Raw genomic sequence first — 64,323 nt, 5'->3', positions numbered from 1 at the left:
ATTTGTATAGGTTTTTCTCAGAGCATTACATCATGTTAGTTCACTTCCTCAAGTGGATTTCCTCTCCAGAGTCTGGCACTACTGGCTTGAAGACAGACTTCAGCATCACACAAACATCCCTTTCTCCTCCTCCTTGACTGTTCAGTAGCATTTAAATCTAACCTTTGGGCAGAGAGCGCAAAATGCAGAATCCCTTGCATTCAGATGTTAAAAAGAAGTGTCATTATCCAGAATCCTGGATAGAGAAGTGGACATTAAAAACTACATCCATCTCAGTAGCTGGACCATACTTCTCAGCCAGGCACTGAGCTCTGTATTACAAAGAGTGTAGAAGGCCATGCCTTGACAAGAAAAGGGAAAGATGGGGGTAATCCCCACTGCCTGCAGCCTTCTTCCTCATTTTATTAATCCATCTTCTAATGCCAGCTGCTTCTTCTTTTGATTTGTTGCATCTGCACAATGAGACTGCAAGCAGTGACTGAACTGAGCTTGGGAGGCACTCCACATCCAAAATGACCAATATTTTTCCCCTCAGATATTTCTGCACAAAGCAGTACAAATTATGATGCTGTGGCACTGGTTACAACTGACATACTTTAAGAACAGGCTCACGTCACCTGAGTCTGAACCAAGCCATGGGGATGTGCTGAGTTTCATCCTGCCAGGCTCCTTGTCCACAGTATGGAAGTGTATTTAGAAGTCCCCTGTAGCTGGCTTGTCTTTTAGAGAAGGCAGCAATGTCCAGTCCATCTGGAGTTGGAATTCTGTAAAGCAGAAGTGGCACCAGGCTCCTAATGCTTTACAGATGATGGCAGAACTCATTTTAGTTCTTAACCTTTTCCTTCATGGCAGCAAGAAACCATCTCAGTGCGTGCAAACATGCTGCCCCGGCACAAAGAACAACCCCGGCTGCCAAGCTAATTGTGGAGACAGGAACGGCTGGTAGGAGGATAGGGCAGGAGACAGGCTGTCTTTGATATCAGAGTTACACTGATGTCCTAAGCAAGCCCCACGTGGGGAATGTAACTTCTAGGATAAAGTCCTTTCATTATTTGGTGCAGAGATTTTATCCTTTTAATGGAAAAATCTTGACAATCATGAATAGGAGCATTCAGATTATAGGGAAACTGTGGCCAAGTTTTTCAATAGATCTTGTGCAACACACTCCAAACCCAACCAGTTTCTTCAATCTGAATTTAGGAACACACTCTCCCATACTTCACCCTTCATTACTTATTGTCAGACTGAAGGTAATGCAACAAGAGCTGAACAGGTTCAAGAAAAACCTCTTTGCAGCGACCCTCACTACTGGCACAAGTGGAAAGACTGAAACTCAGCCTGAGGGAGGTGCTGAGCATGTCATTCTGACAGGATTGAGCAGGACTGCACTTGTGTGTGGGAAAAGGACCCCTTGATTAGAAAAAACGCCTTGAAACTTCTTTCAACCCAGCTATGTCTGCTAACTAGCAAAAACCATCCAACTTTCTTTTCTTGTTCCATGGATGTTTGCTTTTACATCCAAGTGAGGGTGGGCTTTGACACCCACTCTTTGCTTTTAGAAGCTCTCAAGTCTGTAGGGCAGCCTGTGTGATTGTGTAAACCAGGCTAAATATGGTTTTGAGGCTAACTCATATAGGATTTGTGGCAGTGACACAAGGTAAAAAGATAGAGCAAACATTTTCCAAACATCTCCATTATTCTGAGGGCACTGCCATTCTGGAATGTCCATAGCTAAGGCAGATTCTCAATACAATTTACAGGAATACACAAACTCTTGAGGACTCACTGTTCTAAGCTCAAACACCTGCAAAACCAGAAGTTTCAAAACTGAGCATGCATTCAGGGCAAAACTCGCAAGTTTACAACTCTCATTTTTCAGAATTCTTCCAGTCTTCTTTTACCTCCACTGCAATTATGTCCACTGCTCTGGTTTGGAGTAAGCAATAGCAAAAAGGAAAGGTGAATGAGAGTTGAGTCCTTTGTTTCTGTTATTGCTGTTTTCCTGGAACTAATATAATAAAAAACAGCTCCTCAAAGTGCGAGATTTCTTACATTAACTAATAGAATTACAAAGAAAAGGAATTAAAACAGTACAACATTAAGCTGTGAGGAAAAGAAGAGAATGAATGGAGTGGCATAGGAAGAAAGGAAAACAAATGAAAAGAAACATAGAAATGTGGTTTTGCTATCCCCTATACAGACTATCCCTTATGTTAAATTGACAGAAAGTACCATGGAATTTGTGGAAGATCTCAGAAGGAGATAGAATCATCTTAGTTATGGTTTCTTGAGGCTTTCAGCTTCTTAGTGAGCAGCATTTGTTGTATTCGACTCTTCTATTTGCCAAGAAAGAAGACTGTGAGCTACTCAGCATGTAGGTAGGCTTCTTCTGATGCCTCTGTGTTGCTCACGCAAACATCCTAAGACAGCTTGGAACAGGCATTGTTTGGACAACTGAGGATAAAATTTTTGTCTCTACAGAATAATAAGTCTCCAACTCCATACCGCAGAAAAAGAAAAGTGAAAGAAAATCCCTTTTTCCTGCAGACTACAGATCTAGGTTTCACAGAAGCCATCTACAGCTTTTAACTTCTAGAAACCAGACAGAAATTCTGACTTACAGTGGTATCTGGAATATTTAACACCCCAAATATTCAGAAGAATGAGGTAATATTGTAGGAATTATTCCATTAACAAATTCAGAGAATTTAGATTTGATAACCTATGGTTGATGGAACAGTCTTAGCTTATTGTGCCAGTCTACTAGTAACAACTTCTGACCATCAAATTTTTTTTTTTTGGTAATATTGAAAGACACTTCTAGGAAGAGTTAAGTTAAAGCCGTGCTCGTTTCCAGACAGGATTATGTTAAAATACAGTTTCAAGCAACTTTTTGTCCTCATTTACAGTAGGTAAGAACAGGATTCAATCCTGTCTCTCTTGACCTGTCAGGTCAAATGGGGAGAAACATCCCTCAAATTCAATAGCAACTGCAGGTCATGCATCCCCGAGGCCTGGCTTTAATCACGCCATTTCTCTGCACCAAAAGAATATAAAAACAAGGTACCAAATCAGCATGTGCACAGGACAGCTAACTTCATTGTAAGTAGGCTAAATGGTCCAAAGACACAGAAAAGGAGTAAGATAAGAGCACAGGTCTCTGCACAAAGGACTACAGGTGTCGGGCTGGGCTGTAGAGGAGGACGAGGCTCGCTGTCCTTGCCAACTATTAGATCACATTGGTGGCAGTCCCTCAGTCAGTCCCCCTGTAGGGAGTCCTCTCTTTCTACAAAATTCTCTGCTAGTCCCATGATCACTTGAAAATGCAAGGCCAGAATGCTTTAATGAGCTGAGGCAAGAGAAGCTGGCCACTTCTGAAAGACCTATGACTTCTCACATCATCAGGTAAGAGCCTCCTCTGGGAAATCAATCTTTATATTCACTTTATCCCCCCAATGCATTGACTCAATCAATTAATGGCAACTTTCCAATGCTCTGCTTAGTTTTACTGCCAAATTGATATCATGATGGGGGACAAATAAGTAAAGTTTATTAGTAAGAGAAGAATGCTGCACAGAAAGCCAAACTCAGCAGAGCCACACGATGGATATTGTGGCAAAATTCAAAGCAGCAGCGGATTTTTTTCTTCAGATGGGCAATAGTGCTCCCTCAGCTTTCTCCCATATAGCTCTGATGCTCTCCAGGTCTGCAGACAGAAGGAATGGGAAGGAAACTCTCTCTTTGCCCTGAATGCTCATGTCTGATTAGGAGCTGAAAAAAGATACTTGCTCTGCTTGCCCTACTGTCCCTTCTTTCATTCCTCATGTTTCTGTCCAGACGCATCTTCTCTTTATTGCTTGCTTCTTGCATTCTTCATCTCAATTCCAAAGAATTGACATTTCTAGGAATACCCTTTTGTGTACCACCATTAGGGCGGAAGTTCTTGTTTTAGCTGGTTGGTTTTTTGCTTATCTGTTTGTATTTTCCTCTCATTTTCTAGCCTGAAAAGTTCAGTTTGTCCTGTAGGTGAGCGTTCCTCAGTTCTGACCCAGGATAACACTGCAATTGTCAAAACACTTTTCAGAAATTACTTCATTTTCTCTTAATCCATAAATTTAATGACACAATTTCAAGCTTGTTGCAAACCAACAAACTGGTTTGTAGAAGGATCCTAGCATCTCCTCTGACAAAGGCAGCTCTGCTAAACTTCGTTAATGCTCCTTCTACAATCTCATGCCAAAAGGCTCCCTCGGGATGTCTCCAGCAAAATTGAAGGCATTCTCAAAACATTTCCTAAAACATATCCTAATCTTTTATGAACTAGGACTTAGGAGCACAGAGACAAAGCTACCTTATCTACAGCTGCAATGTAGATCTGTGCCAGAATGGGGCAGAAAATGGCAGCAACTGGAAAGTGAGGAGGGAATATTTAGTACAGAGTCCTACTGTGCAAGTTTTGCTTCTAAAAGATGCTGTGAAAAGGCTCTAAACTTAGTCAATCTTAACCACTAGATACAGCCAAAGCTGGACATCTGCACAGCTCTGCTATCCCGAAACTCCCCATCTGCAGCTGACTTGTAACTTGGCTATCGCCTCTCAACTACGGCTGCTTCCACCTTCTCTTGTGACTTGTCCTCCTGCAGAGACTATTGAGTCAGGCTGTCTATAGCATCAACATGAATAAGATAAAACCAGACTGTGTCAGAGATTTACCCTCCCTTTACTACTGCACACTCTCAGGCTTCTTTACAAAGCTCCTTTGGTTTCCATTTCTCCCTTTGAGAGACTGCTCCAGAATCTCACTCCTCTAGTGGTTGAAAATCTAATTTCCAGGCTAAGTTTATTAATAGCAAATTTGTACCAATTTGTCCTTGTGCCAGCATTCATCTTTATTGTAAAGACCTTTTCTCCCCCTCTAGTATTTACTTTGCAATGAAGTGTTTACAGGGAAACATCACATTCCTTTCCCAACCTTTGTTTTGCTAGGCAAAACAAACTCATCTCTTCTAGTTTTCTCTCATCTGCTCAGCTTTCTGTCCCTTACTCATCCTCCTAGCGCCGTTCTGCACCTGCTCCTGTGTGAGCACATTTTTCTGAGAGAACCGTACACAGTGTTCTTGGCACACTCTTGCATCGTGGTTTTAAACCTCCCTATTTGTAGCAGGACCGTCTCCTTGAAACTATCCTACAACTGGATCAGCCCCGACACTTCTCCACCATATGTTCCTATCGTTATCAAAGTTCCTCTGCTGCCTCCACCAGCCTCCTCAGACTCAGCTCATTCCCTCGTCTACTCCCACCTGCCAGCACCTCATTCACATCATTCCCATGCTGGTGGAGGATGGACATGGCCCAAAGCTGGTGCCAGCACCTAGTCCTGCACTCTCTGTGCTTCCATAGGGCTCTCCCACACACACTGCAGGTACCAGTTGCACTGTTGGGCTCCTCAGCTTTAAAAGAAGCAAACACCCACAGAAGACTCCCCGATCCTACGCCTCCTGGGCCTCCTTCCCTTGTTGGTACGCTCTTCTGAATACCACTGACTCTCTGGCTTTCAACCCTGGATCTTCTATGGCTCAGTCAGCAGTGACAGAAGGACAGAGCGTCCCTTAGGCCCTCAAATCTGAGACTTCTGTGTTTCTCAAAAGTACACAGCCTTTAACTAGACTCTGCAAGCTCTAAAATGCATCCAAACAACCCATTCAGAAGGGCCAGATACATCCACTGAACTTTCCCTGCTGCCTTGAACAATGGGAACATCCTTTTCCTAACATGGGCCAGTTCTCCCCAAGCCTCCCTGCTAATGAGACACCAGTTCCCTGCTCATGGGCAAAATTCCTGCTGACTTCATTACACTGGGATTTCCCTGTAGCTTCTAGTGTCACACACATAGCTATGATGTCTCTCAGATTACAGCCTCTTGCCTAGCCTTTCAAAGATCCATTTTCAGTATAAACCCAGACAGGGCAAAAATGGCATGCAAAATACCGTTTAAGAACAAGCAAAGGCATTTTCATACTTGCATAAAGAATCAATTTGGACATAGCTAAACCCAGATCTTAGCCTAGGGAATAAATAATTCTTCTGTTTTCCAACCCTCAATCTCATTCTGTGAACTGGGGCAAGTGGGGACATCTGTTGTCTTGTGGAAATAAAATTCAGAGCACACCCATGGGAACTTGTCCAGTGCTATTTCAGTGACATGGTTCCAGAAACTGCCCTCATACCCTGTCTTCACTCATGCACTGCTCCCAGATCCTTGGAGTAATAATGGCCTTAAGGTCACACAGCATAAACCAGTTCATGAAATCTGCTTGTTCTATACTAACTTAAAAACTGTCACTCATCCTCTTATTCTCTGCACTTGCAACAAAGCTGTCAGCAACTTTATTTCTGACTTCTGGAGAGCTTAGCCTTCCCTGTTAGGTAAGCATTTCTTTCACTGATACGATTAAGAAAAAGAAAGTCTTTAAATCAGTGGAGCGAGGTGAACATGGCAGCTATGCTTGATAAGAGCAGACCAGTTTCGTCAGCATGCTGCTGACTCATGCTTCTCTGCTGGGATACTTCACATCTTAAAACTACTGATGCCTGGACTGTGTACCAACCCCCATAAAAACACCTGACTTGTAAACCCCATTGCCACTGCAGTCCTTTGCCATGCCATAGCCCAAATCTGCTCCTCCACTGTGGATGCTATTCCCAGATTGAACATGCTTGCTTAAAACAAACAAGACAGCTGCTTCTGCAGTATCAGTCTGCTTTCTTTTAACTATATGATGTAATATCTCATGGATTTAATTTAGGACTGATAAACTCTTCACTTGTGCCATGAGCCACACTGGAATGTGGTTGCCCAAACTGTGGCTTCCCAGCAGTGTTTGCAGTGATGACTGCTGAAAGGTAATCAGAGAAACACCTTCCTCCACCAGAGCAGCAAAGGCCTACCCACTAGTCATCAAATCTCAGTGCAAAGCATGACAGGAAAGGGAACTTTGGCTCTACTAATTCTGTGGCCTCCCAGTCATGCATGCTATCTTCCCTGCCCAGGCCATCCTGGGTTTTTTTGGAACTCATTTGTGTTGCTTGTTTGGGCAGCACCTTGGAAAAGAGAAACAGGCATGACAACATTTGCCACTTCCTCTGTGTGGAGGGAGGCCTCCATGGAAGGGGTCCAACAGTGAGAGCACACTGTCCTTTCCCCGGGTGAGGGGAAGACAGCAGCTGTTTGAACAGCACACTCCTGCCTCAGGATAAGGATAATTATTTCACACCTGAAGTGATGTGTTACAAGCAGGACAAAAGCAGCATGGGAGACAGAGAAGGGCAGCTTGTGAATTGAAGGAATTTTTAGGACTTTCATTGTGGAGACTTGGGTTTAAGTCCTAGTGAGAAACATCTAAGTCTTCTCTACTCAAAACAGCACAGAGCATAACAAAGAGTGCCTTTGCTGGGACAGAAAGACAGCTAAGTGAAAAGCACCATCAAAACATCCTCTTGGGAAGAACTTCTTTTAAGAACAGATTTTTTTTTTTTTTAAATTTGTTTTTGAAAGAGATAAAAGTTCCTGCCAAAGCTACTTGGAACAGATTTGTTTCTGGCAGTTCAGAAGCTCTATTTCAGAACTCCCAAATTGTGCATATTTTATCTTTGAGGTTTTTATCCCACATGCATCGTTATTACCTTGCCCTAACATGACAGAAGTAGTGAAATATTTTATTACTTTTTAGATCATTAAGATGAATCGCTACTTCCTACAGAATGAAATATTACCTGCTTTTCTAGATGAAGGCATTCCTGGGTGTTGTAATGGCAGTGCTAGACTTTCATTACATTGCAAACAAGGGACTTCTTGTTCTAGAGAAAAAGATAAGATGTTTCAGTCATATTAAGAAGCAGCTGTTCTTATCCATAAAAAAAGTAACTAACTACTGTGTTTTCTTATATAATATACACACTGTGTCCTACTACTAGTCTTTACTTAGCAAATCAGCAGTAAGCATAAGCTGTACAACAACAAAATTCAAAACAAAAATTCAGAAATCCCAGAGCAAAACATTTCTAAAATCAAAATAGGGGACACAGTGTCCTCATAGGAAATGTTAAAAAATAATTTCTTTAATTCTGATTAAAGAGGGCAGGTGGGGGGGGGAAACAAACAAGCTTTAGAGTGTCAGAACTTCCCAGAAAATGGTAATTCTGAGTTAGGCTAATGTGCGTTAATTCTGAGAAGTCTGAGCAAGATTTTTTGCTAGGGACAAAGTCCAAAAGGATCAGGACGGAGGGAATTCTGCAGGGATCCACAGCACAAACAGCAAGGTTATGGGAGGTCAGGCACAGCTGGGTGTGAGAGCGCTCCAGGGCTGAGCAGAGCTGTGGTGGAGAAGTAAGGCACTGCCAGATTAGAAGAGCAAGGAGAAAGAGGCTTGACTTCCCTCTTCTGCCCGCTGTCTGCAGAAAAGCAGCAGGTCAGACCCCGAGGGGGAGAAGTGTCATGCTCCTGTGTGGGACGTACACCACTATCCAGAAATGGATGCTCGAGGCTCTACTGGCAAGCCCCACACCTGAGGGGTGCCGAGGCAAAGGCATGCCATCACCAGCGGGACGGTGCCTCCCTTCTCGCTCTTCCAGGCTCTGCATCAACAGGGGAGGGTGTCAGCAAGCCCCACCTGCTGCAAAGATGGGATTTCAAGCAGTTGTTTTGTAACGAGGACACCAACAACAGGCTATGTGGCATTCGTCTTCTAATTTTTGTGCTCATGACCTACCCTGGCCTTAATCCCAGCCCTACTAAATAACAAAATTACTTTATTTAATACTCGACTAATTCCATCAAATTATCCAGCTTTCACAAGTTACAAAGGCCACTTCTCCAAAGACAAAATTGCACTCTCAGAGTATTTATGTTCCTTTTCTTTCCCACACAGGCAATGATGGATGGAAAAGCTAAAATAAATCAATAACTAACTACCTCCATACTCTTGGCTTTATTGCTGGTCAATAGGGCACACTATCAAGCCCTGAAGCAGAACAAATGATACATTTGCTGGGCTTTACCATGGAGTTTAATGCACAATTCAGGATCTGCATCACGCATGTGTGTGTGCGTGCGCACATTGCTGAAGTGGAAAAAGTTGTGATGCTGAACAAAGGGCTACTGTCTGCTGACACAAATGAGACAAAAACCTCACTGACCTGGAAGTTAAGAGTACAAAATCTACTTTCAGCCTCAGTGCCCGCTGCCCATACAAATTAAATGAAGAAGCCTTGTTTGAGTGAAGTATGATCTTAATCTGCTCTTCTCAGGCAAAGAGAGCACATGCCAGGACCATGACTCCCACTCTAGAAAACACCATCAGCAGCAAAATCACGTGAAGAACAATGCAAGATGAAACTGCCTTTCAAATTAGGATTTTTCTGTCACAATCTTACTCCAAATTATCTAGCATAAAGAAGTTTATCCATGTGAGCCAACAATATTGGCAGGGGGAGAATTACACAAGATACTGGCAGGGGAATAGAGTACTGAAAGCTTAGAGAGAGATGGAGCAACCTGTTGAGAAAAGCTTCTAAGCATCATGGCAATAGAAACACACCATAACTACAATGGCTCAGAGAAGAACTTCAGAGAATTAACAAGCTCAAAGTCAAAAGATATGGCAAGAAGGTCACTCCCAGGTTAGTGGCAGAGAAATATGGAAAATGAGAAAAGATTTATCAGCTTAACAGCCTCCAGTCCCTGGAAAGGGTTAAATCAATGACTGGACGCTTGTTTCACAGAATATAAATATCACATATCATCAAGTGAGCCAATATCAACCCAACTGGAATGAGTGGGATGACTCCACTGAGGTCAACAGAGTTGTAACAGCTTACTCTGGATTTACAGCTGGAACATCAAAGCACCATGCAAACTTAAGTAATTAATCATAAGCCAAGCCAGGAATTGTATAATAATTCAAGCCTTTTTCAACAACCCAAGCAACTGTGTTCACATTCTAGACAGTCTTGGATGAATATTTCAGAGAAACAGTGAGGATTTTGATAGCAGAAGCCACTCTTCTACCAGCATTGCTGGGTACTGGGGCTGTTGCAGCAGCTTGGGTGAGGACTGCACTAAGGTAGGCAGTGCGCTATTAAGCTGATGGGCATGCCCCACTGTGTGCATGCTGTAGCTTATATACAAAACACAGGAGACAAGCTAATCAAAGAAAGGAAGAAGCAGCCAGTACAGAGCTAAACTATAGATGGCAGCTAGTACAAAGTGGAAATCAAAATCTCTCATGTAAGAATTGCTGAAGACATCCCACTAGAAGCAGAGTTCTGCCTTCTGTATACTTATACCTAACCGTGCAACTGGTGTTTGTATAATCTCGGGAAGTGGCACCTTTGTGACACACTGAGCAGTGCTCTGCTCTCAAACAACAAGGCTCCTGAGTCCTGTGCTCTGTCCACTGCTGCTTGCCCATGGCCTGTGGTCCACCAGAAAGCCATCCACGCTGGAGAAGGGGCTCCACTCACTCTCTGAAGTACAGACATTAAGCGGAGGTGCTCAGAGTTTGCCTCCTGTAAACAACTTGTGCCTTACAGAGACTGAGCCCCACACTTCTTTTTATTTCAGAGTGGCAAAGCAGGAATGTGGCAGCACAGGCCATCCCTCCTAAAACCTCAGCTTCATTTTAACACACCCTTTCTCAAGAATCTTGTCTTCTCTAGATGAACTTAATGTAACGGTTTCTTCATCACTCTCTCCCTCCACCACCGCATCTGTCATTGGCATATGTCCAGGTCCTGCAGTGTTTAGTAATGGCTGTGCCAGTAACCCAAATTGAAAATCACCCTCATGTCATATCTCAAGACTGGACATTCCTCTGGTCACACTCTCCTATCCTCCCTTCATGCAAACAGGAAGGAATAACTTTCTACTCCTGAGGCACTATCATCCTGCAGGTGACAGCTGGGAGGACTATAGTATTTAAAGAACTAGTAAAGTGAGAAACAAGTACAGCTGGAGCTAGGTAGCCAGAATTGCCATTAAGAGCATTCGAACTCTTCCAGCGACTCTGCCATCTTTCTTCCTTTGCTGTAACTCAGTTTCTCACCACACCTGTTGGCCCCGGATATTTAGATGGCAAACTCTTCCTTGCCATGCTGCAAATCCCAGCCTGGAAGCTGAGAATCCCTGCAATGTCTCCTGATGCTCCCTGCCATGGATGGGACGATCTCAGAACACCCTGGCTGTCACAAAAGAAAGGATGAAGCCTGAGAAGACTTATGTAGCCCTCTGAAGTAAGATGAACCCAAAGCAAATATTTAATGGGGACAAGGCTCCTTCCTCCCCAGGCAGCAGTTTGTTCACATGCAGTTGTTCTAAGACGTTCCATCCTGGCAACCTTGCTTGTGTAGCCATGGTTATCATCATAACACTGACAGGGTAGCTGCAGCTGAAATGGCATGTTGATGTCCACCCTGCCCAAAAGACTAGGATAAGCATGCAAGACACAGGAGAGTGACCATTCAGGTTTGCTGGTGAAGGGAGAAGATGAAGCACATCTTTAGAGCTAGAAGCTGCCACTTAAACAAAGCTACAGTTCTGATATCAACCACATAAAGCAGACAAACCATGAAGACCACAACATGGGGCAGCAGTTCTCTCCACCCATCTGCAATAGCAACATATTTGATGCTCATGCACTGTGACAGGATGCCCTTTCCCAGCCCTCTGCAGCAGGTGAGTTTCAGTGTGCGTCATGCTCGCGTCATGCTCAGAGATGCATTTGCTGCAGAAAAACTAGTGCTGGTCCTTTGGCTTACTCCCACATCCTTTGGTTTTGCACTGGTAGCACTGGAAATCAGCACAGCAAATCTGATTTATCATGCTGCAGCAGGGTGGAGTGCCCTGTCACCAAGAAGCAGCTGAGATGGATTTCATAAAAGTTGGCTCATTCTTTACTCTTTCTGGATGTAACTGAAGAAGTGGTTGTCATTGGGCAGTGACAATCCTTTCTGAAGTAACTGAGTACCCCACATTCTCTACGTAAGGGACTGTTACAACCATCTGTAAAACAGCAAAGGGATATTATTCCAACCGTAACAGCAGGGAACAGAGTAAGCAATAACATGCCCAAGGTCAGGCCTGTAGTTTGTCACACAGCAGGGATCTGAATCCAGATTTGGTGAATCCCAGTACTACCACTGACAAGTTTCCAGCAAATGCAGCATTCAACTTCCCAAAGGGAGCAACGTGGAATTACAGCTTATTTGCCTCTGACCTAGCAATAGCAGGATAGAGAAGGGCGTGGAAGTGACACCTGCTTTTGGGCACAGCTGGAATTACTCAGGCCTTGCTTGTGGGTGGGAACTGCTGCAAACAGGTTCCCCATTCCTTGTCATCCCTACCCACTCTGTCCCCACAGTGAAATCCATAGGCATGTGGATTTCTTTCCTCAGACATGAGAGAAAGAAATCTAAAGCAGTTTGCTCAAGAGCAAATTCCTTGAAAAACAGCTGATTTCACAAAAACTCCAATGCATCTGCACACACCAGATTCTCTGAAGGCCTAATCCCAGGATCCAGCCAAGAATGAAAACCATCATGGTATTCAGTTGGGCACAGCACACATAGGTTAGCATGATCACACGTCTTAGTACTAGCATGTTCCCTGGTCTGCTCCGTTCCTTCTACCTAAGTGCTAACACAACCCTTATGTGTCCTCTCTGGAGGGGATCAAAAACCCAAAGTAACATAAGCAAGCAATTTAGCAAAGAATTTTTACTTTTATTCTACCCTCAGAAGGCTGTTCTGCCAGACCCACTGTGGCAGTGACAGGCCAGACCAAAGAGTCCAGGGGCAGAGAGATCATATAGGTCAGCATCCTGCAAGACACCACCTTCTGCTTGCAGGCACTTACAAAAGAGTTCTCCAGGCTAGAGAGCAAATCTTGGGAACAGTGCAGATGCAGATTCTGAACCCTGGGCATGTCAGCCTAAGCACATCTGGCACAACCAGAGGTGACTGCAAGGCAGGAGGAAGCTGGGTACAAGTCTGATTCTGCAACTAGGACACATTTTAGAACATCCTCAAGGCTACAGTAAGTTCTGCGACCTGTCCCAATTGCAACAGCTGAATGCAGAGCATGCTTTGGCCATGATCCCAGGGCTGCAGGACAGTAGCATGTAAACAGCCTCCTGTGTTCACTGGGGACTGGATGGACCATGCTGAGATTTGCAAGCAGCTGCTCAGCAAAAGAAACAGGGGAGGACTGTGACATGACCCTTCACAGGGAGGAACATCTGAAACTTCTGACACTTGAAACATCTACTGAAAAGGAAATAGGCTGGAAACTGGCTAAAGTCTCTCTTGGTATCTCACCATCTCCTTGACTGTGAGAGAGAAGCCTTCTCTCACTGGGTATTTGTCCTTCTGGATGCAACCTGGAGTAGAAATAATAGTTTATTAAAATTTAAATACAACTTTTGAAAACTTGCCCAGACAAACAAAATGTTAATGTAAGTTTTGGCTTGGTCTTCACTGCTTGGGAAATGACTCCTCCCCTGTAATAAGCTGAGCTGTAGCAGTTCTGTTATTCCAATCACCATAGCCACAAGTATCACCTGCAACACATCTGAAGCACGCTACCCTTCAGCACACCTGCTATCCCCTTACATCTCACATGCAGGGAGGGAAGGATGTGCAAGCATCCCACAGAAACAACACAGTGTTGGTGTTCTTTCTCTCAGGAATGAAGACTCTGAGGAAACATGGGAGCAGATCACCACACGGAAGCTGCTCTAAGGAGGGAGTCAGCTGTTCTCCACCTCAGGATAAGAGAAGTAGCACTCAGCTTTAATGGCAGCAAGGAAGACTACATACAAAGGATAACTTTCTAGCAGATAGAACAACAAAGCACCAGAACAGATTGCATGCAAATATCCTTATCAGCTTTGGAAGCCTTTTAGATGAGGCTGGGCAAACATTTGTCAAGAATGATGTAAGCCAAGCTGATTCTTACTTGGACAGGGAAATTGGGCTAGATGATTGTAAAGCTCTCTTCCAACCCATTCTGATCTATGGCCCTGCATCAAGGAATTGAGTGCTGGTCAGTAATCCACACATATTTAGTCACCTGGGTCCCCAGAAATCTCCTGTGTCACCCTAGTGGAGTCACTCTCTGTCTGTCACTGCCTCACCTGGAAAGAAGTCTTGTCCCTACAAGACCACAGGCTCAGCTGAGAGTGCCGTGAGGATAATCACATTTCTTTGACTCTCTAAGGTCCCCAAGAAAGTCCCTTTCACCCCACATCTTGGGTGGGAGACTGGTAACATCATTGTTACTTGCACTTCAGGGCGCTTACATGGAAATGACACCAGACCAAGAATGGTACTCTATCTCTGTCCTCCAGCATAGTACACATTGTCCAAAACTATGGATTAATGCAGTGCTATGGAGCTTCAGGCCTCCTACTAACAGCATGAGGTACAAGCCCTGTCCTGTATCACAAGCTGTGTGGTACCCTTCCAGCTTCCTACACGAGCCCCGCGCCAAAGCTCCGTTTCCCGGCACAGGAATAGAGGTTTAAAGCCCCGCTTTGGAGCTGCACCTACAGTGAAGCTCTGTGTTGAATCCTCCCGGTGGGGGTCTGCACCTTGCCCTGCTCTCCACAGAGCGGGGAGCGTGCGGCAGGACGGCTCTCCAGCGCAGACACAGCTAAGCTGGGACCACAGCACCATCTGCAGGGCTCTGCCAAAGACCGAGCTCTTACCAACTCCTCCTCAGGGAAGGCCAGCGTTGCCCCAGTAGATACTTCACACCTGGTAACTCCCCAAAAAGCAGACCTGAGCGCACACACCACCACACTCTTTAGGGTTCTGAAGGAAAACAAAGCCCCTCTCTGAAAGCATCACTTCAGGAAACAAATCACTGTTTTGACACACTTCCAAAGACCCAAGTGAATTCCCAGAAAATTAAATGTATGTCAGCTACTGGATTATGTAAAATGCCAACTGAAGCGTCAGCCTTCCATGGCTTCAGGGAGTAGCTATGCCTCTGCAGAGAGCTCACGTGCACAGCATATTGCTGGCGTCAGCCGAGCCTCCTGCTCACAGGCAACACAGACATGGTTCAGTGCTTTAGCAAGGGCACTGACAGTGCCTGTGGCTCCTTAAGACCATCATCTCCAAAAAGCTTTGCAATGCTTCCATACCAAAATGAGCGTGGGCCAATATGCATAAAGCACTGAAGAACACATTGTACTACACCAGCACATTCCCTCAGATGTGACTCTGACAAATCAATCCAGCCTCTTGGGAGGAAGAACAATTTTTCTCTATTCTTGTCTTTATGAGAAGGTCAGCAGCATCATGTGATTTTCTGAGACATATAACCACTAAGCAATGCAAATCCACAGAAATGCAAGCATTTTTATTATTGCTTTAGCTATAAATATAGGAATTTATTAACACTCATCCTACTGGATTAGACCAAGAGTCTGTCTTGCTGAGAAAATGTCCTGCTCAGACAAGTGACTGATTGACGCTTCTAAGAAAAGGCACACTGCTTTCTGCAGCCCAGCCACCGGTGCTCTGAGGGACATCTAACTCCAGCCTGCCACAGGGAATCAGCCTACCCCTTGAGGAATGCAATACGATGCCGTTTAACACTCATAAACCAGTAAACTATCCAGCTTTTAAAGTACCCCGCAGAAGTAAACTCTGCATGTTGCTGTTTCATACATAAACACTGCTAACATCCAGGTGAAATCTGTGAACTCATTTCTTTAAATTTAATTTTTAAACAAAGTCTGACAAACTGAACTTAAAAAAAGACCCTAAATTACTATTAAAAAAACCATAAACAAACCTCTTTGACTACAGTTTGTACTCGTGGCTCTAGCAGGCAAAACTGCTATGCTGGAACTTTATTTCCAAACCTAGGATCAAGTGCACTTTAACTGAACTTTTTTAGTTCTCTCCCTCCCTAGATTCCCTCTACGGTGTTTAACCAGGGCAGGTACTGCAGTCCAGGAAGGCTCATAACTTCACGTAAAGAGCATATGGGACGTGGCAAACTACTGGGGTGTGTAGAGTGGTGGGAAGGATAAATGCAGCGTGAGTGGTACAATGGGGTGAAAGGGCCATCTGTGAACAAAGGTGTAAAAGCCCAGAGGGTGGGGAAAGGATCCAACTGGAGACCTGAGCATTGGTACATCAGAGAGCTCAGATATCTCTGGAAAAGCAGGATTCAAGAGCTAAAGAGTGAATGAAAAAGTGGGAGTGTGAGTGTAGGAGAGGTAGAAGGGAAAGGGACTAGATGTGTTAGTGCTCATGTAATGCCCTCTGAATCTGCTGCAGCCTTCCAAATAGATGCCGTTTGCCGATGCATCTCCTACCTAATGCTTCTGGCTATGCACTCCAGTTCAGCCCGGACAGGGAGCCTGACAGCACCTCCCTGGCACACAGAGACTGCAAAAGTCACTGTCTGGGCACCTCCACCCCTATGGAGTGCTCACCTCCACTGGCCCAGCAACTCCTTCATTCAGACTGGTAGACAAGATCCTTTCATTTGCTCTCTTTCCTTTGTTCCCTGGCTAGCTATGGTCAGGAAGGAAATTTGGGACACTGGAAACTGCAGCAACAATAAGCAGCAGCTTGAATTTAATCCTGCTGTTATTTATAATGTCATGATGTTGACTGTCCATTCCAGGGACTTCTCTCAGTGTTGTCTGAGGCAGCCCTACTCTGAGTCATCCTTCCCAAAGAAACAGACCTCAGCTATTCCCACTGCTGTCAAGAGACTGGGTCCTACTCCAAGCTTAGCTGCTTGTCAAATTGCGTACAAGTCATTTCACCTCCCATTATTCAACTTCTCCATCTGCAAAACTGGAGTAGCAATTCTGGCCTTCTTGGTAAAGTCCTGCATTTAAATGCCTTACATCAAAGTTAGGCGTTATTATTACTCTCAGAAGCAACGTCCGGGTGCCAGGTGTTTATTCAGGTCTGCTAGCATGTTTGAAAACGTAATTGCACAGCAGTTCTTGCAAGGACACAATCTGAAGCACGATCTTTATTACAATGTTTCAGTTGTTTCTGGCAGCGTCCACCAAGTGTCAGGTGCTGGAGATCGAGATAGTGTAACATGTGCACTGATCCTTCAGTAACAGGTCCCGCAGCAGAACTGGGAAACAAAGTTTGCTTTGCTGTTGGAGATTACTCCAAGAGCATCAGAAACCTGGAACAGAACTGAATTTGAAGTGTGCAAGTTAGTCCCATTATACCTGCAAATCCATGTGCCAATGTAAGCAAGAGTTTGGACCTATCATCCAATCTGTTCATATTCAATATAAATTTATCTCAAGGCCAAAAAAAGTAGGTTTTTTTCTAGGTCAAATGGTTGATCTGACATATTTTTATTTAAATATCTGGAGCTGTGAACTCTTCCATACTGGGTCCTGAGATTAACGAGTCACTTCAGCAGAGCAAACTAAAAAATTGTATGCAGTTCCTCGAGTAAGGTGAAATACTTCTACATGCTCTGCCGAACTTCTGCATCTCTGGATGAAGTCTGTATCAGAAAACGAGGGGGGCTGCCACTGCAGGGAGACTTCAGTGCACTGGGGAATGAACTGGAGATTCCTTTTGCCACGCAGAATTTTCAACAAGCTGTTCATCAGGGCTCACCAGCGAAAAGCATACTGCAAGAAGAGTAATTTCTGGTATAATTGTCATCTGCTTTGTTTTTGGATGTGCAGAAACCTAGGCCTGTGGGGAAAAGAATGACCAGAGCTTTAAGTCTTGCTAGGGAGAACATGCTTCTCTCCATCCTACAAAAGCAGCAGTTTTCCAATGGCAACAGTCTCACCAGAGCTAGCAGCCCACCAGAAATGCTTACCTTCATCAAGATTTCTGACCCAAAACCATTGCCAGGCTATCTCAGGAGATGAGAAGATTGAGATACTTGAAGGGAGTCCCTATTTTAGTAAAGATTGGCTTCAGCTATGGACTTTCTCTGGCTGAGTTCATTCAATACATCAGGGTGCTAGGTGAAATGCTGGGGTTTCAACCCCAAGCCCCAAATTAAGGTTGACATGTGGGTGATTCCCACAGCCCTTCACAAAGGGGGGGTGAGTTTCCCTTTAGGCTTCCCCCCAGGGTGGGCCGGCCTGGCAGACAGAGCCATTGGGTAAAGGAGCCCCAGGGGTCCCGCAGTCAGTAACAAAGGTCAGGTGTCCCACTGAGGGATAAAGCTGGGACCACTTGCAGGCAGGGGCAGTGTCTGTGTGTGAGGTGGATGCCCTGTGCAGAGTTCCCTGTTGGGGAAGGACCTCCCGCCTCCCTGGGACTGGGCTCCAGTCAGCTCTGGCTTTTGTAAATGCGGGCTGTGTAGAGATTCAGTATGTGGCTTCCTTGGTCTTATGTGTTTGGCTTGTTGACTCAGTTGTCTCCCATCCCTTCTATGGGAGATGCATTTCACCATTTATTCCACCCGTTGCTGGTCGTGCGGTGTCGCTGTTGGGGTCAGTGGGATTGATGTTGATTATGTATAATCTGACTTGTTTGTACCCCCAGCGCTCACCCAGGTACTGACCCTTTTGTATCAAATACAATTTGGTTATTGGTTCATCTTTATGCTGGCTGTGTCCTTTATGCTAGGCCTAATAATTGGCAAAACACTAGGATATAATAATAATAACACAAAGGTGACAGAGCTATACTGGAAGAAAAAATAGGAGGGAAAAAAAAGACTTACTTGCCACAGAAGTCCTTGTGAACGGCACGGAGGACAAGTAGTAAGTTGGGGTGTGCCTGTAGCCACTTCTCCACCATATCTGGGTGTCTGGGATCAACTTCCAGAAACACACTCCTGAAAGGATATATTTGGGAGTAGGAAGTGGGGAGAGGCACACATTTAGGTTGCTAAACATAAAAATTAAGGTCTGTCTTTCCGGATGATTCCTACCAGTGCAGGAAATGAGGTCAGCAAGCACACTGCAGTCCAGTAGTCCTAAAACAGATCATAGCTGTCCATTTAAGATGCACATCTCAACTGCCTCCTTCAGAGGGAGAAAGTGTTGATCTTGGCAGGAATTCTTATGGTACTTCTCTGTGCAGTTAAACCCTTGTATCAAGATGCAAGGATCCCTTTTGAACCCCATGCAGAGATACTGCCAGCTCTGTCTTTCTGAAGCCCCCAAAGATTTAAGGCCAGAATGAAATTTTATGGCACAAGTGCATGAACACAGAGCACTGGACTGGCAGCATGAAGTTCCTCTTCGTATAAGCAGGGTGACGTTAAGTCCCAGTAGCCAGAGTCAAAGTACAAGTCAGTACACACAGTTTCCCACAGTAAATGTCTCCATAAATCAGTCTGAAAGCACCACCAGCATTCAGACCATACAGTCCTAAATACAGGACTGTAAAAGGAGAGTCAGCAGGGATAAGGGAACTAATCAGAGAACCTCAGTTAGCACACCAGGACTAGGCCTGGATGCTGCAGGGCTATTTCCATCTCTGCTGCAGTCAGGCTTTATGTCACTGGCCCGTTTCTGAGCTTCCACTCCCACGACAAGGCACAACCACCCCAGCGCACGTGGAGACAATGGAACTGGTTACAGCCTGTGACAGCTAACCAAGATACAACTTTGACAGGCAAAGAATAGAGAGAGGCCAAGCTCTGATCATATGCTCTCCTGAGAATTCCTAAAACATCCCACACTGAATACTCTCTACAAATTCACCAAACTAACTACAAGCTGGGTGTGGATCTCATTCCTGACCTTAAAAAACTTCCACTCCTCAACGGGGGCTCCACCTTATAAAAAAAAAAAAAACAGGGAAAGAAAAAATCCTAACAAACAACCCCACGGGACCAATCTCTGTTGCTGGGAAGTTCTGAGGAGCATCTTCTGCTCTTGTGGTCATGCAAAGCAAGAGGAATGAATTCTTCTGCATGCAGTATGCTTCTCAATATTCCTGTTCCTCTTCTCAAAACATCAGATTTTCAGTGACCTCTCTTATGCTGGTAAAATGTCAGGAATTTTCAACAGGATGTGACTGCCCTGGCACAACAGACTTTTGCATATCAGCATGTGGATCTTCAAGCACAAAATAGGTCCCACATGACTGAGAATAGGAACAATCAGTTGAGTATTAACCATGGAGAAATTTAATCTTTAAGAAACTATCCCTGGCTGATCTTTGTTCTCCTGGGATATTCAGCATTTTATCCTAGCACAATGAACAAGTTTCCCCTTATTAAAGGGTGGGAGGGAAGTAGAGATCTACATCCATTCTCACAGAGTTCTATATTGCTTCTCCTTCAATCAGTTATTCTGCTTAGAAAGCGCTTATTTCCCACCCACCCCCACCCCCCCCGCTGCTTTCTTTCATGTTCATTTTGTTGCTGCTTTGACCTTTAAAGATTCTCACTTCAGTAATGACTATGAAACATGACAACTGGTCAAGGAAGGCTCATATCCCTTTATTAATCCACTGCAAGCTAATTTTTCTTACACACACAACATTTTTTAAACTTCTATTATTGGATTGGGGGGGAAGGGCAGGACACACAACACATTTTTGCAACTATCTTCCCTCTATACCTTCTTGTGTGAAATGGAAACAGAAGTTACAGAAGTGAATGGACAGAAGACATGAAACTCAAACAGAGGACAGTGCTTACCCAGAATCCTTCAGAAGAGAAGGAGCCAGAGCCAGAATTGTTTTGATTACTCTCATCCCATCATCTCCCCCATCCAGTGCATCAAGGTCCTCATAGCTGGAGTGTGGGAATGGGAAGACATTAACAGCAGTCATGTGGCATGAGCCGCGCCCTTGAGGATGGAGAAAGGTGCAGGGAACACACCTGAACTCCAGTACTCCTACAGCAGGTGACAGCACTCATAGTTTTTACGTAAAATACAGGGAGTAAGAAGGCAGCTACCACTAGGCTGAGAAACTCCATGTTGAGCACAAACAGAAAACATACCCTGAACTCTTCCTGAAAATTATGAGCCAAATGCAGCCAGAGTCACACAGTTCCAACATGTGACTGTTTTCTCTGTGCTAGCTGGACAGGGAGAGAGTGGGCTGTACAGCAAGGGATCACTTGCTTTACTTCAGCCATGCCAACAAACAGGTCAGAGTGCCTTCTAACCTAGCAGAGCAAATTAAGATGTAGAAAGCTCAGCTTTCAGAATCTGCTCTGGTGCACATCTTGTACAGAGGTGGGTGTGGGACTTTGTTCTGACGCATGTGACAGTTCCAGGGAAGAACCAGCACACACAAGTAGTTCCACATCCCAAAAGAGTTTATTCATGTTTGTGTGGGTTGGTTTGCTTAAGGCAATTATTGGGATGAGAATGGATCATAGCATTTCCACCTAAGTTTTTTCCCCATGACAAAAAGCTGCTCAGATTATTTGTACTTTCTTTCATAAACTTACACCAATTATTAAAAAAAAAAAAACCAAGAAAGGCTAACAGGAGAAATGTTCTGAAACAGTTTTTTGGACTGGAAACATTAATTCCAATGTGTGTGCTTTCTCCATTTATAAAAATATTTAAAATAGTTTGGTATTGTTTCAGACCTGTAAGCAGTATCAAATCAAAGTAACACTGTATTATTATATACCATATAAACACACCTACACTATGTACATATACACTACATTTGCATGTTTTGTGTGCAGTTGTGTGTAGTATAAGGAAGCAGACAGAAAACCTTGCTTCAAGGAACAGGAGAAGAAAAATCTCTTTGTCTGATTACCGGAGGATTTCTGTGTCCAAGCAAGCCATGTCTTCATGGAAGACATATGGGGGGTTACTGACTATGAAGTCCATGGGGCCCCAGAATAGCAGCTGCTTGGCAGAACCTAGAAAAGAAAAAGAATCAGAACCAGCTCTCAACCACAGCAATCTTCCCTATGAGTTCAGTGTCAAAATTCTATTCAGGAAACTGTCTCTCCAGACACAGTGTGTTTCTGTCCTGTGTGTTTGGCTCTGCTCTTCTCTAAAAAAAAATTTATCCTATTTCTTTTTGGGAGAGCCTGGCCTGCTCACTCTCTCACCTTGAACGCAAGAGTGAGATGAAACTAAGCACAGGTAAAGTATCATTCTTTCATCATCCACTTAGCGGAACATGTTACAAAGCACAGAGCCTTGATGCTCTGCAGCTCTGCACCCATCTAGATGTAAAGCAAGAACTGGAACTTGAGAGAACCCACAAAGACCTAAGTGGGAGCTTAGACCAACTGTCAGGATTCATATCCCTCCTCTTATCAGAGCTGCAGAGGACCTCTAATGAGCGAAAGAGTCAGGCCCTCTCAGCAGTATCAACCATCTAACGGTTTGGTCTTCTGCTGACAAGGTTCAGCTCACTATGCTCATGCTACTCTCTGGACTGACATGTACCAGCGTCGAACCAGACACTGTGGAACGATGTGAGTGTGGCACTGTCCTCAGGCCAGCCTCTTAGCCCAGGGCTTACCCATGAAGGTGCAATGCCAATGCAATGACATGTCTTCTGGCTGGCTTACTGCTGTTTGGAGTATGGGCAGCACAAACAGATTTGCAGACAGAAGATTGCGCAGTCATAGCCCCAAGAGGTAGCAGTGTCAGAAAGGTGCACTAATGAATCTACACTGCTGGAGCTCCTGGCTCCACAGCTCCTGGCTAAGAAACAGCTGAGCATGCATCCACCTAACTAGATAAGCCTCACCAAACAGCAGCTTTAACTGGTTTCAGCCAGGTCCAGACCTAATTTTAGATGAATAAGGCTGGGCATTTAATCTAAGATAAATATCTGGGCTCCCTCTTCCATCAATGGAGATACAGGCATATACATGTTTATTTAAAGCATCCATGTCAGCATGGAATGAATTACACTCTGTATATACTTGCCTCTCCCCAACAACACTAGAAAGCACCTGGACTATCAGCTCAGACACAACCTTTAGACACCTAAAACCAGGACAATTCACCTTCTGATGGAGTCAGGGACTTCTCTCAGCTGATAATCTTGCCTGGAAATCTTTGAAGGGAAAAGATTCACTAGCTCACTTCTTACTGATCTTTATTAACTTCAACACCCTCCTGACGTCTGCATCCCAAAGGGGTCCCTTGTCTGTCTCTCAAGCCTGCCCACCCACCGCCCCACAAAGTAAAAAAGGAGAAAGACAAAGGAGATTATAACAGTGAAAAGAGTTACTGTATGAAACGTCATGGTGGAGGATGTGGATCCTCTCCTGGAGTTGCAGCCTGTAAAATTCCAGATGCAAGGACAGAAAGAAGAAAGATTAGGGGGCATGTTTGTGGATTCATGAATAGCACGTTCTATAAACAAATCATTAAATATCCCATCTCTTATCTGATACACGTATATCCTACCCCACTGACTGCAGCTGGATTCCTCTCAAGCTGCAAGGGAAGTTTAGGATCTGCTCTCTGCCTGAAGAACAAATTCAAAAAAAAGAGCACACTCTGCATTCATGGTGATTCCAGGGTGCAATATTCCCCCACACTGCTACATATTAACTACATCTGCAAAGCCTCCCCCAGGTAAGCTCACCATCCCTGAAACAAAAACACAAAACCACAAAAAAACAAACCCACAACAAAATCACCTGCTTCAAATATGTAAACCTGCTACTGTAAGTGGAGACAACATGCTCATGTGTTTGCCACATTCTTTCTTCAGCCTCCTTGATGATCTAGATCTTAACAGATCTTCTAGCATCTGAATGTATTTTCTAGGCATTTTTGCATCTCACCTCACATGCCATGTTAAGGTGATGAGACATTACTGCACCCTACCAGGAGGCCAGTGCAGCAGAACCCCGGTGGCAGACACAGAGCTAGGAAAAGGGACTCCTTTAGGGACAGCTCATGCACACACTGTACAGTATAATGTATTTAAAATACACACTAGGATCTCTCAGATACTAGTTTCTGACTCATGATCTTTCTTTCCCCTGACGCCTCTGTGCACATTAATTGTGAAACACATGTTATGGTCAGTGCCTTTCATCTGCAGCCAGACATCCCCAGGGTGCTGACACCAGCAGAACCCCTGAAGGCATGAGAAGACACATACACCTCCCCTTTACCTGTGACAAGGGAGCAAGGAAGCATGCTGGCTTACTATTTTAAGAATCAGGTCTATAAAGATCTCAGTAATTCTCAAGGAGAAATCTTGGCCAAGATGCTGATCTCCCTGACCCACTACTCTAATCCAAGACAGAACAACCTTGAGACTGCCAGAGTGCCACTGCATGGTGCTTATGGTGCTCCAGTCTGTCACAACCTGGCATGATCCATCCCTAGATCCCAGCTTGCTACAGAATATGCTTCCTGACACAGGAAAACAATAGAGACAGTGACCGCCATAAATCTTAGGAAGCCTCTGACAAAGCTCCCTTGATGCTCCTGCAACACAAAAGAGAGGCTGGTCTGAAAGTAGCCTTGGTGCTTGGTGGCAGCCTGATGCTACAGGAGAGGTCACAGAAACAGAGAGTGTGAGACAGCAAGGAAGGAACAGAACCTCTAATTCCTCAGCTACATGGTCCACCCATCAAAATATCTCTCCCTTCTCACCAGTTTTGCTTCTGGGTTTTGTGAAGACATTTGAGCAATGTCAGAGGAAGCACTTTGCAAAGTCAGAATGACAAGGGTGGTCAAGATTTGCTGTTGGAGAAAGACTCCAAGCCTCCCACAGGAGATGACATTCCCAGACCAGCAACAGCACATTGTGGCAGAGAATCTGCACTGTCCCCTAACTCCTGACCTCAGTGTAGGTAATGTCTAGAGAAAACTGCAGCTCTTCCCAGCATGTTCTCTCCTCCCACCACAGTGGCAGTTTTCCTCCCAGCTCTTCAGTGTAACACCACAAGGTTACCCAACGGGGTTCATTGAGCATGCTGTGACAAAGGCCTTATACCCAAGTCCTATTTGTCTTTGCTGAGGGCCTACAGTACTGCCCTGCCAGCAAACACAGGTGTCAAGAAAGGGAGGGATTCCTGCATCTGTCTGCAGTGTCCCCAGATGGGCGATCTGGCACTGGGACTGATTTAGTGAAAGACTCACTGAAGCATCTAGAGAACAAAACTGTCATAAGGGAGCTCTGAAAAGAAGGCAGGAACCAAACTGGCTTCAGTCAAGCAGTAACACAGCTTATCCTACTGGCTTCTCTCCCAAGAGCTACAGGGCACCATGCCATGGACAAGATCACAAGGATGCAATGAAAACATGCATGGAGAAATAGGAGGTTCTCTGGCATGGCATTTACACTCCCTCATCCATTCTTGAGTCAACAAGCCACGTTAAAAAGCAAGATTATTTTTCCCAGATGCCAGAGCAATAATCTACCAAGGAAGCAAAAATCTGGCCATCTTTTATTATATCTATGAAAAATTGCAAGAGAACTTGACACATCAGAAGGAAATCTCTGTTCCCCGTTCCTTATAACTGAACTAGGAGGCAAACGGTAACAGTGAGGTGACAAGTGTGGGAAGAGCTTGTTCCTACACATCACTTCAGGCTCACATAAGAGCTGGGACTGGGTTGCAAGAAGTGATGCAGCTCGGTGCAGCCAGAAACAGAGGCAGCCTGTCTCTGTAGCCCCAGTTCTGGCAGCAGCTTGGGAAAAAAGGCCCTGTGGAGAGAAATGTCAGTTAACGAGCACTTCTTAATACTCACAGCTGTCCTAGACTCCGTAAGAGGCAGCCATAGGAATCCTTCCTGAGACTGCTCTAAATAACGCCTAGGGCCCAGCAGTTACTGAGGATATGAGTACATACTAGAGCTCTGTACCTTTTACAATGTCTACAGAGACTGGGATCCTGGACTCAAAAGTATACCAAGATTCTAGCTCTGGGGCTCACTGTCAGTGACAATCTAGAATAACTTGAGTTAAGAAGAACCAGCTACAGCAGTGGAAGGACAAAGTCAACCTGATACAGGTCTGTCCTGACTTCAGGCCCAAGGTGTTTGATTCAGCAGCCCTGAACATCCAGCCACAGCACAGGCGTCATCCAAACAGCACAGGCCCCAGCAGCACCATTCTCACCAAGCCCAGGACTGCAAGGAGGGTACTGAGGGACACCACACCAGCACATCAGAGTAAAAGTGCTACTGGAGTGTGTATCTAGAGGAGCAACAGAAACAAACACAGTAATAACGATACAGGGAGACAGACAGAGAAAGGTTCAGGCTGTATTTGTCCTTAACCTCCTCAGTGACATACACATTCTTACCACCCACTGTCTTGAGTTTTCCAAGTTCACAGGACGAAATAAGAGCAGTTACCATGAAATGCTTTGAAAATCCTTGGAAGACAGACAGCATGTAAGTACTATCGCTTTATTTAGGCTGCTGTCTTTGCAAAGCACATTCACAACTCAAAGAAAAAAACACTCTGGTAAATAAAAGATTTTTTTTTTCTGAATTCTTACACACTTTAGGAGCTCGACCAACTAAATGTTCTCTGGTTTCCAGTGGTGATAAACATCAACTACATGTCCAAATATGGTCTTTCTCAAACAACAATTTATAAAAAATGGGTAATATGTGGGCTTTTACCTATGTGCATTCTCCCTGGTGAGATCCACAGCAGCCTCCTCTTTATCCACAGCTATCACCCGGCTCTAGGACAGAAAAAACCCACACCACCAAACAAGTATTGCAACATCAAGGTTCCTGAGCAGAGGAGCTCTGCCAAAAAGGACATGCAAGATAAAGACCAGCAATTGACTGTTCACTCTTGGCTCCTAACAGCAATAGCTCATGAAGAATGCCTCTCAGGGCACTGATGGGATCACAAGTCACTTCTAGGAAGGCCACTAACGTGACAGAAGGCACTCTGCAACACTGCCAACAGTCTACCAAAATAGACAGGCTGGTGACCAAACTGCTCAGCTGACAACAATGGAGTCACACTGACTCACATCACCTGGTATGTTCATAGCTCCTAGCAGTCTGAGACTCAACACTCTGGCTCGTCTGGAGTAGACACAGCTTAAAGGAAGATCAAGTTCTAGGCTTCTCCTCTCTCATGCAGACAGAATCCCTCCCAGCATTAACACAACAACTTGGACAGAGGTTCTGGCATTTTCCATCTGTTACACAGACACCTTTTGCCTAGTTACTCCACTGCAGTCCTTACACCAGTTTCACTGTGTGTATTGACTGCATGTACTTGACTGTGTATCAGGTATTTGAGAGCCTTCCAGTGTACATTAAGAGATAAGACTACACAGAGATTTATTTGACCTTCCAATCCACCTTGGGAAAAGTGCAGGCAAAGGCCTGACTTGGTTTTGCTTTGCTTAATGTTTTTTGAACACAGATGTTGGTATTTATATAGAGGAAGCATCCTTAAAGAAACTGCTTTGCATTTGGAGATGAAGGTGTGACTGGCCATCATTAATTTCACAGCCTGAGACTAGAACCCACACACATGAAGCTGGCCCTTAAGGTGAAGGACACAGCTGAATCCATAAGCAAAAAGTTGCTGTTGTCTTCTCAGTACCTTAGGGCCAAATTCTGGCTCAAACACTAAAGAGATCACACAGTGTAAACTCCAGTTAGCTGTCAGTGTGGCTACCACTAACTCCAATCAGTCAAGAGTCCTTATTTGTCTGGGCACAGCAGTTTGTGTTAGCCACCTGGGAAAGGACTGTTACCAGTTACAGGACCAGACAGACACAGCTCTTTAACTTAACAGGCAAGGAAAAGAGCATAAAGTACAGCTCAGGAAATCAAAGTAATTATACTTTAAAGTCATGAAGCTCAAGTATTAACCTTATTAGGTCACTGGGAGGAAGAACACAGGCATCAACATATAATTCTTACACACCAAATCTTATACTTCTCCAAGAGGAGGGGTTGGCAACATCAATTCTTGTTCATGAGAAGGAACTGGCTGGTTTGCAATTCTGAGAAAAGGGGAATATTTTTTCCCCCAACCACATGCAAAGAGATCTTGGATTCATTTCTCTTTCTGCCTACCAACAGTATCTCAGTAATCATGTTACATGCCACAGTAATCAGAGGCAAGAAGGGCTTTGGTCACCCAGATTTCAGTCCCCTTCCTGCTCTTTTCACTCTGTTCAAAAGGTGTGGGTTGTTATTAAAGAACAAAAGACTTAAAAAAAAAAAAAAATGTTTTGGCAGTGTGACATATGCTTGTCATATTGATCCCAAGTACTGCCACTTCTACGGTAATCCCTTCCCTGCATTCATTTAGTCTTCAGTCTCCTAGAGACAAGATCTTCTGATTCACAGTAAGGTGATTTTGAGAGTTGACTGCCCCATGAATTCGACTAATAGAGTGTGTGTCCCTGCCTCAGTCCCTCTTGTCCACAGCCCAGGATACTAGCTTAAACTAACACCCACCAGTGCTTCAAGCTAAGGTGATTAATAGCGAGCTGCGACAGCTGAATAATGAACACATTTGCTTCTTTCATTCTGACTATGTTTCCACTACTCCCACGGACAGCTGGGGAGAGCAATTCCTAAATATCCCTCTTCTACCTAGCATGAACTTATAGAGCCTGACTGTTAGAGACCTTAGCTGCTGAAGTCCCACCAAAGCAAAGAAGGTTGTCTACAAAGACTAGTAGAGTGGGATTGTCCTGTAACACAGGCATCTAATGTGCCATGAGCACACTGAAAAAAGCTCACCTGTGGCAGTTTGCACAACAGACTCAGAGCAATTGCTCCAGAGCCGCAGCCAATCTCCAGGATCATGGGATGAGGGACAGGAACTGGGAAGCAGAGGTCTGAATTCTTCTCACATTTTCGAGATTCTTCCTCCAAAACTAAAGAGACAAGATCCTAACAAAAAAAAACAACCAAAAAAAAAAAAAAATCAAACAAAACCAAACATTTCTATGGTTACTGTATTGACTCACACCTTTGTGGTCTGAGGAGTGGAGTTAAATTTGAGTCTGTAGCCCAATGAAATGTATTTTTGTTGCTGATTTTTAAAACACAGATGGCAGCAATGGAACTGACATGCCAGAAGTCACTTTAGTTCTATCTCCCCCACAGGGTGCTTTGATTAGTAACCAAATCCTCAGGATACAATTCCCCACAAATCCTCTGAAATCTTCTAGCACTGTTGGGAAAAACAATAACCAAACAGCTGGAGCACATTATCTTCTGCAACAGAATTTTATTTACTCCAAAATTCCAGCTTTCAGAATTTGTAAGCTTCAAAATCTAAGATTTCGATACTGTCTCAGTATGGTACGTAATGTGGAGGCAGATGCACAACTCTTAACAGCATCTAAAAAAATAATCCAACCTGCAGATACAAAGCAAAGACAATGAATTACTAAATGACCCAAATAAGCTGGATATCAGATTGTGGACTCTTACTCATTTTGTTGGCATGAAGTCACATGGAAAAGATTTTCATCCATGCTACTGGATCTGTATGCATCTCTGCCATTGCTGCCTCCTCGCTCCCATCAATCTACTCTTTTTTAAATCCCTTTACAAGTTCATATAAAATCCAACCAGCAGCAGAGGTCTCAAAGACATACAGTTCTAAGGTTTGTGAAAATAAGTGACTAGCTACAAGAGAAAGCACACATATGACTCTCTCAGGCTGCAGCACAAACTTCCCTTGATATTCACCAGAGAAAACTGTAAGACAGAAACCTTATAAACAACTTGAGTGCATAAGCAGCTTTAGCAGGTGCTCGCAACTCCCTACAATCCTTGTGTTTTCACGGCACAACAGTGCAGAAACAAGGCCTTACTGCCCAAGGTGCTTCCATGATGCCTAGGTTACTCCACTTGAGAGGTCTGCTCTTGGATCTCTCCTGTAAATCCAGAAAAAAAGTTTACAAAGAATAACTGGCTTGTTTTTGCCAAGAGTTAAAAATTAAAGACATTACCAGGGAAATTACTAGCCTTTCATTTTTACAAGGAATCTTGCATGTTCTTGGTATGTGCAGGAATATTATAAAGCAACATGTCCTGGAAGGCAGGGTAGCTTCTCTTTAGTAAAGCAATGGCCTTTTTCAGGAGCCTAAACTGAGCAGGCTTGTACATAAGGGCATAAGCTCTTCCTTGGATACATCACCCTGACTGGGGTGCAGTGTAATAAATGCTTTGTGCAAAGCTGTAGTTTTTATGAAGATATTTGTTGCTGTTGATCATCCTTCTTGCTAGGCCAATTTGCATCTGCAGTAAGTAGGGAGGGAGGATGCAAACAGATATAAAAATGAAGCCTTAGAGATGAGGAAGACTAGGGAAAAAAATGCGGGCCCTCTCCAGAAGGAAATGGGAGACACGGTCACCTAGGACATGGAGAAGGCCGAGATACGCAATAACTTTTTTGCCTCAAGCAAGGACTCCAGTCACACCACCCAAGGCACAGAAGGCAGAGACTGAGAGAATGAGGAACTGTCCACTCTAGGAGAGAGTCAGGTTCAAGACCATCTAAGGAAGCTGAAAGGGCACAAGTCCAGGGGACCTAATGAGATTCCTGAGGGAACTGGCAGGTGAAGTGGCTAAGCCACTATCCATTATATTTGAGATGTCATGACAGTCCGGTGAAGTTCCTGCTGACTGGACGAGGGTAAACATTATCCCATGTTTAAAAAGGGAAAACAGGAAGAAGAGAGAACTACAGACCAATCAGTCTCACCTCTGTGCCCAGCAAGATCATGGAGTGGATCCTCCTGGAAACTCTGCTATGGCACATGGAAAATTAGGTGATTAGTGACATCCAACATGGCTTCACTAAGGACAAATCGTGCCCGACTAATTTGGTGGCCTTCTATAACAGGGTCAAGGTGCTGGTGGACAAGGGAAGAGCAACAGACATAATCTACGTGGACTTGTGCAAAGCTTTTGACACTGTCCTGCATGACATCTTCATCAGCAAATTGGAGAGACATGAGTTTGGCAGATGGACCACTCGGTAGATAAGGAATTAGCATGATGGGCACAGTCAAAGAGTTGAGGTCAACAGCTCAATGTCCAAGTGGAGAGCAGTGACAAGCACCATTCCTCAGGGGTTGGTGTTGGGACCGGTGCTGTTTAACATCTTTGCTGGTGACATGGCCAGTGCGACTGAACCAGCAACGCCAAGCTGTGTGGTGTGGGTGACACGCTGGAGGGCAGGGATGTGCCATCCAGAGGCACCTGGACAGGCTGGAGAGGTGGGACCATGTGAACCTCATGGAGTTCAACAAGGCCAAGTGCAAGGTCCTGCACATGGGCCAGGGCAATCCCAAGCACAAATCCAGGCTGGGCGAGGAGTGGATGGAGAGCAGCCCTGAGGAGGGGGACTTGGGGGTACTGGGGGATGGAAAACTGACCCTGAGCCAGCAATGTGTGCTCACAGCCCAGAAAGCCAACCACGTCCTGGGCTGCATCCAGAGCAGTGTGGCCAGCAGGGTGAGGGAGGGGATTCTCCCTCTCTACTCCACCCTTGTGAGACCCCCCCCTGCAGTGCTGTGTCCAGCTCTGGGGGCACCAACATCAGAAGGACACAGACCTGCTCAAGCAGGTCCAGAGGAGGCCACAAAGATGCTCAAGGGGCTGGAGCACCCCCCTGTGAGGACAGGCTGAGAGAGTTGGGGGTGTTCAGCCTGGAGAAGAGAAGGCTCCGGGGAGACCTTAGAGCGGCCTTCAAGAACTTAAAGGGGCTACAGGAAAGGTGGGGAGGGACTCTTTATCAGGGGATGTAGAGGTAGGACAAGGAGTAACAGTTTTAAACTGACAGAGAGTAGATTTAGATTAGATATAAGGAAGAAATTCTTTACTGTGAGGGTGGTGAGGCCCTGGCACAGGTTTCCCAGAGCAGCTGTGGCTGCCCCCTCCCTGGAAGGGTTCAAGGCCAGGTTGGACGGGGCTTTGGGCAACCTGGGCTGGTGGAAGGTGTCCCTGCCCATGGCAAGGGGGTGGGACTGGATGAGCTTTAAGGTCCCTTCCAACTCAAGCTGTTCTGTGATGAGCTTCAACAAAACATCCCCTGCAACAGAGCACCTGAGACACAGGCTGTAAAAGTCAGACAATATTTTCTAAGGTTTCCCACAAAGACACGGATTGCTTTTAAACATATTAAAGTACTATGCCGCTGCATGCAAGCACGCACCCAGTGCTTAGAGAACAGAAGTGAAGCTTGTACTACTTCACAGTCCCAGACGGAAAACCAGGCATATTTCAACATTATCTGGGCCTTGCAAAGCCAGGCAACTTTGAACCACTCCATTTTAATAGAACTGTTTGCCTCTTGATTCCTCCTGCTGAAAGCATAAGGAAGAAAGATTTGGTTTATTTGAATGTGTAAACACTCCATATTTCTAGTAACATTACTACTTCTTCAGATCAGCTTTTCTGAGCCTTTGTCATTTTCAACTCAGCTGTGTTTGGTTTTGCTGCTTTTCTAGTGGCCTGGCTCTGCCAACAATAGCCTTTCAGGAACCACTGTTCTCGATTTTCTATAGGCTCCTTTTCACAGCCTTTTGGGGCCTTCAGGGGCTTTTTAACAACAAGCACCTTCAACTGTTTTCATTGTTTTCTCTCAAATCTTCTCCAACTGTTGAGCTGGAAATAGCCAGAGATGCCCACACCTTTGCTCACCAGACACTCAATGACAACAGCTTCTGTGCTTCTCCAGACTGTGCCCTCTGCCTTCCACAGCTTCCAGTGCCCCTCAGCAACGAGCTCTGCTGTGCTCATACCCAAAAGCCCAAGAGAGAACAAGAACAGCCCACAGGCTGGAGGGCAGTATTCTGAGAGGCCTCACCCAGAAGCGTGTCTTCACTGCAAAGTTAAGTTTGGTGACTGATACCTCAGGTAGCCTCAGCCAGGTGTGAGGAGCCACTCTGCAATGCCCTGCTCTGGTTACCATGTTGTTACTGGCACTGCACTCATAAGGGAGTTTTGCTGACAGCCTCCGAAAAATCACATATTCCTTTTTACTGCTCAGGGATTCCTTTCCTAGACAATTATGGAGGAAAACATGCAGGATCCCAATAGGACTGTAGGAAACCATTAGAGGACTAGCAGCACGCAGATAACAGGGCAAAATAAAACAACTTATCTACCCACTTTTGTGGTAGAAATGGCTTTTGCCTTTCCGCTGACAGCTCCAGATGAATCATTCTGAAAACACTTCTGCAATGGAGACAGCCAGAGATTGTAACCACAGCTGGTTTGGGGAAGCAGGTCCTGATGATTCCCAGACTACAGAAGAAAAGCCACCCAAAAAATTCTTCTCAGACATTAAATCACTCTTTTAAATACCAGCCATTTCTGGTCACTTACACTTATTTCCAGGAAATCTCTGCAGTAACTCAGAAGAACCATCTGTCTCCAGGGCTGATCACAGTGTAGCACAAGTTATTGATTACAAATGTTCAAATATAACTTCCATACAGTAAAACTACTGTCAGCATTTATTAACTTCCTTAAGGCTTCTCATTAGTAATTTCAAGCTTGGAGTTTTTAATGGAACTTCTACTTTACACATTCCACAATGAAAGTATTTTAGCTTGCCAAAGTTCCTATTTAAATATGACTGATTTCAGTTTCTACCACATGTATATTAAAAAAGGGATGTTGGTATTACTTAGGCTTTGTATCCTACTTCTGACTACCTTGCTTTTCATATACTGAGGAAAAGGCTAGTTAACTTTCCTAATACACACCTTTATTATAAGAGTTCAAAATGAAAATGTATGAAAAATAATGTAGCATCCTAAAGAAACTACATCCTTTTCAGGACATTAGTATCTCACTACAGTCAAAAAGCTCTAATTATGAAGATAAATTCTTTTATGAAATAAATTCAATCAGCAAGCAAAACAGAAGGTATATTCTAACTGACAGGGAAAAAAATTACTAGTACAGATTATTCAATGTTGAATTAAATTTGCAATTATGTATGTATTAAAAGCAAGAAGCAGAGACCAAACAATGCACTGGAATAAGACATTCTGACATTCTGTAATTTGGCTGTGATAACATAGTCTTTTTCTTTACTTACAGATTACACATGAAAACCACATTTCCCCAACAACTGTAAAAGAATCAGGAAAACCCAGCAACTGTGATACAGAGTATGTCCAGTTAGCCCACTGCCACTGCCACTAGGTTTCCTTTTCAGAAATCATGAAGGATCAAGTTATCCAAAATAATTTTGAAACAGCATTCTTCAGATTGTTCTCAGTATTTTTCATGTTTTAGCAAGTGATCCGGCCAAAATCTGTGCTTCTCCAAGCACACCATCATCTCCCAAGATGTCAGCACTGGAAACTGATAAATTACAGCACTTTGCAGAACCACCTTCAGATCTCATCTTGGGAGATGAAGTATTTCTGGGCATGCACTACAGAGTTCATACAGACTACAAAATACCCTGCAAGACAGACATTCCCTGCCTCTGTAGAAGAATCTGACTAGAGCCACAGCTGGAGAAGAGCAGCAAAGAGGCAGAATGTGCTAAAAAGAGATGCCAGTCCCAGACACAGAGAAACTGGGACAACAGTAGATGGCCAAAGGCTGTGGTCTTTATTGTGTAGGATACCCCACATCTCAGACTGAACAGATTCAGAATCAAACATCTGCTAATATAATGCCAGCATCGCTAAAAGCCATCTTAAGCATCAGTTTGATCACCAGCTCTAAAGGTTGAGAGATGAAATTATATAAATTCCACTGGGAAATGAGAGAAAACACTTTGGCAGCCTAAGTGATTAATCTTTGGAATATGTTAGGTAAATTCTCCACAACCTGCCACTCTAAACTGAAATGGCAGGCTGTTCAAAAGGGCTTACTTTCATTTACACCATTTACAGGATTCAATACAGAGAGAGAAATGTCCTTCACTACAGAAAACTGTTATTTTGGACAAAACAAAGACTTGACAATCAGTGTGTCTTTGTAATCTCTAAGAGAGGAAAAATAAGTTGGCTTGATCAGGTGCCTTGTCCCTGCAACACGCTGAGCACTTCAGTACCTTTAACACATTTATCCTCACAACTTCCATTTTCCAGACAAGCAGCTCTAGAACAGTGACAATCCCAGACCCACAAAAGAAGACCATGGCAGACCAGAGCATTGCACCCAAAGCTCCTGAAGCCTCATCCACACCTTCCACTTTAGATCATGGAAACGGGTCCCCAAAACTCCAGTTAGGAACAGGCAGGTCTACAGTTGTGTGAGGGCAACTGACCTCCTGCAGAAAAGCAGAAGGCACAAAGATCATAACAAGATTCCCACATCATCTAAACAAACAGTGCTTGCCTGCTCTTGAATAATCTGGTTTTACTGTTGTAGATAAAAACTGTAAATAAAAAAAACACACCCCAAAGTGCTGCAATAAGGAGCAAGTAAAATCATAAATTCAAAAAGTAGCTTAGCAATGTGACCCGATTCCACATTTACCCACAGTATGCTAACCAATGGACAGGATGAATGCCTAACTGTGAAGTTATTAAAATTCAAATTATTGCTTACAGTATGCGTGGTGTACACACACGTGGGTATAAGTGTGATATTTGTGTCAGAGTGCGGAAATGGAACATTTTAAATTTCTTTTCTCCCCTAGTCTGTGCAAAAAGCTACTTCCCCCAGCAAAAGCCACTTTTGGAAAGAGTGGAGGGACTGAATAGCAAACAGACAAACCCAGAGAGAAACTAAAAACCTCTATCTGCTTTTGCTAGCAATGCCATGAAGGTGAAAGGGAAGGAGGGGCCTGGACATGGCTTGGGCAGCCCCCACAACTCAGAGCTGTTGACATCTGCTTGCAGGGGCAGATTACACATTTCATGCAATAGATGGGTGTACAGAGATGTTCAAGCAGCAGAGAGGAAGAGCTAGAAGTCTCATGAAAAGGTCAGATCTTATGTATGGCTAAAACTGCTCCAGAGCTGTCCTCTCCCCTGCAGTTTGCAGGATTGCCACGCACCTTTCCAGGGCACAGCAGCAATGCCAGTGTGCTCCAGGGCCTATGTCACCTGGTACAGGCATACAGCATGACAGCCGGGGCAACAGGCTAGGCTTAGGAATGGGGCCAGCTCACAGCTCTGCAGTTACCAGCATGACTAAATCCCAATCTCTCTGCATGTTGCAAACTCCTCTTGCACAGCAATAATCAGTGAACTTCCCCTTCACCCCCTTTTACAGAATTTTGTTCAAATATTCAAGAGCACCAGCCACCTCAAACTTGAGGGTGGTAAGTTAGGTGCAAAGCAAAGTATCTGAATGTGTTTTTACATTGCGCTGGGCTAGAAGTGATGCAGGCATCAAGTGATAGATTTTCAGGGACCTAAATTCTGTTGCTTAGCACAAAACGGAGTGGGGAGATGGTGGCAGCATCCAGACCCTATATATCTTCGCCAGAAGTAAATTTAAAAATCTACAGGGGAAAATGCAGGACATCCTTGGGAGGGAGAAGGATATCTGGCCCTGATAAGCAAAAGAACAACTTGCAAGGACTAGAAGAGACCTATTACTGGTGGTTCCATATACAGGGGACACAAATATTTGCTTCCCATGCTACTTAATTTCCAGCACTCAGAGGTTCTCAAGCTTTTGTCTCCTAGCCAAGCCATGCACAGCCTGATCTCACCTTGTGATTCCAGGAAGTCTTGCTTCACTGCCTGATTCACCCTAAGTTCACACTGTCATTTATCTGGTTTATTTGGTTGCATTTCCCTCCCCCCCGCCATCTTCTCTGTTGAGTAAAACAAAGGCAAAACTTTGTGAACACCTCCAGCTTCCCATGAGCCTCTACCTCACCCTTCCACCCACAACTCTGGTTCCCCAACACCCCCCCCCAGCACACACCCATGTTCTGACAGGTTCTTGGTATTGCCTCCCACTCCCTGCGGCCAGGTCTCTAGTTCACTGTATTTCTTGGAACCGCAGCTGCACAAAGAAAGCATGAGGACAGTGTCTGCCAGCACCCAAACCACAAGCTCCACAGCTGCACAGCTCCAACGAGCAGACAGCGCAAGGTCAGGCAGCTTTCAGCACCAAGACAGTCGGGAGGAAACAGCAAAGATTCTTGCTGCTCAGTGGTGGCTACAGAGCTGTGCGGCAGTCCAGAGTTGAGGCAATCACGTGCTACAGTCCAACAACGGTGAAAGAACCAGCTGATGTTTCTGTGATTAAAAGTACAAGGCTAAGAAAAAACAGAGGAGGGAAGAAATGGGAAAGGCAAGGGTGGAGGTCACAAACTCACATTGCATTCCCTGGAAACACCCTTTTTTCGTGCCCCACATGCTCTGGGGAAAGCAGGGAAGACAAGTTTCCAAGGGGACAGGACAGGGTGGCAAGAAGGTCTAACTTCCCAGGTTAACAAACAGGACAAGGAAAGCAAAAGACACATGAAAACCTGGATAACCTTCTCTCTGCTCTCGCACACTTCCTGGGAATGTTCTACTTATTTGTGTGCTTTCCAGAAACTTCTGTTCTCAGAATCCAGGACTTTCCATGGAGCCTGATCTGATACTAACTGAATCACCCCTCCCCTCCTGTTTGTCCACTTGGCTGCCAGTCAGCACATGACAACACACCAGGAAGCCAAACCTGACACCTCACTCCATGGCAATGGCCCTAGAAGATTACTGCCACGTACCCTCCTTCCAGAAGCAAGCCACCAAACCAGATCAGTGCTTAGTGGGCAGGCAGGCTACAGCATTTTTGTCCTAGGCTCTTCTGCCTGGCACCACAGCAAGAAAGAGAAAATGTTGCGCAAAACCGATAAAACTTCCCCTATACATGTACAGAAAGCAAAATACCAGAACAACTGTAGAAGGAGCCACTGATCCAGAAAGAAAAGGTAGCTCTAGGCAGAAGCAGTGACAAACAGGTAAAAGCACACCTAATACCGAGGAAGGGCTTTGGCTTCTTTGTCACAAAACAGAAGCAGTTCCTGTTGGAGAAGAGACTGTGACAGCACCAGAAACGACTTCACCAAAAGGCAGCAACCTTTGCAACCCGCATGTGCTAGTGCCCAAAAGAAATTACTACAGCTGCCACACCTAAACTTAGCCACACCCCAGAGGGGCAGGAACAGTGGATCAAAGTCACTGTAAAATGGCTGCACCTCGTGTCTCCAGCACAAAACTCTATCTTGGCACATCTCTCCAGAAGCAAGGCATTTTCCTTCTCTGCAGATACCAGTATTGACCACTGCTGCGTGAAGTACCTGGACAGATGCACTGGTCCAGTACGCTAAGCCCTAGCTCTGAAGTTCCAGTTACTTGGATGTCTAAAAGGAGCTGGTGGGTAGGAAATGTTTGGGGTTTTTTTTCCCCTGTTCACATGGAAATGCCCTCAAATCCAATCCCTCATATTACAGACATTTTATAGTTTGCTTTTCTCCAGTTCTAGTCCTAAATCCAGCTCTCACTGTTGATGAGCTAAGCTACTCAGCTGAAACTCACAGGAATAAAGACCCTCTTTCAACTGGAAAAGGGAGATTAAAAAGCTAAAGACTTCATAGAGTTCTTTTAGGGGCAAAAAATAAAGGCATTAAGAACACAGAGATCTGTGAGAACATATAAGGAAATTCTATATAAGTTCGCCTGGGGAACAGGTTTGTGCATGACTTAAAAGAACAGCTGCTGCTTTCCTTGCCTTCAGCACAGATTTTAGCTTTAAATTTACATTTTTGAGTCTGTCCTGGAAGTCACCAAATATAAAGTAATCCTCTGCACTAGCACAGCCTTTTTTTCTTGCATAGGAAGCCAGGAGAAACTACTGCCATAGTTCATCTTGGCCAGATAGCCAGGAACAATCCTGTTTCTTCCTCCATTTCCTTTTGAAAAAGAAATCTGTCTTGGGAAAACATCCTGTCCTGATTTTAAAGTGGCCAGCAATAGACTCCTGCTAAACTGTTTCAGTCATCAATTACACTCTGTAAAAAATGTGCACCTTTTGTGGCCTGCATTTATGGTGCTTGTTGTACACTTATGGAACCAAAGAGACTTCTGTTATCAAATTTCTGCTCCCTGTGCCAGGTAATTAACTTGTCTTTGATGAGCTACAAGTCTTTTACAACAAGGCAGATTTTTTCCAGCTGTTAATCTATTTACTGGTTCTTCGCCAAACCTAGTTTTACATTTCTTTCTCAACTGGTCAGTAACATAAGATTTTTGCAACTATTCCACTACTGCAGTATACAGATTATTTGGATTTGGCAGTCCCCTGTTATCACATGCAAGAATCACATTAGCCTGCTAGGCAGCCCGCTGAAAATGGGTGCTCATGGTCAGAATACCTGTAAAAGCCTCAAATCTTTCTCCAAGATCTTCTGGCAGTGAAGCCCCTCAGCCACAAGGCACAGGCTGCATTATTTGTCTCTGCATATATGATCCTATTAAACACTTGTGCCTAGCTTAAAGGGCAATTCCAATTACTCTGCGGCAAAACCAGGCTTCCTTCATAATTCCCATTCCCCAGCCTCTGTGCCACAGCCCACTTTGAGAAAACATTGTTTTTCTCCAACACACTGATAAAATATTGCCTATCATGTGGGCAAAATCTGATCTGTGTGAAGCCACAATAGCAGTGCTGCAACTTTAGCATGTCTGTTTACAGCTACATTTTGACAGATAGCAGTTAATTTTTGATCTATTAAATAATGCCCTATTGCATTTATGTTCAATATACCTTACAGGAGTCTACATATCTATATTTCAAGAAAGGATCTCAAGCTATTGCAAGATAGAGCACCATTATCCTTTTCATTTCCCAAACTGTGAAGCCAGTAACACAGCAAGATGAAACAGCCTTCCTTTGAAGAGACAACTGATCAGAGGAAAAACTATGAAAAAAAAGTCTCTTGACTCCTGATCAATGCCTGTACTCACTAGCCACTGTGACCTTTTGACCTTTCAAAAAAATTAACCATCTGTGGCAATGAAATTAGGGAAATGAAAGGCCATTCGGCATCAAGAGCTTCCTTTTAGCACTGATTAAACCAGAAAATGTGAAGCACTGCTTTGACATAAAGCACCAGAGAAAGGCCCCACCTTGCTATCTGTATATTTGCATATACATGTCAGGAAGCAAAAATCCTTCCTTTTCTGTGTGCTTGACTTTCTTGAAAGGTTAATGATTACACTTAGCTAGAAGTAAGGTTAAACTTCATGAAAGGCTTCTCTGAGCAAATCTTTGCCTAAACTGCTTTTCAGAACAGCCCAGCACAATGACTGCCATTCAGCTGACAGACGCAAGTAAACAACAACGGTTTTGGTGTATTGAGCATGTTACCGTGGGAAAGAAACAACCTGTCTTGGGAAAAGTCATAGGTGGAAAAAGAATTGATTAGACAGCGACAGGACTAAAAATTACAGATTCTATAAAGGGCATGAATGGTTTGTGTTACACACACAGTAAGAAGGGCTTTCCTGCCAAATGAGCAGGCAGCCCCAGAAGCAAAGAAAATACTTCACAATACCAAATTAGAAAGATTTGCTGTCAGATGATGTCATGGGGCTAGACACAGACTCAAAAGAGGATTAAACAAGTCAATGGAGGACAGATCCATTATTGATTATGAAGCAGGATGGCCCCAAATCCAGCTTGGGCTAAGAGCAGCCATTAACTGCTGACTGTCAAAAGAAGGGGGGATCCCTCCATACCCATCTTTTCCCTTGTAATTTTGTCCCCACCATCTGCTACATGTGATCAGACACAGTACATTGCACAAGACAGACCAATATAGTCTGATCCACTGTCTTTTTTCTTGCTCTCACAGGAGATTGCAACCACAATCTTTTTTGCATAACTACTAAAAAATGTTCAACACGGCATAGACCTGTAATTTCTTTCCCTAAGATGTCTCCCAGGCTGAACACACATCCTCACACTACGGTCAGTCTACCCACCTTACAGGACAATGGACTGTTCTCATGACACAGCCACCACAACAAAGCCAAGACAGAAAATAATTACACAGGGTCTGAGCTTGTGCTGAGACCACAACAGGTCAAGGAGATGTCACCAGGGGAGTCCTGGGTGGCCTGAGGGTCAGAGGGGATGGCGAGACTGTGACAATCCTCCCAAGCAGAACCGGAACTCTCCTCCCAGCAGCCTTCCTCCAGCAAAAACAAAAACTCGATGTCCAAGAACCTGACTCTACCCACACATTAGTTGCAAAGGATAAAAAAAATTGACCGTTTGTTTCAACTGAACAGCTAAGCCTTTATTTGCTTTAAAGCACAGCATCTCAGAGGAGGGGATCAGAAACGGCGGCAATCCTACAGTAATTAATAAGAAATAGAACCATCAGGAACGGCACGAGCCTAAGCCTGGAGTGCCCTCTAGGGGTAAAAGCCCGGTGAGCCACACACCCCGAACTACATCCTGCGGAGAAGTCCTGGACCAAACCACACCTTTCCTTAACGAAGTCATGGTGAGGATTCATTTAGCCTATATTTGCCGGGACAAAAAAGGAATGATGTATCCACGGTTGTCTGAGTTCTCCTTCTCTTTGTCCTAGTTTTCCTCTGATCCACAAGGCTGCTGCCCGAGTTTCAGACGGCCTTGCTTTGTGAAAGGACTTTCTCCTCCATTAATAGTGACCAGGCAATGCTGAGACAGGGAGTCCTTGACATTACAATAATAATCACATAACAAAGACAATTCACAAGACTGAGCACACGCCTAAACTTTGACCCAAACACCTCCCCATTGCAAAGCCTGGCTCTGATGATCACCTGGGGAAAACAGGCAGCATGCTGGGTTCTGCAAGCCCTTGCTTGCAGCAGCAAGTCCAAAGCTTTGCTCACGGAGGGCCAGGTAGCTGGAGGAAGGGGAGACTGAGGACTGCTTAACAAAACTCTCCTCCAACACAACATGTTTTCTCACAGAAGTATCTATCAGCCCTACGGGTCAAAAAAGCTATGACTGAATGCAACCAGCTTTGTTACCCTGCTCTCAGAGCTTAAACAGGACCTGCTAGTTTCCTAATTCTGGCTGCCTGCCCCCTCCCCACTTGGATTCCCATGGAACAGACAAATGAAGCCACATGTGCTGAAAAAAATATTCCCGGAGGGAGCAAATGGGAGAGGACTCAGCTACCAGAGAACAGTAAATAGGCTAAAAAGGGGTAAATTTCACACAGGGCAAAATTAAGCAGACAGCTGAGCTTCTCTCTTTGCATGTGTCCCTCTGTCCCCAGGACTGAAAACAATGCTGGTGGTTTATGTCATACTGTGTTTGCCTTCATGCCATTACCAACGTGTCTGGGAGCAAGAGTTATAACCCTTCTGTTGTAACTGTAGAACAAAATGTTCATGATAAAGATGGCTGCTTTTCCTTTTAGTCTTTGAATCAACAAGCAGAAGCATTTGCAGAAGCTGCATAAATATAACTGGAAAGCAAATTTTGCAGCTGCTTGTGTATCTATACTAGCAAGTCAATTTAGGGAGTCACATTTACTCAGCCAAGGACAAAAAAGTGCCACATGGCTTATGTGTGCAGTCACAAATAAACAACTTGAACCTGGGATATCAATGTTGATAATGAACTGCTTTCTAAAGAACAAGGATTATTTACAGGTATTATTTGGTGAAAAATTTCAGCACTATCAGTTTTAAGAATGCTGCAGACAAATTCTAAACAGAATGAGAGTAACAGATAGAACCAACTTCAATATTTTTGAGAGGAGATGTTTCCACTACGGTTTTTAATTCCAATGAGTCTGGAAAAACGACTCTGAAACAAAACATAGGCAAACCCCAACCCAAACACATCACAAAAAGCTCTGAGTCAGAGACAACCAGCCCTTCCTTCCTAGCAGAAGGAAAGGATCTGGACACCACCTCACTTCGTGCAACAGGTTACACAGAGTACACAGTTCCTGGAAGCAGCACATGCCTAAAGCTATGTCCTGTCAGGTGCTGCTAAATAGCTGGATCTTGTCCCCATGCTCTTCCTGTCCAAGTAACATCCCCAGCACCAGATCGCAAGAAAATTCTCGGTTGCCAACAGAGCTCCATTCCTGAGCTATCATCATAAACTTCTGACCTTCTATAATAAATGTGCTAAAAATGTGCCTTCATAGTAAGTACTGTGACACATCAAATAAAGTTTTCCCAGAGAGACAAGGTTTGGGTTAAGCTGTTTATGCTTTTTTGCACCAGGGTATGTTAAGTGGTTCCAAACACACCATGTTAGACAGGACTGCATTTTATTTTGGGCCAGTGGAGATGCTTTTACCAAAATCACACATGTGGGCACAATTAACAGCGTTCTCAGGCATTAGCCACCCTGGCTTCCACTCCACACAATAGGCCTTTGTTTGAAGCCTGGCACTTCATGGAAAGAATTAGAGCGCAGCACCAGAGGAAGCCTTGCCAGCAGATGTTCTGACTTGCAGACATGCAAGTTCTCCCTGGTTTTAATGCTCACTTTGCATCCACAAATTAATGGAGAGTTAGAGATTGGAAACACTCTTGAATCAACCGGAGCAGAAATACTGTTGACAATAACAAAGCTAACCATCACTGGGCTCTAACTGGCAAAACTATTCCTTAGAGCCCTATCTCCAAACTTAATCACCACAGAGCAATCAAACCCAGACACAACAGAGAGCTCACACCTCCTCTGGACACAAGTGTCACCACGATGATTTAGGGCCCAGCAGGCTCTCAGTGAGATGCTGCTGAATGCCCCACACCAAACCAAACCTGGTTCTGAATATTCTTCTACAGGCTGAGATGGGACGATCTCTAAGTGGTAGTTGTGCTGATTCCCACTAAATTGCCTGGAACCTTCTCACAGATTTCAGTAGCACCATCTTCTTCAGAGGGCACAAGGGAAGCATAAGCTGCCTTTGTGTAATAAAAGGTGTCAGATGAGGATTCTGTAGACTGCATCCTCTCTTAAGTGAGCTGCTGCTTTCTTCATACATTCCCAATGCTAACCCTTCCCCAGAAAAAGCAAAGGTGGTCCTCCCATGTCCACAGACCACTCAGTCCTGGCATCACTTCTGACACTGGCAGTAGGGGACATTCTGTCTGAACAATCCTTTCCATTCTTTCTACAGCATGGGCCCCTACTTACAGAGACCTAAGCAGAAGGCCAGCATAGTACAAGTCACCAAGCAGCAGGCAAATGATTGAAGAAATGACTGTCAGACTGAAAACAGGTTTAAGCTTCTGGGACTCCTAAATGGACAAGCTATGGAGACTACTTCATCCCCAGAAGTTAACACAGGCTTCAAAAGAAAACAAATTCCTAGAAGAAAAAAAACAAAAAACAAAAAAACACAAACAAACAAACAAAAAAGAACCACCAACTCAAAACCAAAAAAACCCCACCTTACCAAACTAACACCTCCTGAGGACTAGTAAACAGAAAGACTTCCTAGCTAGGATGGTCCATGAACTGAAAGCTAGGCTACTGTCAGGGAAAGCATTACCATGGAGTTCTGGGCTTTTCCCCTTTCCTGGCGAAAACAATTTTACCTTGATCATGTATGGCTGTCCTTTACATTCTTATAACTGATACTCATATTTAACTCCAGCCCAGGTCAGAACTTACCCTTCATTTTTCATTGTTAGTTTTGTTACAGCTCAGGCAACACCCCTTCAGTTGCCAGTGTTTGTCTAGAAACCACCGCGGAGCCATCAGACAGGTGGTAGGTGCCATCTCCTACCAGCCTGCACTGGTTTAGTCTGCACATGGACAAACAAGCTCCCCAGAGTCCATTACCATTTTCCACTAGCAATTTTCTACTACCACAGGATTTTGCTAACAGTATTTGGACAACTTTGAGATTCTCATCCTTGTATCAAAGTACTCAGCCACTGAGACATAGCAGTATAGGTTTTGAGCTTCTAGGAGTCATTACTATAGCAGAAATAAGGAAAGAAGGCCAAGTCTTTCCATCAACGGAGTTGTAACTCTGAGTAATTAAGTGATATGCTAGCTTGCAACATCTCTTGCTCTGAGCCAGCAGGCAAAGTTCACCAGCATCAGTTCCAGATCACAAGCTTAGAATCCCCTTGTGTTCTAGAAGAAGTGATCTGACCTCCTCATCACTACAACCTCACGATATGCAGGGCACCTTCATAATCATGCTGTGATTGTATTGTACGATGTAATTCACAGAATCAAGCCCACCCCGCCACGTTCTCCACATTCATACCTCTGTTTCAGGCCGAGGAATAAATACTGGGGGTCTCATCTTCAGCGTCAGGTCCTGAAAGTCCCACTCGCCAAGCACATACTGCACCGGCATTCTGTGGCAGGCAAAAGCAAGTGTGAACACTGTAGGACTACACTCTATAACACAGAAAATCTCTCAATACCATGCTTACCTCATTACTAACCAGATAACCCTGCTGAGGGTGAGCACCCAGACACCCCTAAGGCTCTCAACCACCCATGCAACATGCATGTGCACTCTAAGGGAGCTGTGCGAGCTCCATTCCCACAAAAGAGTTTGCCATCAAGCACTGGGCTCGGGCAACTACAGGCCAGTCAGCCTCACCATGATACTGGGGAAAGTGATGGAACAAACAGTCCTAGAGATTGTTTCCAAACAAAGTACAGGAAGGTGACTGGGAGTAGTCAGCATGGATTTACAAAGGGGAAATCATTCCTGACCAACCTGACAGCCATATCTTCACGACATATCCTCTCTCACGACACAATGACTAGCTTGGTATATGGGGAGAGAGTAATCAATACTCTGTATTTTGACTTTCCTAATGGTTTTGATACTGTCTCCCATAGCATACTCATATACAAACTGATGAAGTATGGACTAGATAAATGAGGTGGACTGAAAATTGACTGAACTGGCAGGCTTGGAGGGCCATGTCCAGTGCACAAAGTTCAGCTGAAGGCCAATGACTAGTTGAGTGCCCCTGGAGTCAACAGTGGGGCCAACACAACACATCTTCAGTAGTGATTTGGATGAAGGGCCAGAGAGCACCCTTAGCATGTCTGCAGATGACAGAAAACTGGGAGGAGTGGTTAACAGGCCAGATGGGTGTGTGACTTTTCAGAGGGACCTCAGGAGGCTGGAGAAATAGGCTGACAGGAACCTCATGAAATCCAGCAAAAAGTAACATGAAGTCCTATAAACTGGGGAGGAATAACCCCATGCACCAGTACAGGCTGAGGGCCAACCAGCTGGACAGCAGCCTTGCAGAAAAGGCCCTGGGGAGCCAGTGGACAAGCTGACCATGAGCCAGCAGCGTGCCTTGCAGAGAAGGCCAATGGCTCCCTGAGCTGCATTAGGCAGAGTGTTGCCAGAAGGTCGAGTGAGGGGATCCCTCCCCTCTACTCAGCACTGGAAGGAAACATCTGCAGTGCTGGACTCCCAGTACAGGAGAGACATGGACATACTGGAGTAAGTCCAACAAATTACCATTAAGATGATTATGGGATTGAAGCATCTGACATACAAGGAGAGAGACTGAGAGCTGGGATGGTTTAGCCTTGAGAAGGGAAGGCTCAGGCTGGGGGGTCAGGGGAAGGAAATCTCGTTAATAACCATATGTATGTGGTGAGATGCAGTGAAGACGACGGAGCCTGACTCTTTTCAGTGGTATCCAGTGAAAAGACAGGCAAAGAGCACAGAATGAAATACAGAAAATTCCATCTAAACCTAAGAACCACCCCCTTTTTTTTTTCTTTTTTTAAACACTGTGAGGGTAGTCAAACACTGGAACAGGCTGTCCAGAGAGACTGTATAGTATTTGTCTTTGGATATATTAAAAGCTGAATTGGGCATGGCTCTGAGCAACTTGCTCTAGTTGATCCTGCTTTGAGCAGGAATGGTGGACTAAATTTCCAGAGGTCCCCATCAACCTCCATGATTACATGATTCTATGAATTTTGGGGCCATGTTTTCAGCTGCTGCGAGGCATCATACCTCACTTCTTCATGTAGAACAGCAGATATTTGTTGCAACCTTAACAGCACTTAAGACAGAGCAACTTGCAAGTCAAACAGGACTCAAAAGCAGCAGGAAAATTTCAGGGAAGACACTCGGATCCTACAAGCAATAACCACTGCTAACACATTGACTCCCTGAAAAACCCTCACAACCTATTCTGTGTAAGATGAAGCAGGATTAATCTGCACAGCAAAATGAGGATCCACATCATAAACACACCCATGTAAACAAGCAGGAAGATGCTACCTCCAAACATAGTCCCAAGCATCTCCCAACCTTCTAAATGATCCAAGTTCCTGAATACTTCCTCTCCCCACACACTACTCCTCAGATCCAGCCTGATTACAGGTAGCTCCTTCACACCAAACCCATTTCATTTTTGCACTAAGAGAATCCCTTAGGCAGAGCAAGCAAATGGAAGACAAATGGAGACCAAAGCTACAGCAATCAAGGATAATTCTAAACACCAGGGAAATCCCTCTGCTGGGAAAGCCTAGAAAGCAATGCACAGCAACACACAGACCAGTATAGGACTGGCAGCTCAAGAGAGTGCTGAATCAGACAGAAGGGGCCAAAGTTAAATTTTGTAAGCACAGAGGGCTTAATGAAAATGTACCCAACTGAGTCAGTACTGACAGTTTCCTTCAACTCTGCAACACTCGTTAAACCCTCTTTTCTCACAGACAGGACGGACAGGTGATTTGCTAACTGACAATAGCAAATGCCCACCACCTGGGTCACCATGAGAGACACAGCACTGCTACTTGACATGTCAGCTGCTAATGGTCCCCTACTTTCTCTCTGCCACTATTCTTCTGGCTGCATTAAGACTGAAGGAAAGCTCTCCAAAGGAACGACTGTAAGATGATGCTCTTACCTTTCTAGTCGCTTATTGCTCAGCTGCTGGATTTGCTCCTGATGCACTGCTGTAAGTGGAGTGCAGAGGCTTTTGGAATTCAAGCTCTGAAACTGAAGACAAGTTCACTTTAAAACCTGTGCACTTGGGTGTCCCCTGCACCCTCCCAATGGCATCCTCCAGGGAGACCCAGCATGCTGACAAACACATGTGCCTGGGACTGCTGGAAACGACAATTAGGAGAACCTATCTGCATGTTTAAAGACAAAGCTATACAACTGCTCTTCTGCCTCTTTTCAGGGTTCAAAAGAATAGGTTAAATTAAGAACCATTCCACCAGGCAAGTGAGGGTACAGCATGGCTATGTGTCATTGTGTTACACTTCAGTCTCTGCAAAAGAGGACATTTAAGAGACCCCAAGTATTCTACCAGCATTGATAAACTATGCCTCACTATCTCTGCCATCTAAGGAAGGAAAAGTTGTTCTACTTCCTATAAGTGAGATAAAAAGAAGGCAAGAGATTCAATCAAAATGACAAAAGTGAGAGGCATGCACAGACCTTATTCTTTTCTATTACTTAACTGTTTTTGCTCCCAGGACAAATGACACAATATATTCACTGGATTCTCGTGCTTCAGGGATCCCATTTGTCTCAAACACCTTCTGCCAGTAGTTGACCACATCAGTGGCAGTCACAAGCCCAGGTCTTGCACTGCAGCTCTGCCGCAAGGGTGACCGCTTTGGACTGAGGATAGGACCTTTACTTTGACTCAATCCCCCTGGCACACACAGAGGTGAGCGACCCAACAACCTCCTGAGCAGCTGGTGGGTGAGGCATCTCATTGTTGTGAAATCAGTTGCTGGCTTCCACATGTGTTCCTTGTTACTATCAGCTGATCTAGTCAGTGCTGAGACTCACAGGACACTTGGTGCTACAAGCCACTGTGGCTAAGCACCAGCTGACCACAGCCAGTGAATTCTCCTCAGGGCAGCGTGAAAATGGCAGTGGTTTGCAGCTCTTCTGGTCTAGAAAAGAAGGCAAGAGTACAGCCTGAATCCCTTGGGCTAGCAAATCATAGGCTCCCCTCTGACAGAATGCAGACTGCTTGTCCTAATCCCAGCCCAGAGGTACAAAACCAACTATTCACACCTTGAGAGTAACAGAGGATCACCCCAAGAAAAGACTCAGGTGACAGGTAACACCTCTGCCACTGCAACCCATTTCTTCGCAGAGCTGCCCATCTCCACAAGCCAGAGCTACTGGACGGCCAGTCCGTGCCCATGGCAGGGCAGAAGCAAGCATGCCTACACATAGGCACAGCACTCCTGCCTGTCCTTGGTCCAAGAAAGCCAGACACAGCAATCTTTAGCTCCAGCCCTTGGATCTCCATCCCATGGGCAGGTCACCCTGGTTCCCTACAAGAAGACCTTCAACCTTCTCCTAATTTCTTTTATTATTATCTCTTTTCATAAATCACAAGGCCTAGGTTAGTGGGTGTGCTCACAGAAGATCCTGACTCCATGGGTTAAGGATCTTCCACACTCGCACCATCCCCAGAGAGCAGACTAGGGGCCACAGAGCTACTAAGAGCAGAGGAAGGAGAAAAACTCCTAAGGTACAACTAAAGGGAAGAGAAACAGTTGAAAGATGCAAAGGCCAGAAAAGGAAAACCCTGCCAGAGGGAAATCAGTCTCTTAAAGGAGAGAACAGGCAGAGCCAGGCACAGGGGGAAGAAAAACAAACAAGATGACTGCAGGAGACAAAGGGAATGAAACTTTACAAAACAGCTGCTGCATATCACACTTGGAACTGTGTGAGACAAACAGAACAACAATCCCACTTTCCTGCTGTGATCCATCAGAGATGAGGGCCCCCCTCCCTCCTGACTCACAGTCCCTGGGGCCACTGTGGGTTTTCCAGAGCACCCATTCCATTCCTCTATTGATGGCTGCTTTTCATCACTGTCTCAGAGAGGCCACAACCTCCCCCCCTCCAATTCCTCCACAAAACCACCACACAAACAAAATACCTCTCTGGAGCAGCTGGCAGCACCCAGGGTGGGTGGCTCTCCGCACTGTAGGAGTGCTGCTGCAGGGAGATCTGAGTCAGCTCCCACCTGGGCACACTGAAGCCCCACTGCAGCCCTGGACCCTGCTGCACCGGGCACCCTCACAGGCAGCAGCATGGGGCCTGCCCTGCTCCTGCTGCACGGTGAAACTGTGGGAAGTCAGGCCTCGACTGCCCTCCTTTGCAAAATCAAACCAAACACAGCCCAGGGAAGCAGCAGAGGGAATACCCTGTGTCAAAGATCTCATGACTGGCTTACCTCCTAGCAAAAGGGTTGGTGCTCTAAGAGCCCAAGGATCCCCTTCTTACCACTTTCATTACCCCCAGCAGAGAGATGAACTGCCCCTATGAAAACCTGCCTTTATCTTATGCATAAGCAGTCTGACAGCTACAGTCTTTACCCAAGCAGCTCCTCACCCTAAAGACCTGTTTTGGGGATACTGGCACAAGAGGAACACTGAAGGAATAAAACATTAACCATTAGTGTTCTTAGGGAGGCAGATAAGACTAATGGGCCATGGCTGGAACAATGATGTCACTAACTGTCATTATTAAGAAAGGAGAGCAGCTACTGATGTGAAGTCCCTGCCAAGAACAGTCCCTGCATGCTACTTCTTGGTGCAAATACCTGTTTGCACACAGGTGGGGAATACTTTTTTTTCCCTGCAGTTCTGTTGTTTGGTCCATTCAACCCCCGGTTCCCCACTCACTGCAGTCACCGCTGGCTGCCGAAGGGCACGGCCTGTCCCACTCTCGGTCTCTGCCCCACGCTCCCTGGCTCACCCGCAGGCTCGGGCAGGAGCTGGGCCTAGCACCACCCCAGCCCAACCTTTCCGAGCTGTGTTGGCGGTCAGCCCCGTCGGCCGTCCCGGCAGGATGTAGCGGGGGGGGTACAAGTCCCCATTTGCCAGCCAGGGAGCTGCCCCCGCCTCATCTCCGTGACCGGGCGGCTCTCCGGCGGTACAGGAGCCCCGCACAGACCCGCCGGGACCAGAGTCCGGCCTTCCCTGCATACGCCATACCCTGGCCAATGCCAGGCGCCCCACCTGGCCTGGCCTGCACAGCGGTGCTGCCGCCGGGTCCCTTCACCGGGGGGGCGGCGGGCCAGGAGGTTCCCTCAGAGGCGGGCGAGCGCGCCCGCCCAGCGACGCCACACCACGCCTCGCCTCGCCTCGCGTCACCTCACCTCACCTCACGGCTACCGCCACCAGCGGGGCTGGAGGCTTAGCCGGCTCCCGCCGGGGCCGGGGGCAGCCGCCACCCGCACCGCAGCCTGAGGCGGGGGGCGGGTGCTGGCGGAACGGGCGCGGAGGGAAGGGCCGCACAGCCGAGACGCTCCCGCCGCTCACCCAGCGCCGCCGCACCGCCCGCCCGGCACCACGAGTGACAGACGCGCTAGCCAACCGCGAGACGAGGCCTGCGGGCGCCGGCCAATCGCCTGGGGCGTAGAGCGGCGGGGCGGGGCCGCCGGCCGTGCGGCGGTGCGCGCGGAGCTGAGGCGCCCGGCCCGGCCCGGCCCGCCCCCCGCGGGCAGCGCGGCCCCGCGGCCGAGGGCGCGGCCCCCCGGCGGCCCCACCGCCGGCGGCGCTCCGGGGGGACCGGACGCCTCAGCGGGGAGCGCTCAGTAAGTGCCGGCCCCGGCGGGCCGGGGGCGCCGGCCGCCCCGGTGGGGGGGGCGCGGCGCTGAAACGTGGCTGCCTCCGGGGAGGGGCGCGGCGACGGGCTGGGCGGCGGGGGCGTCCGGCCGCACCGCACTGCCCCGTCCCGTGCTGCTAGGCCGCGGCCTCCCGGTGGCGGGGAAGGACGGGCGACGGTGCCCCGCGCTGTGCTCGTCCCCGTCCCGGTCGCGGCCGCCTCGGCGAGGCCCGCCCAGCCCCGGCCGGGCGCTGCGGGCGGCGGGCGCGGAGCGCAGGCAGCACTGTGGCAGGGAGCCGTCGGCGAGCCCCGGGGCTGATCCCGCACCGCCCGGGGTAGCATTGAGGAGCGGGAAGGGCCGTACCACCCGTTATCCGCCTGGAAACTTCTCCCCGGGACGGGGAAAGTGACTCCGCGCAGGGGCAGAGTCCCGCGGCCAGCCGGGGGGCGGCACTGCCCGGGGCGGGGGGGGGGGCGGCGGGGGCCGGCGCGGTTGCTTGTGCTTCAATTTTCCATCGGCGCGGGGCCGGAGGAGCGGTGATACTGCTGGGAGTGTCCCCAGGCCGGTGCCGGGTCCCGCGGCGCCTCGCTGGCAGCCGGAGGGCGACAGCTGAAGGGCTGCGGGCACAGGCGGCCGGGGCTTCCCCCCACCCCGGGGCCTGACCAGCCCTGCCCCAGCGGGAGAGGAAGCCACAAGTTCACACACTGGGCAGCAACATCCCATAGCCAACAGCGACCCAGTGCTGCTTGCATTGCTGAATTTACTAGAGACACTTCATCTCGGTGGAGTAATGCAGAAAAAATACTAGTTATTATTTGCCTTCTTCATCCAGAGACCTCGTGACCCATCTTCATCCCTGTGACACAAACCTCTATTCCTGTCGTAGCTGAGAGGAAACTGAAGTGCAGAGATTAAAAGCAAGACTCAGAAAAGCCAGCAGCCTCAAGCTAGTGCCTGACACGGTGATCTGCATCTCAGAGGTGTCGGCCACTGCAGTGCCTATCAGAGACCAGTTTGGAAATGCTGGCTTAGGAAACAAGTGTGTTCCCAGACCCAGCAGAGCCCAGCACAGAGCGGTCCTGGCTGTGTGAGCAGCTCCGTTGATGCAGGCAATGGAAGAATGCCAGCTCGCAGCAGCTGAGGATCTGGTTCCTCTTCTGTTCTATTTGTGCATGGACTATGCTGAAACCTGCCAGTGATAGGTAGTAGCTGGCCCTGGCCCTAAAGCAGCCATCAGAGACTTGGAGTGTGCCCAGCCTGCAGATCAAACTTCCAGCACCAGGATGACAACAGGGAAAGGAAGGTGGTGGGAAAGATCATCCACCCCCAGTTCTACCATTGTCAGCCATGGGCCTGGGCCGTACTTGCAGCCAGCCTCTCCATCTGGCCCTCTGAAACCTGGACCAGAAGGGGCTTGGGAACAGAAAGACCCTCTTCTTGACCTGGAACTAGTTGTCTAAGCCATGTAAAACTTTTCATATAGGATTGCTTTTAGAGCTATGTCTCTGGGCTTGGAAATCCTTCAGCATGGACAGGACCCTGAGAAGATAAACAAGAGTCTCCATTCCCACTTGACTAGATGTTCAGCTGGCTAATTTTAACCTTGCCTAACTTTATTCGGAGGAGCAATGCATAGCAGCACCGTGTGTGATCCATACAAAAGGGGTCTCACCCAAAGGCTTGGTATCAGCTTCAACCAAGTTGCAGTGTTTTTTCCTAAACTGACACTGCATTGAGTTTTGTTTCCAAAATTCAGGAGCTGTTCAAGTTCTAGAGCCATGCTTTGCAAAGCCCTTAGGCCTGCTTCACTCCTTTCACTTAGGCTCTTTCTCCACTTTTTGTTTCCTTGGTGGTGGCTTTTTTTTAAAAAATGTGAATTACAGTCATAGAGAGTTTCCCTGAATAGCACAGATCAGTGATTCTCTCAGCAGCTGCTCAGTCTGCCCAGTAACCTGCTCAACAGTTCCTTCCCTTTTCCTGCTGGGCTGTAGCTGCTGTTGCTGTTGTGGCACTTGCATCTCAGATTTGTGCCTGAGTGTCCACTACACCTGAGCTCCACTGTGGTCAGTAATGGCTGGGGAAATCCAGGTGTCACATGGTTTAAACTAGGCGTGCATGGTTTGCTGGTCAGTGAAGGACACACTCCCTTTCTGCTGCAATGAACTCAGCCCTCAGCATGATGTTAGGTGGGACCAGGCCAGAACTGTTTTCTTCACATTTCTCTAGAAACTCATGGGAGTTTTACAGCTCCTACAGGCTCCCAGGCACTTCAGAATCGCCCAGCAACTCCTGGTTCACAAAGTTGTTCACAGGGAGTTGTGAGACAGCTCCTGTGGGTGTGGTCAGTGATTTACCTGCTCAGTGAGATGCAGGGCAAGTGCTGTGCAAGCCGAGGTGGCTACTCAGGTTGCTGATTGACCACAGGGCAGCCTGGTGCTGTTTGGCTGATGCAACTTCTCCACTTCAGTTGTTAGTGACAGATGTTAATCACACTGTTTAATGCAGTTATGGACAGCAGTAAGGTGTCACAGTAATGGGAACTGCGCAATAACCTTGCCTAGAATAGAACAGAGTGGAGCAGAACAATGGCTCATTTCTCTTTGCAGGCACATCTTTTCTATTCAGAGCTCATTAACCCCTATGTCCCGGCTGCATTCCAGTCCAGAGATGTAATGTCTGCTAAACTGCAGAGAAATTACCAGAGGACTGCTACAGTAGTTCTCGGCACTGCTCTGGTCCAGAGGTAGCTGCATTTTCATGGAAGCAATTGCTGAACTAATGTTATACACAGTGGTTTTATAAACCAAGTTGTGCACATATTTCCCATAGGATCATCCCATGGTGTTTTGCAACTCCATTTGCACAACTGAAGCATGAAGCAATTAAAGCCTTTCATGTTTTCAGCATGAATAGATCTATCAAATTTCACAACTCCAAAATTGGACTAATTTTGAAATTAATATTGATAATTAGCAGTGCATGACTAAGACTGAGTGGGTGCTTTCATGGGGGACTTGAGAAATACTTCCTGCCTTTAGTAGCAGATGGGGGACCAGTGCAACCCACTGCTTTAGGGAAGCTGCCTTTCCAGAGTGTGTGGCCTGAGGGACAGCGGGGTGATGGATGGTGCAGTGAGGTGGTGGGTACTGCACAGACTTACCAGTCACCAGTGACTACCTCAACAGGGAAGTCCTACTTTGGATTCAATAAAAAACATCCTGAGATACAGATGCCTCATAGCTGAGTGCCATTTTATTGGATGTGTTCCCACTGATAAGGGCATCCATGTAACTTTCCAAAAATTAAAAGCAAGAGGCAGGAGCAGGAAAATGCTGTATCTCCCAGGGTGGATTGAGGCCATCTGCCTTAGCCTGAGGCAGACCAAAGACAGGGGTTCTGAGGTTGTTCCCCACACAGATTTGCCAAGTGCCTGCAAAGAGGCAGAGCTGAAGCAGCGAGGGGAGAGCACATCACTGACTTAAAAGTGAATCAGGCATGGCTTCAGGGGCTCTCAATACCCTTGAAAAATCTTCCTTTTATTTTGAGTGGGCATCTGTGAGCTGCTCACAAAAATTGTACTAGTGAACTGGGAAACTTTGGAAAAGGTTGTGCCTGTCTCTAAGAGCTCTGTGCTGTTCATTTGTTCTCATTCTTTCCTAGGCAGAGACCAGCGTGAAGAAAAACCAACAGCAGCAATGCTACAGGATAGGTCTCACTTGAGGGTCCTTGATACGAAGGGCAGCTCTCCACTTCTGTAGCTGATGGGTGAGGACAACAGCTTGGTAAAAGGAGCTACCAAGAGCTGGCAGGATGAGTTACAGCTCACCCTCTGTGCATGACTTGTATCACAGCACCACCGCCACGGCCAGGCCAGACCCAGGGACAACTCTGGATGCGACTGTACCAGAAACAGCAACCATAAGCCCTGAGACTACCAGTTTCAACAGCACTAAAATCCCAGATGTGGCCAGCACTGGACCCAGCATGAGTACAATGCTGCTGTCCTTTGGGATCATTACTGTGATTGGGTTGGCTGTAGCTATGGTAAGAGAGCTCTGCTAAATATTTCTGTCTCTTGAGGGGAGGGTGGAAAAGGGGCTCGAGGACTGATCTGGGTTGAATAATTAATTTGCATTCTACTAAAGGCTCACCCAGAACAAAGGGAACTGAGATCCCTTTGTTTTTAAGGCCTTTATCCAGTGCTCCAATATTTCTGCAGTCTCCCTGAGGTCTAGTCTGAACGGGCTGCTCAGCAGGCCTAGAGGAAGCCATATGTAGTATCAGTATTTATTTTTAATAGCAATAGGAAGTTCAGTTAAAAGAACACAAAGCAGATTCTGTTCTGACTTGTTAACTGGAACAGCTGCATTGATTTAAACCTTGTCAACACGGGGCACCCGGCCAGAAAGTTCATCTAAATTAACTTCTAAAGCAGACTGTTGAAACCACGTTAATCTCCCCCGTGGACATGCCTTTTTGAATTAAAGTGGCCAGAATCCATTGTAGCTAGACTGATTCTGGACTGCATTTCCAAGGTTCTGCTTGTGGGGTATCAGCAAAGGCCTGGAGGATTTGCTGCGTACCTAACCTTGCCATTGATGCTGTAGGCAGAAGCTTTCAGAAACTATGGGTCTGGGCCCGACACAAGCAATGCAAGTGCTGCAGTTCTTCTGATATATAACCAGATCATTTACCTGCCAACAGAGAACAGAAGGTAGCAGCAAGCTCCCATCCTTGTATGAGGAAGAGCTTCACTAATACAACCGGCAGAGGAGCCTACAGAAAGGGACTACTGCAAAATTTCATTGCAGGCCCAAGGAGGAGTTTTTCCAAAAGCCCCTAAGAGAACCTGGAAACATTATCCTGGAAACGGTCATAAGTTCCCAAGAGCAACATCCGACGTTCGTAGTTCTCAGAACAAGGCTCTGGAGGCCAAAAGCCTCACTTTCTTCTCAGCACAGCCACTCTTACTGGCTGACACGAGGCAAGTCACTGAGCATGCCCTCTTTGCTTCTTCCCTTTATACTGGGGAGGGGGTAACAGCACTTCTACGCTGTAGGAAATCTACAGATGAAAACCACCAAGGGAAGGTTCTTCATCCACTCTTAAATTGCAACATACATCCTGCAGAAGTGTGCTGAGCTACACTTAATACTCTTACTACTACTAACACACCTGGTAGCAGGCCACTTGAGCACTTAGTGTCAGAGGTGATGTGCTACTGAGCTTACACTGATGCACATGAAATTTCATTTTCAGTTGTCACTTCTCCCTTCTCACTGCCTTGGTGCACAGTGACACCAGACTTGCTACACCTCCTTTGTGCCCTGTGCCCAAAATTTCTCTTCTCAGCTGTTCCCCATCCTACTGGGACTGTTGTAATGATGGTTTTCTTTCTCCTTCAGGTTCTGTATATCAGGAAGAGGAAGAGGTAAGTAACACCTCTTGTTGGCTGAAGGGAACTCAGTGCTTCAAAATGCAGAGAGCTAGGAAGGAGACAGGGAGATGGTGGGAGTGTAAGGGATGGCTGTCTGAGAACAAGCCTATGGGGAATCAGCTGTGTGTCAGTGCGGCAGGGGTAGGGACACTGCATTCCTGGTATTGGCCCACCTGAGCTTCAAAGACTGCTCTGCAGCTTTGGAAAGGAAAACATGGTTGAGCAGGAGGAGGTTAGGGATCCTGCAAACTCCTCCTGCTTCATTTATGAGATGCACTAAAACAGAGGAAGGGGTTATGAGCGTATAAAGAAGCTGGGAACTCTGTCATGAGAGGTGTGGATCTCATGTTTCAGATGTTCCCAGATCACTGCTTTCCAACAGCCTGGGCCAGTAACGCTGCCCTTACAAGGCTGAAGGCGTCTTCAGCTGCAGTCACAGCAACTGGCAGCAGCACAGTGCAGAGATGCAGCTTTCTAGCCCAAGGCTTAGTGTCTTAGTTTCCTTGTTCAGCTCCTGGCTGAAAATAGAGAGGAGAGCAGCATGCAGGGAGACACACGTCTTGATTCTTCCTTCTCTGACAGCAGAGACACTGGTGAAGATCTTAGATGCGGTACCCTCTCCCTGCCTGACTCCCTGTGGCAGGTCTGGCCTGGCCACGGACCTTCAAGAAGTACTGCTACCCACTGTAAAATTTCCAATCCAGACCCTGAAGCCCAAATCTAGGTACTGCCACAGGAGCAGCTAAAGCTTGGCCTATGAATGTAGCACTGCTGAAGATAATGGCTGTGTTGGCAAACCCGTACAGATGCAGGGAGGGAATGTGTCATCCAACCACTTGCCAAAATAGATACTTGTGGTGACACTGCCAGTAACGGCTTGTGTGTTTCCCCCACCACCCAAAACAGCTACAGCCTAAGGCAGGGCTCAGTGTTTTCACAGGAGCATGCCCACCCATCCATCCTCCATCTCTGAGCTGCCCAGTTATTTAGGGAGACCCCTTGGGGTAATAGTTTATAGCTCTGTCACTTGGAGCAATAATACAAGAGTAAGAACAGTCTGTCCACACACATCAGCCTCTTATGAGAATCTATGTCTTTCCTGTTTTCTATTTATTGTTTATTATTTTCTATTTATTTTTATGTACTTGAACCCCAGAGTTAAAGTACTACTCTTAGGCCACTGGAGCTAAAAGTGGGCTTCTGCTGGCAGAGAGTGTGACATGGCAGGACTGGCTGTTGTGGGCAGAGGGACAGGGGAAAAGTCGCAAAATGTCTAGCCAGTATGTTCCACCGTCTCTTTTGTCCTACCACATAAAGCTTGATCTTTTAAGGTCTGCAGGAACTGAAATCCCTGTCTGATTCTCTGTGCGTAATGCCTGCCAACATAGATTAGTGATGGCCATTAATCCCTGTAACTGCAGTCTGGGTACCTTCCACTCCTGCCAGCTGTGTGTAGTAGGTTCTTATCCTCATCCCTGCAGGACAGGACATGACCCTTATCCAGCAAGAGCAACAAAAGCAGCATCCCTGTGCAGCAGGAGAAGCAGCCTGCAGAAACCTTCAGCAGTGGGGTGGGGAAGGCAACCTGAGCACCTGTCCTTCTCAACCAACTCTTTCCCTTCCCTCCTGCGGGCAGGTTGGAGAAGCTACGGCACCAGCTCATGCCTATGTACAACTTTGATCCCACCGAGGAACAGGATGAACTGGAGCAGGAGCTGCTGGAACATGGGCGAGATGCAGCATCTTCCCAGGCATCACAGAGCAAGGTAGGCAGTACGGACCAGCAAGTCTGTTACTACAGCCACTAGTACCTGTACTGCTTTTGGTAGAGTCAAAGAGTTTCTGTAGGGTTAGGAAACCATTTAAGACCTCTTGCCCCTATTTCTGCCAGCCCTAGAGATAGGGTGCTTGAGTGTTTTAGAGTGCTTAGGGTGGACTGAATAGTTGGGAAACTAGGACAGAGTGCTGGTTCTACTTGACAAGGAGAGAGAAAAGGGCAGCTTTAGTAATTAAGGGTAAGTTTACTGCAGTTTATCACTGGGCACCACAAGGGAGCAGTAGGATGAATGCCATTTTCTGGGAGATGGGGCTTCAGTGCTCACAAAGCACTGAGGCTCCTTTGCCCTGGCCCTGAAAAGCACGTAACTTCCAGCCAGTTTTAAGGTATTCCTGGTTTGCCTAATGGTGCAAGTGTGGAACAAGGCCTTGCTGGGGGAAAGCCTGTAATCATAACAGTAACTGTGCTGCAGGCCGTGAAGAATGCAGACAGAAAGCCTGCACATTGTTGTGGCATGGCACATCTGGTCTTGTCAGCACCTCCAGGCCAACCTCGCCAGGCAAAAAGCAGGCATGGCTCAGAGGAAAGGGAGGAGGGTTCTCTGTTTGAATTTGGGGAGAGGGAAAGAAGACTTTGCTTTGACCGCTTCTGAGCGTTCAAAGGCATGCAGCATGCTGAGAAATAAGGTCCTCAGAGACCACTGACTTCCTACCAGTTTTGATGGCTTGGCCAGTTGCTTTTGGTTAATGGTCCAGAGGGGTCTTTGACAAGAGGCTATCTCCTTCCCCAGTGTACCAAGAGGCAGGAGTGATAGGGAAGAAGGGCTTCTCACCATGATTTGCAGCCAGCTTCACAGTGTTTTCTCTTTCACAAAAAGCCTTTCTGAAAGACAGAGCGGGCAGGGATGGTTGGAACAGGTATGTCTCTTAGCCAGGGATGCAGCCTCCTCTTAGAGTAGACATCTCTTCTTTCTTGAATTCCGCTCCAGCTGCACTGTGTTGCCCGTGTCTTCCCTTGCTTTTCTAGTTCTGGGAGCTGGAGTTTTCCCAAACAGTTCTCGGTTTCTACACACTTTACAGCTTCAGATAATCTGTAGCAAGCTTGGTGTGGGCAGAAAGAAAAATAGGAGATAATAAATACAACTGTAATTAGAATACATTTACCTTGAGACAAGCTTCCCAACCTGCTGAAGAGTACAAAGATGGTGTATGTGTTGGAATATGAAAGGCAGTCAATATATTCCATACACTTGGTTTGGAAACCAAGAAATATTGTTGTCCAAAAGCAAAGGATCTTGTCCTCCTAGTAGCGCATGCTGGGAAAACATCAGATCCCCCTATTAGTGCACATAGAGGAGTTCCCTTCAGGTAGTAAAGGAGGGAAATGGCAAGGCCAGAGTTAAATTTAGCACAATAAAAGCAGATCCTTCCTATACAGGGACTGGCCAGCAGGATACCTCAGATCCCCCCAGAGCTTGCTAAGGCACAGATACCTCTGCTTGGAAAGCACACAAGTTTAAAGCTTAACATAATAAGAGAGAGAGAGTCTAAAACAGCCACCAAAGTTCAGTGTATGGCATGTTTCCAGGCCTTCTCGACGTTTCAAGTCTTTTCATGCTGCCTTGTATATATAAATAGTGAGACCCAGTAATCCAATGATGTGGGGATTTTAAACTGGCATGGATGTGCTGACTTGCTCTCTGGCCTGTTCTGTTTTTCTGTCACAGCCTTGTTAATGCCATGTTAGTCAGTCAGCCTCCCCCTAGTAAGGGGCAGAATCTAGTTACAATGCTGTGCAGTCTGTGCCCAAGCACAAGCACCAGCGCAAAGGCAGACTTGCTGGGTCTCATCTTTCACTGCTTCAATGCAGATTCTGCTGACAAGTCAAGGAGCCCTCCAGAGACCCAGCCGTCTTGTGTTCACAGACGTTGCCAATGCCATCAATGCATGAACAATACCTGCCCCTGCTCTGGGATCGTGCTGAGACTGGGGAGGATGAAGCCAACAAACCAGTGACTTCCCGCAAGCATGGCCGACCCACTGGGCCCAGCTGGTCACCTGTTGGTTTGTGTTACAAATGGGCACAAGCACTGGGAACTTTCATCACTTTGGGAAGCAAACCCTTTGTGATGGCAGTGGTGATTTTTTTGTGCGTCTGTTACCACTAAAAGGTCCTGAGCTCCAGTTTCTGGGCTGGTGCTGAGTGATACCATCTACCAAGCTGCGTGCTTAGGAACAGTGCCTGCTTTGTTGTAGATTAACTTGTCAAGCACACGTGTGCACTCTCTGGGTCAGGCAAGAAGGAGAGGTGCATGTTTCAGAGAGCTTCCCCATTGGCATTGTGCCACCAGACCCCAAGGAAAGTGATGAACGAGCCTCTCTGTGCTGGGACTACAGCTTTGGTACACCCTGGAGGGGTGACTGGAGGCAAAGCCCCTTTGAGCAGGGAGGGCTGACTCCCCTAGCTGAGTGGTAATCTGGGGTTCGCCAGGGAAAAGACATACCATGGGTTTGTCCCCCTTGTGGCATGTGGGCTGCTGATAAATGTGCGCCCCGGGTGATGTTGAAGCGTGGGGAATCCGTTAGCTTTAAAAAAAATGGTGAACATTTGGCTGATTACATCTTAACTGAGGAAGTGGCTGAAGATCCCAAATTATGGCAGTGGTACAGACAGCAGGCAATTCACACAGATAGAGGCAGGGGGTGTCAGTGTCTGGCTACGTGACTCCTTGCCGCTGAGCTAGGAATAACGGTGCTTGGGCCACACGGAGGAGTCGAGTAGAACTGGGGTTCCAATACCATGTATCACCCTCCTGCTTTGGCTCAGGGAAGTTTCTACAGTGCAGAGTGTTATCCAGAAAAAAAGATTAAGCCTTGAAATATTTTCTTTTAAATAAGAAAAAACTTGTATTAGCTCAACATTACAACAGCCCCATGTCTGCCCCCAGAGGTGACTGAACAGCTGGTTCGTGCTTCCTTACCTGCCAGGACCTGCAGTCAGAGCCTTCTCTTCTTCCTGCTGAAGGAAACATGGAGCTTTGTGTTAGCCTCTGCTCATGTCACCCGCTAATGCAGAAGGTAGGACTAGACAGGTAAGCCAGAAGTTTCCCTGTAACCCTGAAGCATCTCCCTGCCTGTGTGTCCTTCAGGGCTGCAGGAGGGAGAGAGCGTGAAGGGGTCTCTGGCCACCTTGACATGCTGCGCTGTGGCATGGGGACTGTCCTCTGCAGAGCCTTTTGGTGGCCACCAGCCCCGAGTGCTGCAGGCCAGCACGGCGGCCAAGAGCCAGCAGCAGAGCCTGCATGCAAGCATCAGTGCCCAGCCACGCACTGATCACCTCCTGATTTTTTTGCAGTATATGCATTTGTCAGTCAGATCATATTCCATCCACAGCACCCGTCAAAAGGGAATGAGGGCAAGCCAAAATTTGAATGCAGATCTAAAGGCAGGCTTGATGCAAGGAGAAATTTCACTGAGTGGCAATTCAGGTGTAGTATGCTTTGTTGCAAGTTTGGACCTGCCAGTTAGTTTTTCTTCTCCCAAATATTTTTCTTTTCCTCCCCACTGTGATTTTTTTCCTGTATTTATTATATGCAGACTTTTTCCTGGGCATGTGCCACTGACCCCTGCAGTGCATAGTTCCTTACCAGCCCTCCCTCCTTCACTGACACAGCTTCCCTCATGGCAGTTTTGCAGGGCTAAGTTGCTTAAAATTTTGAGCATCCTTCTTTCCTTTTAAAACCAGGGAGTCCTGGGAGCGTATTAGTGTGAGGAGTGTCATCACCTGATCTGGCAGGAGGCACTCCCAGGCTGGTGGTTGTTGCTGGTGTTTGCACTCCAGGGATACTGTTGGAAGGAAAGTATGTGGGTACAAATAGCATAATCTGGTTTAGGTCCTTCGAATTTGGACACTACATGTGGGTCTCCCCAGAGGTTATGCCTGTGTGACCAGCTGAGAGCAACTGCATCCCGCCCCACACAGATGCACACTTACCCCCTCCTCCAAGCACTCCCTGAGGGCAGCCAGCCACAGAGACATCAGATTGCTCCCTTCAGCAGCTGGCACGTCACTGCCTGTCACACTCCCACTCTCTGCAGCAGGACAGGGATGCACGCAGCAGCAGCAGGGGTGCATGGCTGTCCTAAATTGCAACGTTTTCTCTAGAACTCTTAGGATGGGAACTTCATTTGTTATTTTAAACTTAATAAAAGGCAAGTGTAAGCTGAGCTGTTTCCTCAAACCAACAGCTTACTTTGTGCTCTTTACCCCTTTACCCAACTCCATGTGCTGCACAGGCAGCTGCCAAGCAGTGCATCTGCCAGCTCCGGTGCAAAAACATGCACCCTGTTCCACATTAATGCTGAGATGTATCTTGTATAACAAACATACCTACAGAGGAATTCTCTTTAACCATTCTTCCTGTAATGGTAGGCTTTGTCCTGTGATGACTGCCCTTAGATTAAAGCAGTACAGATAATAAGACTAAGAGAATATTACGGGTATTTGCTGGGCTTGTACTGGAGTATTCTTTTAGTTCAGTAGCGCCTCCTCTCACAGTTCTTGGAAGTATATGTACAATTTAGCAGAAGCATTATGATGTAATTTAATTCAAGTGTTTCTGTGTTTTAAGCATTGAAATATAATTAAACTATTTACATGAAATCTGGTGTGATTGTCTTTTTCCCGCCCCATCATTGCATTTTCCACAGAAAACTGGAGTGTATCCTCAGTACCTGTTGGTAATTTGTATGCAGTGAATTCCCCTACTCTTTCAAAGACTGAAGTAATGGAAGGACAAGCTCTGTGGGGGTCAAGGTTTAGTGCTCCACAGCATGGAAACTCAGACCTCTTCAGGAAGGCTTGGTGCTTGGTGGAAAAGTTGGGAAGGTGGGAGCTTCCAGCCTAGCAGGTCCTAGGCATCCAAAGGGCAGAAAGACAAATTCCAACTTGCCTGTTTGCCATGTTATCCTTTAACCAGCTAAATTCCTGGACAAAGTAGGGGTTCATCAGCTCACCTGCGGCTCTATCCACGACAGCCCAGCCACACTGGGGTGAACATTGTGGGCAGCACCATCGGTAGCTCCATGGTGATATTGTTGGCGTATTTCAGATTTGCTTTCTGCATCATCTTCTGGCCCACAGACCCAAAACTTTGGACTGGTTAGGAAAGCTGTCAGATTAACTGAAGAGGCTATGCACAGGAACAGAATTAATTGCATAAAAGGCATAAATAGTTGTATGGCACACAGAACAATGTGGGGCATAAACACACAACTGTGGAAACTTCTGGATGGACATGTGAAGCAGAATTGGCTTGTGTGCCAATCAAGCCAGTTATGAGGTATTCGTAAGATACACAAGAGGATGGAATTGGGTACCAACATTTGGGTTTAATGTTTTCCTCCACGTGTGGTTCCTCATGTTCATTATTCCTTGTTTTCACATAGATCTGTGGGTGCTCCTGAATGACAAAATCTTGTTTTATAATCCCCAAAACTCCAATTCGGATAAAGAGAAGCTCATCTGGTCTGGTGGTATGTATGTGTGCTGAGGTTGTCGCACATGGAGGAGGCAAAGCAGAAGCTTGAGGTGCTACATTTTATACCTTTATTAAAAACAAATTCTAAGGCTAATTTGCCAGTTGCCAACACTCTTTATGCC

At 46.2% G+C, this 64,323-nt stretch overlaps 2 protein-coding genes across 8 annotated transcripts; one reads left to right on the top strand and one right to left on the bottom strand.

Annotated features, from left to right (window-relative positions):
• Positions 1 to 15,408: 15,408 nt before the first annotated feature.
• Positions 15,409 to 51,159, bottom strand: HEMK1 (HemK methyltransferase 1, mitochondrial release factors N(5)-glutamine). 2 transcript variants are annotated; one of them, XM_074914296.1, is made up of 11 exons: positions 51,004 to 51,159; positions 48,327 to 48,770; positions 47,765 to 47,856; positions 45,127 to 45,220; positions 28,674 to 28,826; positions 26,571 to 26,635; positions 23,203 to 23,252; positions 21,763 to 21,868; positions 20,678 to 20,773; positions 18,746 to 18,859; positions 15,409 to 17,757 (listed from the first exon to the last, which is right to left on the bottom strand). In XM_074914296.1, exons 2-11 carry the CDS (start codon positions 48,615 to 48,617, stop codon positions 17,721 to 17,723), a joined length of 1,098 nt encoding a protein of 365 aa, XP_074770397.1. In that variant the 5' UTR covers positions 48,618 to 48,770; positions 51,004 to 51,159; the 3' UTR covers positions 15,409 to 17,720. The 2 variants fall into 2 exon arrangements, with proteins under 2 accessions (XP_074770397.1, XP_074770398.1); XM_074914297.1 differs by having other exon boundaries at positions 18,746 to 18,856.
• A 160-nt stretch (positions 51,160 to 51,319) lies between these two features.
• On the top strand, positions 51,320 to 63,318 carry C10H3orf18 (chromosome 10 C3orf18 homolog). Of its 6 annotated transcripts, XM_074913934.1 has the most exons (8): positions 51,321 to 51,436; positions 52,281 to 53,131; positions 55,109 to 55,213; positions 55,300 to 55,492; positions 56,260 to 56,432; positions 56,854 to 56,879; positions 58,522 to 58,651; positions 61,610 to 63,318. In XM_074913934.1, exons 4-8 carry the CDS (start codon positions 55,433 to 55,435, stop codon positions 61,617 to 61,619), a joined length of 399 nt encoding a protein of 132 aa, XP_074770035.1. In that variant the 5' UTR covers positions 51,321 to 51,436; positions 52,281 to 53,131; positions 55,109 to 55,213; positions 55,300 to 55,432; the 3' UTR covers positions 61,620 to 63,318. The 6 variants fall into 6 exon arrangements, with proteins under 6 accessions (XP_074770034.1, XP_074770031.1, XP_074770036.1 ...); XM_074913933.1 differs by lacking the exon at positions 52,281 to 53,131 and having other exon boundaries at positions 51,320 to 51,436; XM_074913930.1 differs by lacking the exon at positions 52,281 to 53,131 and having other exon boundaries at positions 51,320 to 51,436; positions 55,109 to 55,492.
• The last annotated feature ends 1,005 nt before the right edge of the window (positions 63,319 to 64,323 follow it).

Source organism: Athene noctua, chromosome 10 (genome assembly GCF_965140245.1).
Source record: "Athene noctua chromosome 10, bAthNoc1.hap1.1, whole genome shotgun sequence".
NCBI classification, from domain to species: domain Eukaryota; kingdom Metazoa; phylum Chordata; class Aves; order Strigiformes; family Strigidae; genus Athene; species Athene noctua.
Note: the sequence above shows the minus strand (reverse complement) of the source record. Positions and strands in the feature narration are given on the sequence as shown.

What these genes read in the sequence shown, in the direction of transcription:
- C10H3orf18 (XM_074913930.1), top strand. Translation starts at nt 55,259, where the DNA reads ATGAGTTACAGCTCACCCTCTGTGCATGACTTGTATCACAGCACCACC. An exon ending in CTCTTACTGGCTGACACGAG is followed by an intron (nt 56,433 to 56,853) that starts GCAAGTCACTGA and finishes TTTCTCCTTCAG; the next exon opens with GTTCTGTATATCAGGAAGAG. An exon ending in TATATCAGGAAGAGGAAGAG is followed by an intron (nt 56,880 to 58,521) that starts GTAAGTAACACC and finishes TCCTGCGGGCAG; the next exon opens with GTTGGAGAAGCTACGGCACC.
- HEMK1 (XM_074914296.1), bottom strand. Translation starts at nt 48,617, where the DNA reads ATGTGGAAGCCAGCAACTGATTTCACAACAATGAGATGCCTCACCCAC. An exon ending in TTGTCCTGGGAGCAAAAACA is followed by an intron (nt 47,857 to 48,326) that starts GTTAAGTAATAG and finishes ACTTGTCTTCAG; the next exon opens with TTTCAGAGCTTGAATTCCAA. An exon ending in CACAAGGACTTCTGTGGCAA is followed by an intron (nt 17,758 to 18,745) that starts GTAAGTCTTTTT and finishes TTTTCCCCACAG; the next exon opens with GCCTAGGTTTCTGCACATCC.